The sequence below is a fragment of the Rhinatrema bivittatum genome, chromosome 3, assembly GCF_901001135.1.
Source record: "Rhinatrema bivittatum chromosome 3, aRhiBiv1.1, whole genome shotgun sequence".
NCBI classification, from domain to species: Eukaryota; Metazoa; Chordata; class Amphibia; order Gymnophiona; family Rhinatrematidae; genus Rhinatrema; species Rhinatrema bivittatum.
This window is the reverse complement of record NC_042617.1, coordinates 39498438-39563517: the sequence shown is the minus strand read 5'-3', so window position 1 is coordinate 39563517 and position 65080 is coordinate 39498438. Positions and strand designations below refer to the sequence as shown.

The 65080-nt window shown below is 44.1% G+C and overlaps 1 protein-coding gene across 1 annotated transcript; it reads left to right on the top strand.

Annotated features, from left to right (window-relative positions):
* The first annotated feature begins 4644 nt into the window (after positions 1–4644).
* Positions 4645–36126, top strand: MARC2 (mitochondrial amidoxime reducing component 2). The gene is made up of 7 exons (XM_029593159.1): positions 4645–5191; positions 12423–12596; positions 14756–14921; positions 20721–20861; positions 31240–31301; positions 32935–33006; positions 33441–36126. Exons 1-7 carry the CDS (start codon positions 4941–4943, stop codon positions 33565–33567), a joined length of 993 nt encoding a protein of 330 aa, XP_029449019.1. The 5' UTR covers positions 4645–4940; the 3' UTR covers positions 33568–36126.
* Positions 36127–65080: the final 28954 nt, after the last annotated feature.

Below are 65080 nucleotides of genomic sequence, written 5' to 3'. Positions count from 1 at the left end.
AAACGTCAGCCACTGTAGTGCCTCTAACCCAGGGCTTCCCAAATCTGACCTGCTGATGCCAAAATCCGTTCAGCGTTCAGGGCATGCACAATGAGTATGCAGGAGATAAATGTACATGCATTGGAGATACAGGTGATGTAAACGTTTCTAATGCATCTTCATGATATGTAGGGATCCGCTGATTCCCTGTGCCTCACCAAGATGGCATATTGTGACTGCCAAGAGTTGGTAGTGCGATGACACCGTTTCCTATGCATCCCCCATACGGTGAGCTCTAATAGTGCATTCAAATTCCAGGGTTTTAGATACCAGACCACAGAGCGTTCTAGAGAGCTGGAGACAATTTATTTATTTATTTAACTCTTTTCTATAACGACATTCATGAAACATATCATATCATATTGGTTTACATGGAACAGGGGTATTGTGACATGAACATTAAGGAAGGAGATAAGTTACAATAAACAGGGGTTGTGGAAACTTGGGTAACTGAAAGTGCATTTGCTGGGAGAGTTGAAAGTAGAGAGATGACAAAGCACATAGGCGCCAGGTGTGTTGCAATGTATATGTGTGTGGGGGGGCGCTGCAGACTCAAAGTCTACAAATCAGGTAGTGTCCTGATCCTGAAGATAAGGAGTTGGGAAGTAGATAAGACTTCCTCTTCCTGTTTTCCTCTCCTTTTGAATTTTTGGGAACTGCGTGTGTTTACCAGAACAGGGTCTGGAAAACTACAAAGAGCTCTCATCTACATCTGATTACTGGAAAGGTATACACCCGGGTGAGCATGGCATTCTCATACAAGCATCTTATGACCGCTCCTTCTATGGAGAATGCCCGTTTACAAGAATCTCACAGGAGGACGTTCTACATTATAGGGCCAACATTGTGGAACACTCTTCAGGAGAAGCTTCTAAACTTGATGATTATAAACTTTTAAGGAAAAAAATTAAAGGTGTTATATTTCCGAGAGGCTTTTTTTGCCTAGGCTGCTGAAATACTGACATCAGTGTGAAGGGCTAAGGACTGCAGTCATCATTTTTATCTTTATCTTTTATTATGTTGAATTCTAATATTGTATTGTATTGATGATATTGTCGTGTTATGTGGCATTCTTGCTATAATTTGCTTAGAATGATAGGGGGAATATTTTAAAATAATAAATAAGAGATGAGTTTGAGACTTGCTGAGAGAAGTTTTACATAAGGATGCGCACGGGAAAACTTCTATTCATTTGGTTTCTTTTTTTACATATATAATTTTTTTTTTTACATACGTATGCATTTGTGTGCCTGCTTAAAAACAGTTTTATGCATGTAAATCTGATTTTATATGCAAAAACATTTATATACATAAATTAATAAAACAAAACAAAACAAATGCACATCCTTAGTTTTACATGCGGTAATTCGGATTCTGAACCAGTTATCTTCCATGATGTCACAATTGTCTTTGAGATTTTGGAGGAGATAATTCGAACCAGATACTTACATCAAGAGTAATCTGTAACGCTCACGGGAAGAGTGGACCCTTTGTGCTGTGATGCGATTGGCGCTGCCTAGTGAGCAAGCACACTAGGCCCACTCCGACAGCTGGCAGGGTAGCCCTGTGGTGGGACCGGCTGGAGCTTCGACTATACCAGCCGCCTCCCCCGTAGGTTCAGCCCTTGGGTTCTGGCAGCCAGCAGGTCTTAGGTAAGTCCCTAGGGCAGTCCAAGAGAGAGAGAGTCCAAGGCAGAACGTAGGTCAGGGCAGGCAGCAGGCGGCAGACAGCGGAGACGGGTAACATGCCAGGGGGTCAAGGCAGGCAAGAAGTCGAAGCAGGAGGCAGACAGAGTACGGTCGGGTCCAAAGAGAAGGGTCAGGTCCCGACAGCGATCAAGGAAGACCCAGGACCAAGCCAGGGTCAAAATCTAGGAGGTCAAGCCAAAGGAACAGGGAACAAAGGACAAAACAGACAAGGCAGGGCATGAAGAAGGCAAGGAACAGACTTGGACAAAGCAAGGAACAATGCACAGGAAGCAATGCGCAGTGGGATGTAGAGGCACAGCAGGGGACCTCTTGCTAAGGCAAGGAAGGGAGTCTGAAGAGCCCTTATAGAGGGCTATGGTCGGTGACGTCATCAGTGGGGACCACAACCCTTTCCCACCATAAGCCCTTTAAATGATCAGCTGTTGCGCGCACATGTGCCTAAGAGGGCTGGCTGGTGCTGGCAGTGCTGGTGGCGTCCTGCCATGAAGCTCAGCAGGACCCTGCCATAGGAGGGAGACCTTCACTTTGGACAGCATCAGGGGGTGAGTGCAGTGGCTTGCGGGGGCATTCTCTGAGCCGCCAAATGCGACAGTGCCCCCCTCCCCTTTTCTTTTGGGCCGGAGCGTCTTGGGGAACCTCCAGTGGAACTCGTGAATCAGTTGGAGGGTTCGGAAACTGGAGGCTGGCTCCCGAGAGCTCTCTTCGGTTCCAGATCCCTTCCAGGATATATAAGGTATCGGAGACTGCGTCCCAGAGGCAGCGTGATGAGAACGATTGGTGATGCAATGCTGGCGTGCACGGGAGGCCCCGACAGCCAGCGGCTGCTTTAAAACCAAATGGCCCTGAAGGGGCCGGCTGCACCAGTGACGGGGGTGTCTAACTCCCATTCCTTCTCACCAGCTGAGGAAGGGAGGGGTGATCTGCGGTTGCTGTGTGTGCATAGCAAAAGTACAGCTTTATAGAGTCTGTTCAGGACAGACACGCTCCTTAACATTTTATAATCCCATCCACCACTTTTCATTCTTTCACTCTTTCTGTGCAACCGCTGGTGGCCGAAGACAAAAGGGAGTGGCCCTGACCTGAATGAGAGAGGGTGTGTGTGTGCATGAGAGAGAGGGAGTATGTATGTGGGTGGGTGGGTGTGTATAAGAGAGTGTGGGAATGTTTGGGCATGTGAAAAAAATGAGGTGTGTGTGAGAGGGTGGGAATGAATAATAAAGCTTGGGGGTATCTGCACTGAGCGGCAGTTACTACCCTTAACAGAAACGAGGGGGTAACCTGCGCGGAGCGGCAGTTACTTCCTTGGGCAGACTGGATGGTCTTTTTCTGTCGTCGTTACTATGTTACTATGCATATGTATGAGAGGGTGAGTGTGTGTGTGGATGAGAGAGAGAGAAGGTGTGAGAGAGTGTGTGTGTACGTGAGACAGGAAAAAGTTTGTTCTTCCCCCTTCCTTCAAATTAATCCACGACAATCTCTGGTTGACTGTAAATTAAAATTCCAGGTATAGAGATTGTAAGATATTTTTATTTTTAAAATTGTTTCTTTATCATATTTTAAATATATAAACAAGTATCCACTTGCTATGAAATTGAAAGTACAGAGAAAATTATATAAACAATGTAAATGTTTCTTTTTCTAATTATTATACTGTACTTATATTTGAAATAAAGGGAATACGGGAGAGAGCCCATGGTAATAGAGCGTTACATTATTCAATTAGGTAAATACAATCTTTTAAACAAATGAAGCCTGAGTAGTTTCATCACTTATTTCTAACCTTTACCAAGCAAACAATGGGACAATCTAGGTGTGAGAGTCTAAAAAAGGCCTCAACTGAAGTGGTTCCAAAAATACATAATTTTGATCTTGATAAATAATACAATATTTGCAGGGGAATCGTAATTGAAACAGCGCTCCCCTCTGCAAAACCTCCGCGCGTCCCAGGGCTTTGCTTGAGCCGGAAGCCTATGCAATATCCCAGCAGGCACGGCGGGAGCACCTTGGAGATTGCTCCTGCCCCATTTAGGCATTTTGGACCTGCAGAGAGGGGAAGATGGGTTGGGTTGGGGGGGGGAGTTGGGTGGCTGGAGGGAGCTGGGCCTTTTTTCTGGCAGGGGAGGGGAGGTTTGGCACAGAGAGCGAGAAACTGATTTAGGTTGTGTGAGATTGAGAGAACGGCAGAGAAGGTGTCTGGTGAGATGGATAGAGAAAACGAGACCAAGACAAACAGAAAATGTTTTTTTTGGGGGGGTATTGGTTATTGGAAAAAAAAAAATTAAAGCATTAAAAAAAAACAAAAAACCCCCCAACAACCCAGAAAGAGAATGGGGCAGCATAGTAATCGTTTGCATAGAGCAGCAAAAAAAGCTAGCAGGGGCCCTGTACATATAAATAACCTGAAAACCCAATTGGCTGGGGTGAGTCACCGGGACTGAAAGGTTAAATAATTTCCGTTATTCTTGTCCAGACCTTAGAGAAACAATGTAAGATTAAGCACAGGATACTTTTCACGTTTTCTGCCCGACCCCCTCACCTCTCACAACCCAGCTTCTTGGATCCATTAAGGCTCGATGGGAAATAATGCAGACGGGCACTCTTTTGAGATAGGGGTGACCCTTCGGCCAGAAGGAAGAAGACCGATCTTGAGTTCCCCTGGGTAATGCCCACCTTCTTGGAAGGCAGTGCCAACTTAATCATTAATAGCTGGTAATTAAACCTGTGCACGTGATAGAATTGGTACAGTACAACTGTTTCGTGGTTAATGGGTTACACTTTAGGTCCCAACTGAAAAACAAAAAAAAAAAAAGTTTTAATCTCGTTGTCCTCGCCTCATGCACAAATGTAAATTGAGAAATAAGGAAAGCTGAGGGCTGGCGGCGAAGCAGTAGGGGAGGGAAGGCCGCGCACATAACGCAACATTTTTTTTTTTTTTCCCAGGATGGGGGCGGGCAGCTGCTCCCGAGTTAGCGGACGGAGCTGCGGCAGAGGTTAAAGGGTGCAGGGAGGGAAGGAGCCGCCGATCCCAGTTCCTCCTGTTCGGGCACCTTCCCACTCCAAAGCGGATCGGAGCCCCCCCGACGCCTCGCCTTCCGGATCAGGCCGGGGATCGGAGCCCCGACGCCCCGTCTCCTCCGGATCGGCACCAGGCCCGCACCCGAGCCCGCGGCTGCTCATCGGCCCGGCTTCCGCATGAGCGAAGAGTGGGGCGCGCTGCCCCGGTCCCGCGCGGCCTGGCTGTGCGCGCTCGCGCTGGCGCTGGCGCTGGGGGCGGTCGCCTGGCTCTGGCTCGGCCGCAGCGCTCGGCGGCGGCGGCGGCGGCTGCAGCAGGTGGGCGTCGTCTCGCAGCTCTTCCTTTACCCCGTCAAGTCGTGTCGGGGGCTGATCCTGACCGAGTCCGAGTGCACCAAGCGGGGGCTGAGCAGCTCCGGTCTCCGGGACAGGTACCGCCAGGACCTTTTGCTGGGGAGGGGGGAGAAGGAGGGTAGTGCGCGCTTTAGCAGGGTAAGGGACTCCTCTGAAATTGAAGCTTGGATAGAAAACATCACCTTAGTTGAACGCTTAAATAAGAACATAAGATTTTCCCATACTGGGTCACTTTTAGGGTCCATTAAGCCCAGGATCCCGTATTCAACAGTGGCTAATCCGGGTCACACGTACCTGGCAGGATCCCAAGGGGTAGACAGATTCCAAGCTGCTTATCCCAGGGATAAGCAGTGGATTTCCCTAAGTCCTCCTTAATAATGGTTTATGGACTCTTCCTCCAGGAACTTGACCAAATCTTTTTTTTTTTTTTTAACTCCAGCTATACTTTCACCACCTCCTCTGGCAACAAATTCCAGAGCTTTATTATGCCTCGATAAAAAATGTTTCTCCTATTTGTTTTAAATACACTATTACTTAGTAACTTCATTGCATGTCCCCTAGTCTTTATCAGTTCTCAGATTTCATCATGAGAAGATGGTATAAAGACCTGGCGGACTGCAGGAAGATATCAGCCCTGGGAATTTTTTTTTCAGCCCTTTGTATTCCCTGCAGCATGTGTTTCAACAGCTCCCAAAAGCATGCCGAACTGACCCTTCAGAGGTACATCTGATCTGGTGCCTGGCAGAACTGAACCAAAACATCTTCAACATAAATTTCACATTTTCTAAATAAGTAACAGGCCGATTCAAAAAACCCCCACAGGAGAGCCGGCGCTCCGTGTTGAGCGCCCGCCCTCCCTACGTGCACCCAGGCATCTCTCCTGGGCACGCGATCCTCTATTTAAATTAGGGCCCGTGCTAATAAGGAGGCGGCGGCGGCTGTCAGCGGGTCTGACAACAGACGCTTAATTTTACCGGTGTTGGCTGTCGAACCCGCTGACAGCCACGGGTTCGGAAAACGGACGTAGGCAAAATTGAGCGTCCGTTTTCCAAACTGCGGACCCGGACAGCTTTTTAAAATTTTTTTTATTTGTGGGACCTCCGACTTAATATCGCTTTGATATTAAGTCTGAGGGTGTACAGAAAAGCAGTTTGGCCATGCGTTTTACACGTGCTGTTACCCCTTATGGTATAAGGGATAATAATAGCGCGTGTAAAACGCACGGTCAAACGGGGGCTAAACGGTGCACTCGGCCGAGTGCACCGTTCTGTATCGGCCTGTAAGTAGTAGAGCATACCCCAGACGGAGTGAGCAAACACAGCTGCAGGCCCCATTCCTTCCAAGCAATCAGTTGCAGCCCTTCCTCCCTCTAGTTTGGTTACATTTCTCATATTATATATATATATAGTATACAGTGTATATATCCTGGATTCCTGATCAAGTATTATCTTTTGCCAACCAATCAGCACTTGAACCAGTTGCCAAGTAATGAGGCAACCATACTGCCATCCAGTCTCAGATACACTTACTTGTGTCTGTAAGTGGGCGTGTGGGTATCTTTTTTTTTCTCTGACACTGAGTGTGTGTGTCTTTGTGTCAGAAAGACACCTACCTATACATTTTCTCAGACACGCATTCCGTCACTGTGTGTGTCTGCTGCTCGTGCTCGCACGGTGAGTGCCCCCACTCCAGTACTGCCTACCACATCATTATGTATTTTGCTTGTTGCCATCTCTTCCTCAGCCTGTAGCAGCCCTCTCCCTTTCCAATTCCCATCCCTTCTTGGCAATCCCCCTCGGCCAGCTGCCAGAAGCCTTCCCAAAGCTCCCACAGGCACTTCCACTTGGCTCACCCCATCCCTTTCTGTGACTGTTGCTTGACTCCACTTCATTGTATTCTCATTGACTGTGTGGTACAGAGGGTGCTGCTGCTTTTAGGGTTCCCTAGGCTCTACACTGCTCACCTACTCTTAGGGAGGGAGGACTAGAAATGATTCGTGCTACTCCTCCAGGACTAAAAAAAAAAAAAGAGAAAAATCTAAGTCCTGGGCCAACACTGGGAATAGCCACAGAGCCCAAAGCAGCACAACTTTCCTACATGGAGCCAGTTTAGCCAGGGCTGGTGCAAGGGTATTAGGTGCCATAGGTGATCCTTGCAGCTTTGTACCTCCCAGCCCCTCCCTCCCCACACACAATTTAATATTATGCATTTATGACAGATTTTACATCAAAAAGAACATTCAAAGTACAGTCTTATGAGGTAAAAATACTATAACATATATACATTATATTTACATGCACTGCTATAGTGCCATCCAGAAAACTCTGCAAAAAAAAAACAAAAAAAAAAACAACTTGCATTAGGCTTATTGTAACATGTTGGGTTCAGCTTGCCTCACACACTCTTGGGTAAACTGAATTACAATTACAATATTGTAAACCTCCTATCACAAAACAGCACTAAATGCCAGAATTCAAACCGTGATAACCCTACCTATGTAAAGGTAACACTGCCAATATTACAGCAGGCCCTAAAACACTATTTGGAAAAGAGAACAAGCCAGGCTCTTCAGGCAGGCTTACACCTGACAGCACACTTTCACCACATTTTATCTCTAGACAATGTCTACACCGCTCATCACCTTCCAACTACCCAGCCCATCCCCCTGCACCCCTTAATGGATTCCTCTTTCCACGTAATATCCACTTTTCACCCCCTTACTCCTGATTACCAATTCCCCTCCCCCTCACTTTCTTCTCCCCCTGACATTTGCCTCCCATGACCTTCGGTCCTGTATAGACACTGCAAAATAATCTCCTTTGTAAATGAACAGAAGTATAATTTGTCATTGTAACCTATTATATGTCACTGTAACCTAAATTGTAAATAACTCTTCCTTGTAAAAATTTGATTCTTAAATGTATGTTCCTGTAGCATCCAGTTACTTAATCCTTTTCACTGTACTCTATCCTCCAAGTTCCTGCCCCATTGCCCCCTCCCTCTTCTACCCTTTCTACCCCACACCCCAATTCTTTCAGTTATATTTATCAGTTCTTTGTTCATTGTAAAGCCTGTTGCTGCTTTATTGTTTCTTGTCAACCGATGAGATGTTCCCAAAGACCATCTGTATATAAAAACTGTAAAATAAATAAAGTAAATAAATCCCTATATAGAAATAGAATAACTCACTTTGATCACACATGCAAAACACAGATAGACCCTCACTAAATACAGAATAAAGAGACCAGAAAATATAAACAGAAATGTGCAGACAAAAACTGAACTGGAAACCTCAAAAGTCAGACCCTGTATGCAGTGCAACAATGGAAAAAGAAAAAATCACCGTTCCTTATAAAACATCAAACAATGAAATCAAGCAGTATAAATGATCAGTAATAGTGAAACCATAATAATAAAAAGAATAAATATTTCAATACAGCTCACGAATAGAAAATCCTGTAATTAAAAACATTTTTTTTATTTCACCAAAGACCAATACAATGGTGGGGTTTTTTTTTTTTTAAACAGCAGAGATCAAGTAACTCCCAATAGTTAAAACTAATAATAATTCAACTCCCCCATTTTATATACTTGGGAACTTTAAATTTCCAGTCATTCTGAGAAGGTTGTGGATTAGTGGAGGTAGAGGATGCACAAATGTTCTTCTTCCTCACATACAGTCTCTGACATTCACATGCTCCCTCATAGTCTCTGACATGCATGCTGTGGCACACACATGTTCCTCAGGGTCTCCGACACACACACGCTCCTTCATGCATGCTGAAGCACATACCCATCAAACACATCCTTACACATGCTGACAGATGCATGCTTCCATCATACATGCTGACAGCTGAAACACAAACACACTCTCCCATCACACTTACTGACACACTTGTTCTTGTACACACTGATAAAACACACTCCCTCACACATGCTGACACACACAGCTGATAGCTAAAACACAAACACACTCTCCCATCACACGTACTGACACACTTGTTCCCGTGTACACGCTGATACACACGCTCCCTCACACATGCTGGTGACACGCGCACACACACATGCTGCCTCACACACACTGATGCTGACACATGCTCCCTCACACGGTTCTCTCACACATGCACATGCGCGCACACACTCTTTCACTGACACTCTCATTCGCTGGGGTGTTTATGAAAAGCTTGGATGGAGTGAGAGGGGAGGAGCTGGAGGATATTAGGGGGGGCAGAGGTTGGGAGAGGAGGTTCTCTGGAGGGGATAGAGGCCGAGAGCAAGGATCGACTGGAGAGTCAAAGTAAAGTGATTATTGCAGGGGGACTACACCCCCGCTAATTTTGTTTCGGTCGTCTTCTGGGGTTATGTGAATTTTCAGTTCTAAAATGGGGTCACATTGGCTAACAGTATGGGAAACCCTGGGCTAAGGACTTCCTGCAAATTTATAATCCTTCACGCAGTCTGCGGTCACCAGAGAAGCGACTGCTTTTTGAGTTTGCCGGGTGGTCAAAGATTATGCCGCATGTTGCCTCTCTAATTCAAACATGACAGTACTATATAAGAACATGCCATACTGGGTCAGACCAAGGGTCCATCAAGCCCAGCATCCTGTTTCCAACAGTGGCCAATCCAGGCCACAAGAACCTGGCAAGTACCCAAAAACTAAGTCTATTCCATGTTACCATTGCTAATGGCAGTGGCTATTCTCTAAGTGAACTTAATAGCAGGTAATGGACTTCTCCTCCAAGAACTTATCCAATCCTTTTTTAAACACAGCTATACTAACTGCACTAACCACATCCTCTGGCATCAAATTCCAGAGTTTAATTGTGCGTTGAGTAAAAAAGAACTTTCTCCGATTAGTTTTAAATGTGCCCCATGCTACTTCATGGAGTGCCCCCTAGTCTTTCTACTATCCGAAAGAGTAAAAAACCGATTCACATCTACCCGTTCTAGACCTCTCATGATTTTAAACACCTCTATCATATCCCCCCTCAGCCGTCTCTTCTCCAAGCTGAAAAGTCCTAACCTCTTTAGTCTTTCCTCATAGGGGAGCTGTTCCATTCCCCTTATCAATTTGGTAGCCCTTCTCTGTACCTTCTTCATCGCAATTATATCTTTTTTGAGATGCGGCGACCAGAATTGTACACAGTTGTACACAGTATTCAAGGTGCAGTCTCACCATGGAGCGATACAGAGGCATTATGACATTTTCTGTTTTATTCACCATTCCCTTTCTAATAATTCCCAACATTCTGTTTGCTTTTTTGACTGCCGCAGCACACTGAACCGACGATTTCAATGTGTTATCCACTACGATGCCTAGATCTCTTTCTTGGGTTGTAGCACCTAATATGGAACCCAACATTGTGTAACTATAGCATGGGTTATTTTTCCCTATATGCATCACCTTGCACTTATCCACATTAAATTTCATCTGCCATTTGGATGCCCAGTTTTCCAGTCTCACAAGGTCTTCCTGCAATTTATCACAATCTGCTTGTGATTTAACTACTCTTAATCAAATTTGCAGATGACACAAAATCTTTATCTCACTTTTTAATATATTTATCTCACTTTTTAATATATTTATAAATGATCTTTCCAGATCATTTATAAATATATTAAAAAGTAAGGGTCCCAATACAGATCCCTGAGGCACTCCACTGCCCACTCCCTTCCACTGAGAAAATTATCCACTTAATCCTACTCTCTGTTTCCTGTCTTTTAGCCAGATTGCAGTCCACGAAAGGACATCGCCACCTATCCCATGACTTTTTACTTTTCCTAGAAGCCTCTCATGAGGAACTTTGTCAAACACCTTCTGAAAATCCAAGTATACTATATCTACCGGTTCACCTTTATCCACATGTTTATTAACTCCATCAAAAAAGTGAAGCAGATTTGTGAGGCAAGACTTGCCCTGGGTAAAGCCATGCTGACTTTGTTCCATTAAACCATGTCTTTCTATATGTTCTGTGATTTTGATGTTAAGAACACTTTCCACTATTTTTCCTGGCACTGAAGTCAGGCTAATTTAACTGAAAAAAACTGAAAAGTAGATTATAACAATATGTGGGTGTGATGATTTTTAGTTTTTGGGAAAGTGTGAGTGGTTTTTAACATGATGGGGTGGTCTAACTATATTTGCAATAAATTTATAAGAAATTACTAAACACATTCTAATTTGAAATTTGTTTAAATGAGTTAAAATTGTTTTGGGGCTGTGCAATACTATTATTTTTTTTATTGTGTAATATTTGGTGTATCAACCTTGTAAATCATTAGATGCCAGTGTGTTTTGTTTCACTATATCTATATATACACCGTTTATCAGTGGGGACTAGTGAGTTTGGTGCTGGCTGCTTTAATAGTTGCTGAACATCATTTCTGTTAAAACTGGAAAAAGGAGCTAATATAAGGGTGGCAAACTCTGGTGCTTGAGCGTCACAAACAAGATAGCCCTAATGAATATGCATGAGAGAGATTTTGCATTCAGTAGAGGCAGTGCATGCAAATATACCTTATGTATATTCATTGTGGATAGCCTGAAAACCAGATCTGTTTGTGGCTGTCTGGGCTGATACAAAAGAGCACAAGGATGAACTGGCCCGCTGGCTCAGTGACAAGGGCTGTGTTACTGCCGTGTGGTGGTGGTCTTCTGGTCTCTGGGCCAGCTGGGGCTGAGAAGGCAGTATTAATAGTGCCTGGAGGGAGAGAATATTGGCCATTGCTCAACAGCAGCACCTGGTGGCCAGACTTAGGGACCACGTTAGCCAGGTTCTGGAGGAGCTAGTAATTGTGGTCCCTGGCTGAGTACTATCACTGCATTAGCTGAGCTGATTTGGGTAGGGGGGCCATAAAAACAGGGTAAACTACGACCCCCAAACTAACCAAAGTTAGTTGCGAATGAAGGCTCACAGCTCTTGCTGCAGCTGAGCTGGAAATACAATAAGAGCTGGAGGAAACTACTGAGTCATAAAAAAGCACCAGGGTGTTTGACGGACAGATGAGTGGAGGAGTAGCCTAGTGGCTAGAACAGCAGGCTGAGAACCAGGCAGGCCAGGGTTTGAATCTCACTGCTACTGCTTGTGACCTTGGGTAAGTCACTTCACCCTCCATTGTCTCAGGTACCAACTTAGATTATGACTGGGGGCAGGGTAAATAACTATAGTAACTGAATATCCCTTGCCTTGTGCTACAATGAAAAGGTGTGAGCTAAATATATTAAATACATAAATGAGACACGAAGGAAAGGTGAAGTAGTTAACAATATCGCCTGTTTGTATGTGTTTTATATTTGAAATGCAGGCACTGGATGGTGATAAAGAAAGATGGCCACATGGTTAGCGCTCGGCAGGAACCGCGGCTCGTGCTGATTTCTGTAGCATTTGAAAAAGACCATCTGACCCTCAATGCTGCAGAGATGAAGGAACTACACTTACCCATCCGGGTCTGCAAAACCAATTCCATCTACAACTGCAGGTAATCCGGAAGGAGCTCTTGGTCCTCTCGGCAAAACCATGTACAGAGCTGAGTAAAAGTCTGTGAATCAGAAGTGATAGCCTTGTTTAATTGAAACCCATCTTTTTTATTATGTAAATAAAAATGGTATACATTTAACAATATATCTAAATACGTTAGGTTATTAAAAATTTTTCATATAAGTAAGTAGTACCGATTCTTAAATATATTCATGGGCAAGTGACTCTCATACCATCCCGCTAGCTTTTTGGCATGCCTGCTCTCAAGCCGCATTAGGGATCATCTTTAATCATTGGTCACTATTTTACCCATGTGTTTTCAATTCAATTTATATTTCGATTATTTTGCTTTTTTTGTTCTTTTGTTTTTAAATAAAAGTGACAGAGATACTTCCCTTATGAAGCTCAATGTCCATGGAGGGTGATGCCCTTCCAATTATTTTTAAACAAGCCGTTAAGCCCGTTAAAACGGGCTACATCCCTCTGTCTCTCACCTCCCCCTCATTCTCTCTCCCCTCACTCTTCACCACCCTCCCACTCAGTCTCACTCAGTCCCTCCCTCCCACTCAGTCTCACTCACTCCCTCCCTCTCACTCACTGTCCCACTCCCTCCCTCTCTCTCCCCCTCCCTCTCTCTCCCTCAGTCCCACTCCCCTCCCTCAGTCCCACTCACTCCCTCTCACTCAGTTCCCCCCTCCCTCTCACTCAGTCCCTCCCTCCCACTCAGTCCCTCCCTCTCACTCAGTCACTCCCTCCCCCCTCTCTCCCTCTCACTCACTCAGTCCCACTCACTCTCCCTCAGTCCCACTCCCTCCCTCTCTCTCCCAGTCCCACTCCCTCCCTCAGTCCCCCCTCTCCCTCTCACTCAGTCCCAGTCCCTCCCCCTCACTCAATCCCTCCCTCCCACTCAGTCCCTCCCTCTCACTCTCTCTCTCCGTCCCTCCCTCCCACTCAGTCCGTCCCTCCCTCTCTCTCTCTTCTCCCTCCCTCGGTACTGGCCGCTACCGCCGCCCGCCGCCGCCGCTCGCTACCGCCGTCGCCGCCTGCTGCCGGTACCGCCGCCCGCTGCTGCCACTGGACGCCGCCATTTTTTTTCTTAGCGTCAGACCGACGTGCTCGCCCGCACATGCGCGGTAGAGCTGGTCTCTACTGCGCATTTGCGGCACGTCGGTCAAGCTTCGTTTATAGGTATTGATGCAGTCCAGAGTACAGTTCGACGTGCACGTTTCGCGTCCTGTGCTGCTTCAGGAACCTATCTGGCTGTATTCGCATGCCAAATTTTCTTCGGTTACACTTCAATATTGCCTCGCGAACATGAACATTACTTCCTTGCGGTCCAGAAATGCATCGGGTGCCCAGGAGACGTGCGTCCACAATTACAATGGGCGCTCATTACGAGTGTCCGTTTTTATCTCGCTTCAGGTTGATTTCACCCAAGTATACGCGCACAATAGCAAAGGGCGAAATCGGCCTGGAGCGTGTTTATTGTGTGTCCAGAATTTTTCTTTTTTTTTTTATTTTTTAAATCAAACCTTTATTCTTATACACCGCAAGCGGTGGATTTTAAGTATTGCAATGATACTAAGTAGGAGGAACCACAGAGGGCAGTATTTTTTTTACATTTATAATGAGTCCTGGACTCTCAGCTTGATTTAACGCCAGTTCCGGGGCTGCAGTTAATTTTGCTGCGTTAAAAAGTGTGCATTGAGCGCCCCGCGATTTTCTGCATCGGGGGGGAATAGCTAAGTAGCCTTATCTAAATGGAATTTGCATGTGCTGAGCGCTATTTGCCATGCGTTCTTTTGTATGGGTGCACATTCTGGACGCACTAATCTCCTTATTGCATCGGGTGCTAGTCTAGCAAGTCCAAAACACACGTAACGCTGTGCGCCAGGCTGGGCGCACTTTATTGCATCGGCCCCTCTGAGCTCCGCAAATTGGGAAAGCATGAAATGAATAAATAATTGGCTTCTTTCATCGTGTCTGCAGGGTTGCACATAAGTTGGTGACACCCCTATTAATTATTGGAGGGGACAGTGGGAACATTTTGGCAGATTTTATAGATGTTTTTATGATGATTCCATGGCCTTTTGGACCCCACAAGAATGTGAATAATAGAGAGATGCGAGTCACCTGTATTGGGTCTCTTATTTCTCTCAGGGTCTTAGGACACGACATCCAGGGCAGAGACTGTGGCGATGAGGTTGCCGACTGGATCACCACCTTCCTGAAGAGCACTGAGCCCTACCGACTGGTGCACTTTGAGGACAGTATGCAGATGAGAACGTCGAAAGAGGAATATCCTGCCTACGACTGCGACGACCAGGTCATGCTGTGCTTCTGTTACACGCGGCCGTGGAACTGTGTCATGATGCGTTGTCTGTCTTGTGCTCCGGGTACCAGGCGAATGTGGTGACGGAGGGCGCTTCAGGTCTCGGATGGTCCCTTCCGCACGCAGCCGCCTTGATTTTTCATAGGCTCCCGCCAGTGACGTGCTGGAGAGGGCTCAGAGAGCCCCTCAGTTTAGTCTCTTTTATGGAAACTGATGGCTTACTTACCAGGTACTTGTGTCTTGGATTGGCCACTGTTGGAAACAGGATGCTGGGCTTGATGGATTCTTGGTCTGACCCAGCATGGCGTGTTCTTAAAAAACATACCTGAGACAGCTGATATCTTTAGTTCTTGCAGTCTGAGTGACAGATTATCTCATTTCTCTGCCCAATTAGCAAATTTCTGTCTCTTGTTACTTTTGTCTTCTCTGCCCCTTAAACGTATACTTCCTCATAGTCCCTGGGGAAATTGTTCTCTTCAATGCCTCATATCTATAGTGCATGCCCCTCCTCTCCTCTCCTTGTTGTGAATGTAAGGTTCATCTGTTACCCCCTTCACTAAGAACATAAGAAATGCTATACCGGGTCAGATCAAAGGTCTGAGCCCAACATTCTGTCTCCTGCAGTGGCCATCCAGGTCACAAGTATCCGGCAGGATCCCAAAGTACCGATCCAATTCTTCTTGTTCATAACCAGAAAGAGCAGTGGCTTTCCCAAGTCTACATGGCAAATAATGGTTTATGCATTTTTCCTCCAGGAACTAGTGTAAACTCTTTTTTAAACCCACCTACACTAACTGCTGTCATCACATCCTGTGGCGACACATTTCACAGTTTAATTGTGCACTGAGAGAAAAATACTTTCTCCAATTTGTTTGATGTGTGCTAGGTTCATGAAGTGTCCCCAGTCGCAGTACTATGTGACAGGATGAATAACTGTTCCCTGTTTACCTGTTCCCCTCCCCTCTCAGGATTTTATAGACTTTGCTCAGATCTCTCAGCCATCTCTTCTATAGGATGAAGAGCCCTAGCCTCTTTAGCCTTTCCTCATAAAGGGAGCTATGCCAACCTTTTTCATTTTGGTTGTCCTCTTTATGTCCTTTCTAGTCCTGCAGTATCTTTTTTTGAGATGGGGCCACCAGAACTGCACACAATACTCAGTGTGGTTGTGCCATGGATAGATACAGAAGCATTATAATATCCTTTGTTTTATTTTCCATTTGTAACACTTTGGGTTTTTTTTGGCTACCACCACAAACTGTCCACAATGATTCCAAGATCCTTTTCTTAATATGGAACCCAGCGCTTGTCCACTTTAAATTTCATCTGCTGTTTAGATGCCCAATTCCCTAGACTTCAAAGGTAAGAACATAAGAAATTGCCATGCTGGGTCAGCCCAAGGGTTCATCAAGCCCAGCATCCTGTTTCCAACAGAGGGCAAACCAGGCCACAAGAACCTGGCAATTATCCAAACACTAAGAAGACCCCATGCTACTGATGCAATTAATAGCAGTGGCTATTCCCTAAGTAAACTTGATTAATAGCAGTTAATGGACTTCTCCTCCAAGAACTTATCGAATCCTTTTTTAAACCCAGCTATACTAACTGCACTAACCACATCCTCTGGCAACAAATTCCAGAGTTTAATTGTGCGTTGAGTGAGAGAGAATTTTCTCCGATTAGTCTTAAATGTGCTACTTGCTAACTTCATGGAGTAACCTAACAACTTGGAATACTTTTGTGACCCCTTCCTATTTGATCATTTTGCTCTTCGTTCCTTTTTCCAGATCATTCGTAAATATATTAAAAAAGCCCTGTCCCAAATCAAATCCCTGGGGCTCTCCATTTACCTTTCTCCATTGAGAGAAATGACCTTTTGGCCCTACCCTGTAGCCTATCCTTTAGTCCAGTGGTCTTCACTATTATTTAAGCGGTGATCACTTTGGATTCAATAGGGCTGGAACAGGGGTCCCCCTCCATCGTGGCCATCAGGAGGGGAGTTCCCCCTCCAGTGCTGCAGCTGATCAGAGGGTCTGCCTCACAACCTCCCATTGGCCATTGTCACCTGCTCTGTCCATCCTTCCCTGCTGCCTTCAGACAGTGCTACCGTGTGGGTATTTGTAGCTTTCCCTGCTGCTGCCATGCTTTACCTCCATCCTCAGCCCCCTCTTGGATTACACTGGCTCTGGATCTCCTTGCTCAGTGCCTCCCCTCTTCCTGCTGCTGGCTCTGCCACGTTTCCTGTTCCTCTGGCATTAGAAGAAGGGGGGGGGGGGTTCTTTCTGTTTCCGTGGCCATCGGGACCTGGCTGCTCTTGCTCCTGCTCCTCTAGTTCTGTGTGCACTGCGGGAAAAATTGGGAGGAAGGCCGGGGTGCAGCACAGTGGTCTGCCTCTCCTGCTCCTCCCCGATTTACTGTGCTGAGCTGGGAGCATTGCTCTCTGCTTCCATGGTCTGAATCTTTTTCTCCACTACAAGTTGCTCCTGGGTCAGGCTGGGGCTTGATTAGAGGGAGCGCTCTTCACAATCCCTTGCCTTCTCCTGCTCCTCTCCAGTTGTACAGGAGGTGTAGAGGCTTTCAGTTGTGGATGGAGCATACACAGGTTGTGGGGTGGTTTTTGTTTTTTTTTTTTTTTTTTTTACCAGTAGCAGGGGACCAATCAGGGGGCTGCCCTGGGGCATCATGGGAGCTGCCACTGGCCCCTGGGCCTTACCTCGAAGAACACTGTTTAAACCAGTTTCCACGATAGGACACCGCCTCCTATCCCATGTCTTATTTTAATTTCCTAACTTTGTCAAATGCCTTCTGAGAATTCAGATAACTGTGTGAACCGTCTCAGCATTGTCAACATTTGTCTACCCCTTCAAGAAAATACATTTGTAAGGCAAGACTACATTTTACTAAAATCCATGTTGGCTCTCCTCCATTAGCAGGTAATTTTGGTTCTTCGGAATAGCTTCTACTATTTCACCCAGCACCGATGTCTGGCTCATTGGTGTGCAGTTTCCTGGATCACACTTGGAGCCATTTTAAAAAGTGGGCATTACGTTGGCCACCCTCCAGTTCCCAAGTACTGTAGCTGATTTGAATGAAAAGTTAGAGATTACTAGAAATACGTCTTCAGTTTGTGTCTTAATTCTTTCAGAACTCTGGGGAGTGTACCCTCAGGTCTTGGTTGGTGGTTACTCTTTAGCTTGTTGGAAGATGGAAGAGTGGTCGAAGATATGGCAGCTGACATTCAATGCCAAGAAGTGCAGAGTCATGCATATGGGGAGTGGAAATCCGAATGAACTGTATTCGATGGGGGGAGAAAGGCTGATGTGCACGGAGCAGGAGAGAGACCTTGGGGTGATGGTGTCTAATGATCTGAAGTCGGCGAAACAATGTGACAAGGCGATAGCTAAAGCCAGAAGAATGCTGGGCTGCATAGAGAGAGGAATATCGAGTAAGAAAAGGGAAGTGATTATCCCCTTGTACAGGTCCTTGGTGAGACCTCACCTGGAGTATTGTGTTCAGTTCTGGAGACCGTATCTCCGAAGAGACAGAGACAAGATGGAGGCGGTCCAGAGAAGGGCGACCAAAAAGGGGGAAGGTCTTCATCAAATGACTTATGAGGAGAGATTGAAGAATCTAAATATGTACACCCTGGAGGAAAGGAGGAGCAGAGGTGATATGATACAGACTTTCAGATACTTGAAAGGTTTTAATGATCCAAAGACAACGACAAACCTTTTCCGTAGGAAAAAAATCAGCAGAACCAGGGTTCACGATTTGAAGCTCCAGGGAGGAAGATTCAGAACCAATGTCAGGAAGTATTTCTTCACGGAGAGGGTGGTGGATGCCTGGAATGCCCTTCCGGAGGATGTGGTGAAGACCAGAACTGTGAAGGACTTCAAAGGGGCGTGGGATAAACACTGTGGATCCATAAAATCAAGAGGCCGTCAATAAAGAGTGGGTGGCTCGCCAGAATGATGGCTACTGCCTGGAGACAATACCCTTATTAAATAAACATACACATGCTTACTGTGACTCCAACATCGCTCTAAGCTTCAACAGCAAGAGGAAATGTGGAAAAAAGGATTCACACTCACAAAGCGGGGAGTAGCTTGCTTGTTACGGCGGTTACTACCCCAAACCAAATAAGCCTGATACTTCACTTTCAACCCATATCCAGCATAGCTCTCTGCTTCAACGGCAGGGGAGAAGAAAAACTGATACTTCTTGCATATCCAGCATAGCTCTCTGCTTCAACGGCAGGGGAGAAGAAAAACTGATACTTCACGCATATCCAGCATAACTCCCTGCTTCAACGACAGGGGAGAAGAAAAACTGATACTTCACGCATATCCAGCATAACTCCCTGCTTCAACGACAGGGGAGAAGAAAAACTGATACTTCACGCATATCCAGCATAGCTCTCTGCTTCAATGGCAGGGGAGAAGAAAAAAGGATTCGCACTCACAAAGCGGGGAGTAGCTGGCTTGTTACGGCGGTTACTACCCCAAACCAAATAAGCCTGATACTTCACTTTCAATGCATTTCCAGCATAGCTCTCTGCTTTAACGGCAGGGGAGAAGAAAAACTGATACTTCACGCATATCCAGCATAGCTCTCTGCTTCAACGGCAGGGGAGAAGAAAAACTGATACTTCACGCATATCCAGCATAGCTCTCTGCTTCAACGGCAGGGGAGAAGAAAAACTGATACTTCACGCATATCCAGCATAGCTCTCTGCTTCAACGGCAGGGGAGAAGAAAAACTGATACTACACGCATATCCAGCATAGCTCTCTGCTTCAACGGCAGGGGAGAAGAAAAACAACCAATAAGGGCTGAATAACATAGTCTGGGTAAAACAAATAAGCATGGGTGTAGCTTGCTTATTGCGGCGGTTACTTCCCCTACTACCCCCTAACTAATCAAGCTTGATATTTCACTTGGATGCAGCTCCATCACTGCTCTCTACATTAATGGCGGGGGTGGAAGGGAAATAGAACCAAAGAGCTAAGAGAAACAGATAAGTATGAGAGAAAAAATGTGTGAAGCTTGCTGGGCAGACTGGATGGGCCGTTTGGTCTTCTTCTGCCGTCATTTCTATGTTTCTATGATTTGCTCCATTAAATCTTCCCGATTCAGTTCCTCTGACTCATCACCCTCAAAGAGTTTTTCTAGCAGAGGTATCTCCCCAATACCATTCTCCAGTAAGGACAAGACTAAAGAATTCATTTTGTTTTTCTGCTAATACCTTGTCTTCCCTGAGTTCCCCTGCTATCTTTTGGTCCCCAGCTGATTGCCCCTCTGGTCTCCTCCCCTCTAGCTCTCCACCAGAGCTGTCGTGTCCCATCTGAGATTTCCCTGCAGATGGACAACATCCATCAGTGTGCTGATGTGAGCCCTCTGCTGTAAGGGCAGCATTGGTAAATGTTGCCAATAGGTGTAGGCCTCCTGAGGCAGCTTCTCCAATAGTTCACACAGCCTGCAAAATGTGCACCGGGTGGCTAGAATGTAGCATGCCATCTGCTTCCACTGTACCTCGTTGCCACCTGGCTGATAACTTGTTTGTTTTTTTTTTGTTTTTTTTTAATAGTAGCATTAAAGTGACCAGGCAGATTACTCCATTTCATTTCATTTTATTTGGGTTCAGCATGTTCTACAGAAGATCTACCCATGGTTTATATATACATCACCCACTAGTTCTTTAGCCTAAATCGGAACTGTTATGATGCTGCTCGGGCAATGGGAGATAGCTTTGCCTCTGTGGACGTTCCTCTAGCTGACTTTCCTTTTCCCTGTGCAGGTTGCCTATCCTGATTTGAGTCCCATTTTGCTCTTCTCGGAAGCATCCCTTGAGGATCTGAACGGCAGGCTGGAGAAGAAGGTGAAAGTACAGAATTTCCGGCCCAATATTGTGGTTACTAGCTGTGGAGCATTTGAGGAGGTAAGTAGCAATGCTTTGGAGCTGCTCTTTCTTCCTGTCTCCACTTAGAGCCTGTTTGCTTGAGTTCCACTGTTCATTTACTGTGCCGAGCCTGGTGGGAAGTGGTGAACGGGCAGCCGAGCTCTGCTTTTTTTTCCAAATTTGAGTGCGATTCGTGACATCCAGAAGAAGGCAAACGCCTTACAGAACTCAGCTGTTACATCCCACAGGTGAAAAATGAACTTCTGACTCCAAGAAAGTGATGAGAGATTTCCCCTGGATCTCGGTGACTGCTAGGCCCACCCAGTTGGTTTGATTGGCATGGACCTGTGGCCCTCTCATCGGTCATTCTTCTAAATGCCTAGCAGTGCTCCGTGGGAAACCAGAAGGCAGCATGCCTGGGATGGACATAAAGGGGATGAACTGAGTTAGGCAGATAACTAATCCGGCTAACTCCAATATTCAGCTACTGTAGGTTGTGATCCCTGTTTTATTGGAGAAGAGTATCACGCACAATAAGGGATCAATCACCAGGCAGACGAGTTGTACAAGTATATTTAGAAAAATGAAAAAAAAAAAATTCTGTATGTAAAGGTGGGGAGCAAATCCTCTTTCCCAGTGGCTCATCAGCACAGCCTTCAAGAATAATGTGAAAGATTCTATTTATTTTTGATTTTGTCTCTTGACCGTAGGGATAGAATACGAGACTCTCTTCAGTGTTCTTAATGTAAATGTTCTCCCTTTTAAACAATAACAACAAAAGCATTATAAGGCCACCCCCGCCACCAAAGTGGCGCAGGCTGCCCCCATTATGTGATAAGGGCAAAGGCCAGGCCTGGCTGGCAGGCAGCACTTTGGAAAAAATGGAACCGGAACCTGGGCCACTCGGGGGCCCCTACTACACCACCAGGGCTTCAAATGTGAGTTCTGGGGAGGTCTGGAGGGTGGGCTAGGGTGGGGATCCAGCCTTGGTGGGCTGAAGTTTTAACTTGGGGGGGGGGGGGGGGAGTGGGGATTGGGGCCTCTTAGGGGGACCATCGGCTCCTTTAACACACGCACCCTGAAAGCATCGCGACATGCGTTAGCTCACCTGATGCCGGTGGCAGAATAACGCAAGGTATTTTCAAATACCTCATGTTATCCCTGCGTTCAGCCATTTACCGTGTGGTAAACAGCCTAAAAGGCCTTAGAAAATGACCCCTTTAAATTTGTACTTGAGGTAATGGAAAGGTGACGTGACTTGACCTGTCGGCGGGATTTGGCACCCTGCTGCTCTAAGAGAGGGTAAGACGCCAGAAATTGAGCAGGTTGGCTTGGAGTATTAAATCGGTGGCTGCCCAGTGTTGCTAGTGCGGTGCGGACAGTTGGCTCATTCTGGGCTGAAAAGCTGCATCATGGCCAGGTTTTTAAATTTTCAGGGTCAGATTTGTGAGTAAGTCAGTAGAATTGCTGTGTTGGCTCACTTGGATTCATGGGGGGGGGGGGGGGGGGTCAACAAACAAGTTGTCGGTGACCTGCCTTATTGGAACAATTTAACACGCTTGTGATTTGCTTTGGAGAGCAATGCTCCCCTCGTGAGGTATGAGCTGTGGATAATATTCCCTGAATGTACATGCAAATTACAAGTTAGGCCTTCTGCAGTGTCCTGATGAGGGAAGCATGCTTTGTGTTTTTTTGTTTTTTTTTCAAAAGTATGTTCCAGATGTATTTGAGTTACTCCAATAAAGTCTCACGTACAACTGTTTGGAGGAAAAGTGAAAATTTTTGGGTTCAATCCTACTGCCCCTCGTTGTGACCTTGGCAAATCATTTTACCCTCCATTGCCTCAGGCACAAACTTAGATTGTGAGCCCTCTGGGGATAGGGAAATACCTACAGTACCTGAATGTAATCCATTTTGAAGTGCCAAAAAGCAGAATATAAATCTTGCAAATAAATAAATAGCTCCATGGAGAAGGGGATTGTGCGCGATGTAGGAGTGCCCTCTAGTGGTGGTATGGATAAAGTTCTTGTAGTGACTGGACTTGTCACTCGGTGCTCACTCTTACAGGAAAGATATAATAGCAGGGCCACAAGGTGATTATGCGAGGGTGGCTCCTAGCGCAGGTTGGTAATAATGGTCCACGCAGTAGCAAGCATAGCAACTTTTAGTGCTCCAGTGAAGAGCCTGTCTCAGGTGAAGTAGCTATTAAAAACCCTTTTCTTTTGGTCTAGCACTTCCTCCTGCCTGTTGTGGGTTTCTGACCCAATCAGAACCAGTTTCTGGCACCATGAGCTTTCGTTTGCAACTACCTGGGGATTCCCTCCTCCTCCAGTTTATCTCCCCCTTCTAACTCAGCTTGATTATTGCAGTGACAGTCCTGTTGCAGGGGCCATTCGCCAGGGATCCTTCTGGACCTCTGCTGCCATGGCCCCTAAATTCAGACATTAGGTGTCACTGTTGTGCAAAGGCCGAGACACCCCCCCCCCCTCCCCCAGGGATGATGAGTGCTGCCTCTGCAGGATCCTCAGCTGGCCCCTGTGGAATATCCAAACATGGCTAAGACATGCTTCCTGTTGTGTTCCTAGCCTACCTCTAAATGGGAGGTGGAGGGCTGTAAAACGAAGAATACTTCCATTATCTTCTGCTCCACCCGTCCCAAACCTATGGGTTTATCCTCCTTTCCAGCCAAATGGAGGCAGTGTTCTAATTTTTTATTTTTTTTTTAATGACATCAGTAGAACATAAGTACAGATCAGAACCAACTCAGCCAGTGTTCTCTGCCTCCAGTCGTTGGATGGGAGCTTTTTTGTTTTACTCTATTATATGAGGAGAATTTTCAGCGGATGGAAAGGATTTCATGCTACTTTTAGCCCCTTTACTTGTCAAAGCAGCTGTTTTATGGCCGTGGTCCTGCAGTGAAGCGAGCCAGACACGAATTACCCTAACTCTGTTACCAGTTGTTGTTGTGGTAAAGAGGGACTGTGGCTGGGTCTTAATTCATTCAGTAGTTGGCGAATTAGCTAATTACCTGTATCGAAGCTTTTTCTTATCTACCTGCTGCAGCTGGAAGCTGAATCTTTTTTTTAAATTTTGATGTCTGAGAAACGTCGGTGCAGCGGCTGTGGAGCAAAACTCAGTTCCTGTGAAGGGACATTATGCTTCCTTTGCCACGGTAAGTCTGGCTCCCTGGAATCACTGAAGTTTTCAGCAACTACCAAAAATGTAGTGTCCCATGATCTTATTGCTGGCATGCAGAAACCGCAATCAGGGGCAGCTTCTGTTGCATGGGAACCGTCGGTAGCAGCTGTTCTAACGGCTGATTTGGATTCGGCGGCCATCTTGGATGACACACTGAGCGCATCGTCATTAAAGGGAGGTCCCAGTGCAGTTCAGGGACCGCTCAGGTAGCTGCCGGGGCTTGATTTTTCTTTTGAGTCAAAGCATGATGCGACTTCCAGTGGCTCCATCATCTTTTTCACCAGAATTTTTTAGATTTTTGCATCAGGCACTTAATGCTTTACAAAGAGGGTCGTGATGATGTTGATAACTTGCAGGCTGATTTTTCTACAGCTGAATATGAGATCTCAAAAGAGAATCTTTTTCTCTGGATTTAAAATTTTCCTCCTTATTTAGCTATGGAGGATGATTAAGGAGGAAGCATCCTCAAATCTCTAGAAGAAGGCGAGATTCAGTCATTGGAGGATGAGGAGGAACAGATTAGACTATTCCATAAGGAGGAGATGGCCACGCTAATTTTACAGGTCTTGGCAGCCTTTCGTCTTGAGGAGAAGAAAGATGAACCTGTTCCTGATTGGGATCCTATTCTGAGGGGTTCGCGTAAAACGGTTTCTACTCTTCCTCTTCACCAAGAGATTGAAGCTATGATCCTGGCTGAGTGGGAATTCCCTGAGGCTGGTTAGAAGCATCAGAGGATTTTTAATAGATTATATCCATTACCTTCTAAGGTTTTGGATCGTCTTTTTCAACAGCCTAAGGTTGAATCTTCAGTTGTGCTGTTACTAGAAAAACTACTATTCCTGGAGGAGGAGGTGCTTTCCTTCAAGATGCTCAGGATAGGAAGTTAGAGGCAGTTCTTAAAAATCTTTTTTTCTGCATGCTCCTTTGTATTACAGGGAACAATTTGTGCTAATTATGTTGCTAGATCTCTGCTTCACTGGTTTCAGCACTCTTCTGAGTTACTTAACTCAGCAAGGATGGAGTCTGCTGCGGCCTATATACCTGATGCTTTCAGAGTTTCTGCTAGGTCTTTGGCTCTTTCTGGGGGAGTCAGACGACTCCTTTTGGTTAAGAAATTGGTCTGCTGATTCTTTATCAAAATCCAGGCTGTCTCATCTTTCTTTCAAGGGTAAGTACCTTTTTGGGGAAGATTTGGATCATTTTAATAAAGAGTATGGGAAACCAAAAGGTTGTGAGATTACCTGAGGATAAGGCTAAACCAAGTTTTCGTTTTTATAGAAGCCGTACTCAGTTTTTGGAAGCCAAGAGATATAGCCAGGTAAAAGAGTAATGCCTCAATCTAGTAAAGAGGAGAACACCTCTCAGTCCTTTCGTGGTGCAAGAAGATCAAGACGGGAGTTTACCCAAACTATCAGGACTTCAAATAATACACAATGAAGTCAGGAGGATTCATTTTCCAGGAGAGCCAATAGGAGGCAGGCTACAGGCTTTTCTTGGGGAATGGATCCAGATTACTTCGAATCAATAGGTTTTGGATATAATCCATTACGGTTATGCTGCAGAATTGAGGAGTTTGGCAAAGGATCGTTTTGTAGTTTCTCCTGCCCACTCTCCCATAAAGGTGGAAGCAGTTCATGTGACATTAAACAAATTGGTTCAACTACAAGTAATTTGTCCAGTTCTTTTATCAGAGCTTAAAAGGGGGTATTATTCAATGTATTTTATGATTCCAGAAAAGGATGGCTCTCTCAGACTGATATTAGATCTAAAAGGGTAAATTAAAAAAAAAAAAAAATATATATATATCCCTCATTTCCATATGGAATCTCTTCACACGGTAATTGCCCTAGTTCTTCAGGGCAAATTTTTATCTTCCCTAGATCTGAAAGAGGCTTGCTTTCATATTCCTGTGAAACAAGATTTCCAAAAATAGCTTCACTTTTGTATACTAGACCAACATTTTCAGTTTGTGGCCCTTCTGTTTGCCTTGGCTATGGCTCCATGGTGGTTGTAGCAGCCTTTTTGAGAAAGAGAGGAATTTTAATTCACCCTTACTTGGATGATTTCCTTACTTGGATGGTTTCAATGTAAACCGATGTGATCTGTATTTTAATACAGGAACACCGGTATATAAAAATCTAAAAATAAATAAATAAATAAATAAATAAATGATTAGTTAATAAGGGCCACATCATTCTCCGAAGGGGTAAAGTCGACAGAGATAGTGGTCTCTTTACTTCAGCGTCTAAGTTGAGTGATCAGTTTTTCAAAACGTCATTTACATCCCGCCCAGAAGTTGGAACATCTAGGAACAGTGTTTGATTCTGCGGCTGGCATGGTGTATTTACCGCAGAAGAGAATTTTAAAGCTTTGTGCTCAGGTAAAGGGTTTTTCAGTACAACGAGCCCCAACTGCGTGGCATTACCGTCAGATTTTAGGTCTAATGACTTTGACTCTACAGAGTGCTATGGACAAGAGCACACATAGACACCTGCAGATTTCTCTTCTTTCAAGATGGAATCCTCAGACTCCGAGTTATCAGGGTCGGCTTCCCTTGTCTGACGAGATTTGTGCAACTCTAAAATGGTGGATTCAGTTGCCAAATTTGAAGAAGGGAATGCCTCTAGAGGCTGCAGTTTGGGAGCTTTTAACAACGGATGCCAGTTTGGCAAGATAGTGATCTCATTACAAGAATCTTTACACTCAGTTTGGAAACAGAAAGAGACAGAGTGGTCAATAAATCATTTAGAGACCAGGGCTGTCAGTCTGGCTGTACTGTACTTTCAGCCTCAGCTTCAAGAAAAGTCAGTAAAGGTGTTATGCGACAATGCAACAGCAGTGGCATATATAAGCAAACAGGGAGGAACTCGCAGTCAGGATGTGTTGGAGGAGACAAACCTATTTGCTTGGGCCAAGAATCATCTATTGCATTTGACAGGGCAATGTCCAAGCAGATTATCTAAGTCGGAACATAATAGATTCAGGAGAATGGTAATTAAGCCAGGAAGCCTATTTACAAATAGTTCAGAGATGGTGCTTTCACCAAATAGATTTAATGGCGTCCAATAAAAACAAAAGGGTATAAAGATTTTTCAGTCATCACAGAGAGATGAACAGCAAAGGAATAGATGATTTCCAACAAAGTTGGAGGGGTTACAATCTTCTATATCTTTTTCCCCCATGGCCCTTAATAGCCCGAGTTTTAAGGAAAATAGAGAAAGATAAGTTATTGGTGGTGCTAGGAGCGCCTGATTGGCCAAGAAGACCGTGGTATGCAGATCTAAGGAGACTTCTAGTGGATCAACCATTACTGCTCCCTCAGATGAAGGGTCTTCTACATCAGGGTCCTATAAAAATGGAGAATCCAGCTCCATTTTGGCTTACAGCTTGGCTATTGAAAGGGAAATATTAGCAAAGAGAGGCTATTCCCATTCAGTTATTAGTACAATATTGCATTCTAGAAAAAGGTCCACTTTTCTTTCTTATATAAGAGTTTGGCATAAATTTGAGAATTTTTGTTTGAAGAAGGGATTATCACCATGGAAGGCTCAAATAGGAGAAATTCTCTCTTTTAGGCAATGTGGTTTGGACCAAAGTCTATCATTTAAACTCTTTGAAGGTTCAGATAGTGGCCGTTTCATGTTTTGGGGGAAAAATTAATGGTAGTTTAGTTTCTTTCCATAGGGATGTTTGTCATTTCTTAAGTGGAGAGAAGCATTTCCGTCCTCCTGTAAGACCAGTTTTTCCTCATTGGAGTTTAAATTTTAGTTTTATAAGCATTAACTGGCTCACCTTTGGAGCCTTTGGGAGACTCTACAATTAAGGATTTAACTCCAAGACAGACTTTTTAGTTATTACCTCCGCAAGGCAAATTTCGGAATTGCAGGCTTTGTCTGTTCAATCTCCATTTTTGCGTGTTACAAAGAATTAAGTTATTCTGAGACCAGTCCCTTCTTTTTTACCTAAGGGTTATATCGTCTTTTCATTTAAATCAGTGTATTGTTTTACCTTCTTTTAATAAGAGGGAGTGTAAGGGAAGGTTTAGTTTCTTTAAGATTTTTGGATGTCAGAAGATGCTTTAAAATTTTATCCTGAGAAGACAGAGGTTTTCCGGAAGTCTGAGAGGCTCTTTGTTCATTTTTGTGGTCCTCGAAAGGGGGAAGCAGTTTTGAATCTGCCTCCAGGTACAACCAGGCGACGTGCCCAAGAACGCCCACTGCCAGAGCGTGAAGTTTCTAGCCACTGACATTGTGATTTTTGGAACCTTATTTTTCTGTATTGACTGCGCACTGAACACAAGTGCTCCTTCTGTGATTGTTCTCCTGCAATCAGGTTTAACCGGTAAAAGGATTTTATTTCGAACAGCCCTCACGGTGGTGGGTGTGCTGCTTGTGCTGGGTTGCTGCAGAGGGACCTCCAGAAAACCCTAAGAGGAAAAACTTGTCCTTACCCCCTCCACCTCCAAAGTGGGAAGAACCTGGGAGCATGGCCCATGTCAACCAGAAGAAGCTGGAGTAGGCACTGCGTGGAAATAGCAAGTGACCTTCTCCAGGATACTCCCAGAGTCCAAGGTGGGACCCATAGGCATGGCTGAGAATCACGGAAGGAAGGCCACAAAGTTTTAAGATATGAAATGATCTACAGTAAAAGCCCGATTGCCTGGCGCTCAACTAACTCTGCTCTGTGCTCTGTCCACTTCTGCATCAGTCCCAGCTCTCACTGCACGGGAAGGGAGGGAGAATGGCAGAAGGGGAGAGGTTGGATTGGGGAGCAGAGTCTGTTTTCTCTGTTCACTCCAACATCACCCCCTGCTCTCCTCCCCTCCTGATTCTCGCAAGTTGCTGCCTGCCTCAGGAAGAGAGGGGGGCTCTCAGATAAGAGCATGTGGATCATTGGGCTTTTACTGTATTTTAGAAACGAGTCTGCCTGGGATGAAAAGAACAAACACAATTTAATAGAGCTCTAAGAGGTCTATATTGAAAGGCATTTCACCAGATAACTTAGAACTTATCTGGATGAATGCTGACTTCTGAATATTTTGGGCACTTATCCTACTAAATTTTATCTGGATAACTCATAATCCAGCTAAAATTTAGCCAGATAACTCAGTCCCAGAAAGCCCCTATGTTAAGTCAGCAGGATAACTTATAACTTACGGGTTTCTTCCTTCCCTAACTACTCTATGGCACGACCGGAGTTAGCCGGATAAGTTATCTGGATATCTTTAACATGGTTGGGTATATTTACAGATCTTCGTTTTCAGATTTTATTTTTTCTGTCTTATATTCCCTGGGAATTTATCACTGTTTATCATTAATGCAATAAACTTGTGATAAACATTGATAAATTCCCAAGGAAAATACACTGCAAACTGCAAAGGAAGGTCCCCCCAAATATATATATGTAAACCGGCATGATGTGGATTTAGAAAAACTCTAAATAAATAAATAAATAAATAAATAAATAAATATATATTCAATTCTGTGGCTGTGCCGCTGACTATCCCGCCAAAGTTAGCCAGATAAGTTTTCTCCTGAAAAGTAATTGAGCTTTTGATATTGGGAAAGGAAAAAATCTCCAAAATGTTTGGCAAAGGAACTGCTGGGAAAAGATGTGGAAGGCATTTCTTTTGTGCGACTCCAAGGAGTCACAGCACGGAGGAGGGAGGAGCCCATAGGCGAGTGATGCAAATTTGCAGGCGGCACAGCTGGAAGCCGAGGGCGGGTGCTTTGGCCCATGTGGCGTGTTGGCTCCGCACGGGTCAGCAGCTGAGAGCACCCATAGGAGAGGTATCAGAAACAAGCAGAGAACCGCAGCGCTGGAGATGAACCGGGCAAACTAAACTTCTGTGGCCGCAGGTCTTCCCATTCAGGAATTCTAAGTAACCATTTGGGCATTAAGAGGATACTTTTTTTTTTAAATAACCCGCGGTGTTGCATGGTAATGAGCACGCAGTCGGGTAATGGTAAAATTCTCACTCACTTGTCCTGCGCATGTACAAATGGTGCATGGATTTGGCACCTGATATTTCTGAGGGGGGGAGGGGGGAGGAGAGGAGTCCAATTTTGGGTGTTTACCTCCCCTGACCTGAACACTGCCCTGGGAATACTTTAGCCAGGTTAAAAACAGGTATTTGGTGTCGTGAGGGGGAAGAATTTTCAACCAAGGCGCTCTCCCCATGTAAATACCTTTTTTGAAAATTGTCCTTTTAAATGAAGTTGGGTGTCCATGGGGAGGGTAGGCAGGGGTTCTTGGAATCAAGCCCCTTTTCCACCGAGGGTCGTTTTGGCCTTTTTGGTGAAAGCTCCGTAAGGCCTGCGGCTGCTGCTTTTAAGGTGGAACTGGTTCATCTCCCGTGCAGATGTGAGGACCTCTGGGCAAACTCCAGTCCACCAGAACATTTGGAGTCTGTCCTGGGTTTTTCGTTTCCCGACTCCTAAGCATTCTGGGATTCCTAGTCCTGAATTTTTCAGTTGATCAACGACAAAATATTGAGTTGATAGGCTAGGACTGGTTCACTGTCCCTCATAGCCTGGACGTGGCTAAAAGTTATAAAATGTAGTGATGGGCCCAGTGGGTGCCTGTAAGACCATTTCCAGTCTCCTGATAGGAGCTGGTCGCAGGCTGCAGAATAGCAGGCGGCCCTGCTCGGTTCTTGCCTTTCCTGGTTTTTTTTTTCCTACTTCCCTACTTTGGCCTCTGTTCGGGTTTTTTTCCCCCGATTGTTTTTAATTATTTTGTATAGATGCTTGACAAAAATTGAAGCCTTCCCTTCATGGCTCTGGCCTGTTTTTTTTTTCTATTCCACACTCGCTTTCCTTAAGTCCGCGCGCCAGCAGTCTGTGCTCTGGTTGTGCTCGTGGCGTTACCCGTGCGAGACCTCGTGGGGTTTGGCACGGCAGCCCCCCGACTTTACAGAGATTAATTATGGCGGAAGTCAATGTAAGCAGGAAGTGCTTTCAGAATCTATAGACACCCAACATCTCTCAACTGCCAACTGCCCGTCGGCAGTGAGCCATGTGCAGCTGGAGAAACTATATGGATTTTAATATTTTTGACTCTTCCTCCCTTCCCTCTAACGTTTTTGTTCTGCATTTACCTTTCCCGGTTAAGTCCATTATCAACATCGTGTCTAGCAACACCCGATACATATCTGAAAATAAAAGGTGCTTAAAATGATCTGTGTTGTGTGGTAACGTAGAAATTGTTTTCCTCTTAGGATACGTGGGATGAAATCCTTATTGGCAATTTGGAAATGAAACGAGCGCTGGCTTGCCCCAGGTAGGTAACTGATTGTCCTATCGAAATCTTGGGATGCTCGTGCAGCTGGCTGGGAGTGCGTTTCGTGGATGTTAGTCTGTAGTAGGAAAAGCGACACAGAGGCTGGTGGCACCTCTTTATAGACACACGGATTTATTGAGGCATAAGCTTTCAAGGATAAGACCTTGGACAAGCCACTTCACCCTCCATTGCCTCATCAGGTACTTGGGCTGTGAGCCCTCTGGGGACAGGGAAATACCTACAGTACCTGGATGTAATCCGCTTTGAAGTGGCTGGAAGGTGGAATTTAAATCAACATTTTTTTTAAAAAAATGGTTAGATATAGATGGTGGGGACTAATAGTCCATACCGCCAGTGAAGATCTCCTAGGTTGAGGTCCATGTTTGAACGCGCGTGTGTAGATGTCTTTTTTTTAATTGGTAAAACATGAGCTCTGCTCTAACCCAATGTGGTAAATGTTTTTTCTTTTTTTAATTGTCGAAGGCAGTACCAGTGTGTGGGGCAGAAAAACAGTCAGCCAGAGGTCAACATCAAGCAGCCTTCTGTCTGCAAAATCCCCATGCTGTAAGGTTGCCCCGAACCCCAGTGAAAGCAGAGCCGAAATGTGGCAGGGTTTGTAAGATTCTTGCATAATCCAGCCATGCCCCGCTCATCCCCCAGGTTATAATCCTACAAATCCTGTCTGTATTTAAGCATTTCTAGGCAGGCTAGCTTGTAAGTGCACCCAATTTAAAGAGACGAGGGCTGAGGAGATGGACACAGACTTTTTGTTTTTTTTTTTGTTTTACTACTGGTCAGGAAATGAAATCTGAAGATCCTTTCATTTACTGTGAACAGTTTTTTCCCTAGTGCAATGTCCCTAAAGATTTTTTTTTTTAAACAAAATCACATTTATTTATTTATTTGAAAACACTTCAATCCTGCATTTAGCCAAAGGTCAGAGTGAGTCACAATAAACAGGAGAAACCAGTCAAAAAGTGGATGTGCCCAACGTGTCTCTTCTCGAGCCCGGAGTGTGAACTGGAACCATCCCCTAGAAAGAACTAAGAAGATGCATCTTGAAAAAGAAAGGTCTTCAGCAGTTTTTGGAAGCTCGGTGTGCACACAGCTGTTCAAAGCGGCTCAGGCCCCATCTTCCAGAATATGGGTGCGGCCATGGGAAAACGCCCTATCCCTTATCTCCGCCAAATCAGTAGCACGAAGGGAAGGAACATCAAGTTGTCCATGTAGAGCTGCGGGATTGCACTGATCCAAGGCATCTCAATTTTGTTTTTAATTAGTTTGTGGATGAACATAGCAGTTTTTGTATTTCATTCGCCATGCCACAGGCAGCCAGTGATAACGCACTTCATTCCTTTAGAAGTTTATAATTACAGTAACGCACTTCTGGCTGTGATAGTGCATATCGTGGGGCTATTGCTTCTGGGCGCACTACAGTACACCATGCCGTGTTGTGCATTCTTGCCTGGCCCCTCTTCCCTGCTCACCCTTCTGAATACGGATGCTTTGTGTCGCCGTCTCCGAGGTTGTGCCTGGTCTCATAACAAACTCTGATGTCTGTCTGTTTGAAAAATAATGCACGTTCCTCAGGTTCAAAACACCCCCATGTCCCTAAGGTTCCTTCTCTTTGCAGGTGTATTCTTACCACCGTGGACCCCGATACAGGGATCATCACCCGAAAAGAGCCGCTGGATACTCTGAAAAGGTAGCCGCAACTTCTCTAAGTAGTGGAGATCATTGCATGTCTAGACTTGCTCTGGAGTGCATGTGTTTGAAAATACAATGCTAGAACTGTGGAGAACTTGTAGCTCATGCACTCAAAACGCTATGAATGATCTCATTGCTGTCCTACAACCGGTGGAAGTTTGCTGCACGCATATACAAGAAAAAAAAGACACACTTTTTGTCACACAAAGGGCAATGCTTCATTTTTACAGGTCTGGACTGCCGCAAAGCCCAAATCAGAAATGCTGCCCATCGCTTATCTTGGCAGTATCTCCAGCTTGCATTATGTAAACATGTCTGATGCATTTCTGTTCGCTGTGCTCGCCAGCCAATGTGTATGTTGGAACGTTCTGGGCCGGTTAATGACGCTCTCGTCTCTTTGTTTTGTTTTGTTTTTTTTCTCTCCCCCTGCAGTTACCGTCTCTGCGATCCCTCTGAAAAGCACATCTTTAAAGCAGCCCCTTTGTTCGGGCAGTTCTTCGGAATCTTAAAAACAGGGTCTCTCAAGGTCGGAGACCCTGTATACAAGATGCTCTACTGACAGAAGAGGGCAGGACGGGCCTTACTCAAAACAGAATCTAGTACTTGGGGCTGAAAACAGTTTTGTTCTGCATAAAATCATTTTCTAGGGCAGTGGTTCTCAACTTTTGTTTTGTGCCGGGTCACACCTGACAAGATGATGCTCACATGCACGACACAGTGAACATAGGACAGTCACAGCGCTAAAAGTAAACATATACTCTGGCATCCACACAAACCCCCAAAAAAGGGATGCAGAGCAGAACTGGGATATTTCCCTGTACTTCTCACCATTCAAACAAAGATATTCTGATTCTGGTGTTATCTCAGTAACTCCATTTACTACCGGGTGCGTTGTAAAATCAAAACCTGAAAAAAAGACTCAGCACGTGCAAAAGCCCTACCTATGAAAAGGCAGCAATGCACCCCCCCCCCCCCCCCCCCATTGCACATCCTGTTGAGTAAACATAACAAATAAGACTGCTTACATGCTAATAAAATACCTCACCTCAGTCACACCTTCACCAAGTATAGAACAGGCCACAAATGATAAATGTGGAGGCAAAAACTGGAATGGAAACTCCAAAAAGCCCCTCTGCATGCAGCGCAAAACTGGAGAACTAGAAACAAACACATTTCCTCTTACAGTAAGCAAAGTACAAAGATAGAAGAAATGCACATTCCCAAAACTGACATCATAAGGCTCTTGCACCCCATCACTCCCCCTCCATATCATCATCGCTCACTTCTCCCATTTACTCCCTTTCAATCATCCCCTCATACTTACAGCCCTGCCCAGCATTCCTTACCTCCCCAATATCATAATCCTTGTGCACGAGACAATCCCTGCCCCTGCCTGCCTAACTACCCGCAGCCCCCCCCTCTCCCCACCCATCATTCCCAACCTCCTGTCCCCACTCTCCGGTCTCCACCCACAGGGTGAAAGCAGCATCAGCCGCATCACTTCCAGCCCCAGAGGGCAGAAGATACAGTTGGTGCTCTGTCTGGCCCAGAAGAGCAGGAGTTGGCGATGTCTCGCTCTGATCTGGGTGATGGAGGTGCCAGAAAGAGAGGGTGGGGAAGCGAGAGGAGCGTCTTATCAGGCCCAGTTAAGGAGAAGGCAACCATCTCCCATGCAGGCTGATGGGGGGAGAGAGCAGCCTCCCGCTGGCCCTGTAAGACACCTCCTGACACAGCAGTGTGTCTCGCACTCCTGTTGAGAACCACAGCTCTACAGCACTTGAGAGAGGATGTAAATGGTTTCTCTTTTTGTAATTTCTGGCGTTCTGATCGTGCGGGAGGGCTTACTGAGAAACGTAATGCTGGGTTTAATTACAATATCCTTTTTTTTTTTTTTTCCTTCATGTGGGTCTGGGTGAGATGGAAATGGTACAGCTGGGTTACCTGGTGAACTCTTTACATTGTTTGTTTTTTTTTCCCAAGTCCGCAGTGTGTCTGGCTTTATTTGGATCCTTCTCATTTTAGTTGGTCAAATAACCATTCACCTTGGTATTATGTGGCACTGGTTCCAAACTTTGCCCCTGAATCTTTTGATTTCATCTTTGTTTCCCTACTAGGGGTTTGCCATGTCTTGGTTCACAGCTGATACAACAATATATATTTTTGCCACTTTTGTAAGAGACTGTTGTGAAAGCTAAAGCTTTTCTAAAACTTGTACTTGTGAACCAGATTTTTTTTTTTTTTTTTTTTAGCAAAAATATCTGGAGACGTAGGAATGAACATAAGTAACTTTGCTAATCTTTCCTATGCGTTGATGGTATTCCAGATTGTAATTCTGCTGGGCTTGCCTTTAGCGTGGCGATCATGTGTGAGCAGAAGCTGCTTTTTATTTTGTTTTATTTTTTTACGCCACCACCGTTGTGATCAAAGGGAGGGAAGGGCCCGAGATTGGCCTCTAGGATGTGATTCACAGTCTCGATCCTCTCCTCTCCGGGTCAGTATTGAGATTGTGACGTGTGGTCCCTGCCTCCTTGCATTGTGATCTCAAGGCTCATGTACAGATTGCCTAATCATCTCACTGTACTTCATGAGTTAACAAATTAATGAACACATGAGCAAGTGGTATATGTTGCTTCTCTGTGCAGCATTTTGGAAGTAAATGAAATCTAAACGTCACCTTTTACTGATTGTATGTACCACTCCACACTTTGACTTAGATTTTACTAGTGCATAGATTTGTTTTTACTGCTTCTTCCCAGCATTTGTAGTGTGTTTTGTTTTGGGTTTTTTTTTTTTCAACCAATTTTGCTTGCAAAATTCAATTTCTTTCTTAAAAATACAAATTTAAATAATCCTGGGGACTTCTTGTTTAAATGTCAACTTTTAAAACCTTGAAGCAATCCAGAATGTGGGTACTAGACTTGTCAAAACCTATGTGGCAGTGCTGACCATGGCGTGGGTCCGGATCCATGTCTGCCATAAGACTGTGCTGCCAAGGTGCCGAGTGCTGATATCCCGAGGAAGCGATGTATAACCACCTGTATAGAAGAGAAACTGACAGCACACAAACCGCTATGGAAAATGTAAAGATTTTTCCTATTAAAAAAAAATATAAAAACTTTTGGTTTAGTTGTTTTGTTTTTTTTTATCTTTTTTTTTAACTATTTGAGAACCTAGATAGGTCAATAAGCTGGTGAAGGGGGATGTTGGGATTGTGTTAGAATTACATTTTGGGCAATGGAGAAGGGCAGGTGCTTGGGGTGGATGATGCTCCTTTCCTTGGGGGTCCAGGCTGAAGGACAGGACCACAAAGGGTGCTGCGAGGAGAACCCACTCTTTGCTTCCTCTTTGTTCTCTGCTGACACCTTTTTAAGGACAAGATGAGCTTAGTGGCCTATCATCCACAGACTATGACAAGGACAAAGGATCTGGCGATAAAAGTAGTTGGAAGAATGGACCTAGAAATGAGTGTATCGGACAGACAGGTGCAGTTCTTGTAAGGTCTGATTTTAATGTAGAGAGTTGTGAGATCAGCAGCTAAAACAAGAGTTGCACAGTCCTGGTTTTGGCAGAAGCAAACTGGCTTGGTTTTCACACGGAGAATATGCATTGGGCATATCTGCAGGCACTCAGTCTGAGAACAGAACTCAGGTACCTGGGAAATCTCGGCTTGTTTTTGGCCCAGGAGGGCAAAGGTTATTCACCTCTAATGGAAAAGCAAATTGTGGGTACCTGATGGGAGAGTCACAAGTTTCAGGTCGTCTTTCCTAAATGAGCGGCATTCCTCTCACTCAGAATGAGCGGCATTTTGAACCCCCCCGCCTCATGTGAAAAAAGCACATCTTACATCAATAAGTCCAAAAGACCTGCTACTTAATAAGTGAGAGACTCAACTAATCCCCAAATAATTCCTAGGCCATGAACTTTGATCCCTGAATTACAGGGCTTTAAGGGTAATGGTTATGGTGAAACGACTACAACAAAATCAGTGATATGAGAAGAAAGGAAAGATGGGGAGTGGATATGATAAGAGATGTAAATACCTCAAATGTATAAACTGAGCCTACAAGCAGTAAGCTTGACTTAGAGGACAGAATGTGCCCAAAAAGTGGTCCTTAATCCAGTCCTCAAGCCACAGTCAGCCAGTTGGGGGGGTTTCAGGATATTCACAATGAATATGCATGTGGGAGATTTGCATACAATGGAGGCAGTGCATGCAAATATCTCATGTATAGTCATTAGGGATATTTTCAAAATTAGAGTAGCTGGGTGTGGCCTGAGGACTAAGTAGAGATCCATGGCGCTAGAACAAGAGGTCATGCTACGAGGTCCCGGGGGGTTGCACTCAGGAGCAAGATCTGAAAATATTTTTTCTCCAAAATGGTGGTGGTTGCATGGAATAGACTCCTGCTTATCCCCCATATTAAAAAAGTGGGGGATAAGCACAGAGAGGGAATCCCTAGTAGCAAAGAGGAGGGTAATGAAGGAGGTGTAACCTGCATGGGGTGGCAACCACTTCCCAAAACAGCAGTGGTATGATGGTGTTGAGATTCCAAGAAGGCAGTGGGGTAACTTGCACACAGCAGCAAGTACAACCATAAACAGCAGCAGTATGATAGCACTGAGTCTCCAAAAAACCTAGGGATGTGCACTTTTTTTCACAGCAAATAGAAGCCACTACCTCTCCAATTAATCACTAGATAGATACAAGGAGAGAGGAAAAAGGATACAATCCACAAAAGATTAAAGAATTCTTAATGCAAACAAATGACAATGTCAAAAGTCAAGGCTCTATAAATCTTTAATCTGCAGCCTCTCGCCACGCAATGGGCCGCAGGCTGTATTCAGCCTGTAGAGTGTTTTTCATCTAATCATTTATTGTCATTTGTTAGTCTGTATTTAAACAGTTGTACTTTATTATATCTACAATTTTTTATTTAGTTTTTCACTTTTATATTAAACCAAATGGAGTTTTAAGACTCAGATGATAGAGCATAAGAGTGCAATTGTGAGAAGTAGAGTTGAAGCACCGGTGGTACAACATTGTCTACAATACCATCACACGTTTGATGATTTGAGATTCGCTGTGATTGAAAAACCATTGCCCTGTAATCGTGGAGGAGATTTTGATGGCTATCTTCTGCAAAGAGAACAGAAATGGATATATTTTTTTGATACGGTGGATCCTAAAGGACTGAACAAAGAGATTGATTGGTCCGTTTTTTAGAGTTAGGTTGTTATGCGCCCTTTAATCCTGTAGGAGTATGGGAGATGTAGTGTTCAAACAGATGGATTTGTCTCGGATTTCCGGTGACGTCAGTTTAGAGATGCATTTAAATCACTGGTTTCAAGTTTGAAGTAGACATCTGAGACGCTGAGGTGCCATGTTCGAATCCATTTAGAGACGGTTAATGTTTGTCCGGGTGAGTGTTGAATTTGAATAAGTGCGTTTTTGGGAATGATTTCTTGAAGTGTCCTTCACAATTTTGGGGTGTTGAAAGATATAAAATTGAGTTTAGTCTAAAAGCTGGAGTGTCTAATTTTATTGTTTTTAATTTGTAGGATTACAGAATATTTTGCCTACACGAATTTAACAAAATTCCCCTGAAGAAGACTGAGGTTCAGTTGAAACATAATTCATGTTGGGATTATTTCTGAATGGCATAGCTTGGTGATATAACAGATTTGATTTGTTGGGCTAAGTATTCCTTTTTATAAATTTGGTGATTTGGTGGTAGAGTCTGGGGTAAAGATGCGTTTAATATAAAAGTGAAAAACTAAATAAAAAATTGTAGATATAATAAAGTACAACTGTTTAAATACAGAGTAACAAATGACAATAAATGATTAGATGAAAAACGCTCTAAAGGCTGAATACAGCCTGCGGCCCATTGCGTGGCCAGAGGCTGCAGATTAAAGATTTATAGAGCCTTGACTTTTGACATTGTCATTTGTTTGTATTAAAAATTCTTTAATCTTTTGTGGATTGTATCCTTTTTCCTCTCTCCTTTTTTTTTGTCATTTTTGTTTTGTTATTTGTATGATTTCATTTTTTAAATAGTTTGGGGGTGTTTATTTTGGGTTTCCCTCATTTTGGAGTTAGTGCGCACTAACTGACATGATTACCAATAAGTTGGGGAGCAGTTTGCTAGCTAGAGGTTTGGTTCTGCATTCCCATTGGCTGTCTCCTTAGTTACTTGTTTGTGCTGCCAGGATTGCAAGGGGGTTGTGGGGGGATGGCCAGTGCCTGGTAACAAGTGTAAACAAACAAATGGTGTAATAAATAATAGCCTCAAGTTCTAGTCAGCAAAAGCATGTAATGCAAATGCATATTTTGAATTTGTCAATCCTTTTGTGTTTCAGGAAAGGGACCCTGGCATTTTGGGACATGCATACTTTGAATTCTCCTGGTGTGAGACTGTGTTTTTGGGTGGAGGGGTGAATAGTGAAAGTATAAGTGACTGGGTTTAATGTATGGGGTGACAGGATAGAGACTGGATGGGGTGGTGACTGGTGAGAGAGAGAGTCAGCCTGGTGTTTGTGGCGGGTGACCTGTCACCCCATACAGTTACCCCCACACATTCCAGGCTGCCTCTCTCTCCCACATGTCATCCCATACAATCACCCCAGTCACTCCCCCTCTCACCAGTCACTCCCCCATGTTCCAGGCAGCCTCTCTCTCACCAGTCACCACCTCAACAACTCTCCCTATCTGTCACCTCAAACAGTCACCCCAGTCATTTCCCCTCTCACTATTCACCCCCACATACCAGGCTGCTTGTTTCTCACCAGTCACCACCCTAACCAGTCTCTCTCCCACCTGTCACTCCCCTCTCACCATTCATCCCCACATAGCAGGCTGCCTCTCTCACCAGTCACCATCTGAACCAATATCTCTCCCACCTGCTATCCCATACAGTCACTCCAGTCACTCCCACACACACCAGTCACCCCCACACACCAGGCTGCCTCTTTCTCACCAGTCACCACCCCAACCAGTCCCTCACCTGTCATTCCATACATTCACCCCATTCACTTCCCCTCTCACCAGTCCCCCCCACCCAAACAAACACAGACACACACCAGGAGAATTCAAAGTATGTATATTCCAAAATTGCAGGGACCCTTTTCTAAAATACAAAGAGGGATATTGGCAAATTCAAAATATGCATTTGCATTACATGCTTTTGCTGACTTGAACTTAAGGCTATTATTATATCACTTGTTTGTTTACATTTGGTACTAGGCACTGGCCATTCCCCCACAAACATCACCTTGCAGCCTTGGCAACATAAAGAAGTCACTAAGGAGACAGCCAATGGGAATGAGGAACCAGATCTCCAGCTAACAAACTGCTCCCCCAGTTGACACTTTTTAACTTATTGGCGCATTTACATCCAGTTAGCACGCACTAAGTCCCGTTCGTGCGCACTAACACAAAATACTAATTTAAATGAAATTTTTTCTTTTTTCTTTGCGCTCCCGATACAAGACGAAATCGACAATTTTGTTGCCATTGTCTATTTTGTTTAAAACGAATGCACATCCCTAAAAAAAATCCACACTGCTGTGGCTTGCACAGATCAACGATTACAACCCTAAGCAACATTGGTTTTCCAAGAAGTCTGGGCTGACCGGCATGGAGAGACCATGGTTAACATAGAAACATAGAAGCTGATGGCAGAAAGAGACCAGATGGCCTATCTAGCCTGCCCCGCACTCTGAATTGGATTCACAGACCTTTAGTATGGGCCTTTACTTTATCACTAGGGTTACATTTTCTCACCCGGTGGCATCAATTTTTTATTGCTCCCTCTCCCCATGTCTCTTAGTTTTATCTCCTTAGGCATCCATAGAGTCCATCCCATTGCCTTTTGAAGTCCTTTACTGATGTCTTCCTCACTATTGTTATTGTTAATCCCCGCGACTCTGGATCTAGCTCCTTAGGGATCCGCAGAGTCTATCCCAGACCTTTCTCAAGTCCTTTACTGTCTTTTTTTTCTGACCATCTGCTCCAGAAGGGCAATCCAGGTGTCCACTACCCTCTCTGTGAAGAAATATTTCCTGACATTCAGCTTGAGTGGAGTTTTATATTGTGACTCCTTGTTCTCTTTATGTGCTTCAAGTGGAAGAGGTTTGTTTTTAGCTGTGGATCGTTTGTACCTTTCATGTATCTGAAGGTCTGTACATGTCCCCTCTGCGCCTCCTCTCTTCCAGGGTGTACATATTTAGAGCCTTCAACCTATCCTCGTAGGTCAGATGAAGGTTAAGATTCAAACTTACATGAGTGGGGGGAGGCTGGATTTTTTATTGTTGCTTTTAACCCTAGCCTCACTGGGTACCTGTGGAAATTATTGCAATACTTGGCAATAAGACATAGAAGTGTGGTTTTGGCTTAAGTACTGGTCTTTTAAAAATCAGAGCTGAAGATAGCAAGGTCCAAAATGGCTTACCAGTGAAAGCGGTTGATGGCACCACTGGGACAGATTTTGGGCACACTTGGGACAGAGCAGTGGTAGGAGAAGGGTTGAGAGGTTGGGTAAAAGAAACAGGATCTGGGGGAATTTGTGTCCTGTTACATATGAGAATTTATCTGCACTTCTATCCAAAGTAGAAATATCACAGTTGGCAGGCTGAAAGGGCCATTTTGGCCTTTATCTGTCATCTTGTACTCAATTATAATGTTATATTGGTCCAACAAAAGATTATACAATTCTCAAATTTTCTCCAGGACTAGTATAGCAATTAGGACTTGCAATCTCAGAGAGTGTAGATGGCCCAAATCCAAACAGTGCACACACATAACCTCTCACCACCTGGGAGATAATCATGCATGTGGAAATCTTCCCTCTTGCTGCTGGATTACTTTCTGCATCTTAATTTTATTGATTTCTTATCAAGTTAAAACAGATCATAGGAGATTTAAAGATGAATCTGCCAGTCTCTCAAGTAATACAATTCAGAAGCAGATTGGATCACATTTTGGATAATCTCAGCTTCCTGAGAATGCAAAGGAGAGGCTTGTAGCGTTGGACCGTGAAAAAGACAACATGGTATCTAATGGAGCCCTTTGGCCCAGAACTACTTATGCATCATAGAGCAAGTTAAGCCAGAAACTCTTAAATGATCAGTAGGTTATGTGAAGGGTGAGGATGAAATCTTTGGAACCACAATGCTGGATTCTTGCAATTGAAACATGGAAAAAAAAGATTGTGAAATGGTAATTTGAGGGGAATGCAGAGAAACACTCCAAAGATACTCACTAGCATAACAAGAGGAAAAGAAGGAGGTGGCAATTTCTGAATTTCAAGTTCGTTCTGTGATAATTGTGTTGTACAAGAGGTCCTTCAACCCTACCTGTCTTCCTGCTTTATTTTACTACACAAGCTAGAGGGGTTGCTGCTTTCGTTCTATACTGAATTCTGCATGACCATCTCTTTCTGCTGTGCTGATCCATTTTACAGGTCATGCATGGTCTTTCCCATTATTCTGGATACACAGAAAACAGGGAATACGGTGGAAGATAGAGAATAGAAGGACCCCTCTAAGTCTGCCCGATTTTTATGCCTGGTGCGATTTCAATCACCTCTCCCTTTTCAATTCAGGTTTTCCGGAGGGAGAGTTGTTACTGAGAGGAGGGAACAAACCCAGTGCAGCAATGTCCTCCCTTTTTAACTGGGCTCTTCAGGATGCAATTTGGTTGCAATTTGTTTTGCACTATTAAACAGGAGAGAAAATTTGGTACAAACACTGTGTGATTGCTGCTTCTAAGCCTGCAATGATTGAGGCACGAGGCAGCAACAGGGTTCAACACAATCCTAGAATGGCAATAGATGGAGCTTTTACTGAGGCAATAAGGAAAAAAAAAAAATCTCTTCACGGCAGTGTAGGTATACGTGGATCAGCATAAGAATTTCACAGGATGTTCTAGGAAGCACTCGGCTAGGGTTGGATTGTTTAAACTTATAAACATAGTGGGATGAATTTTTTAAAAGTTGCTTGTGTTAAAAGGCCCAGATTCGCGAGTATCTGGGCGGAGAGCGAGTAACTCGTATTGTAAAATGGCCCAGTTATGTGCAAATGTGTGCCAGCAACCCAACCTGTGAAAAAAGGGGCGGAGTTAGGGCACATCAGAGGTGCTCTGGGATGGGGGACCAACACTTAAATCCGGTGGCCGCAGCGTGTGGTGGGCTGTTACCCACGCATATTTATTTCTGCTCTTGATAAGGTGGAAGTCTGCATACATCTGTTTTTCTGCCTAAAACGACTGAGTAAGCCATCTGGATAATCTGGGGGGAGTGCAGGCTGAAGAACCAGAGGGGTCTGGACAACCTCAAGTTGGCAAACTGGTGGACTAATTGGTAAAACTGGGAATGTCCTTCACATAAGCATATTTTAAAATCTGTTTACCTGTGTGCTTTAAAGCCAGCAAAGTCCTAAGAAAGATACATGAACTACATTTGTTCGGGTAACCACTTAAAATTTAGGAGCATACATACATGCAATGGATGTATTTTAAATCTTGTATGCGTAATTGCGTGCATGATTTAAAATTTTTGCATATGTGCATTCGCGAGATGGGCGGTGGCCCAGTATTGCAGCTTTGATTGCTTGCCAGCAAACTGTAGGATAACCTTTTCAGACCAATACTAATATTAGTGTCTCTCCTTTAAAGTTTTTATTTAGAACTTGGTTGCTTCCGAAAATGGCTCCCACTGCAGCCTTTTACTTGTCTCCTGTTCAACTGAGAGATGGGGCATGGCCTTAGTATCTCAAAGGGCCTGGACTCTGAATCTTTTGCCTTTGTGACCAGTTAACAGAGGCTGGAGATTTGCTGAGCTTTGTAGCTTTTGGACTTGGAGATTTTTGCAAAGCTTGTTGAAGTTACCCGTTTTGGGATCTACTTTTAGAGAAGAGGGTTTCACCTCTCCAGCACTTACTTTACGCTGCAGCTTGGGGAAGGAATATTTGAAAGGACACTGGTTCAGTTGGGAGAAGAATACCCACGGGATGCACCATATACTTTGACTTTGATTTGATTTTTTCTGATTAGGCTGTTTTGATTTTTCCCTACCAGTTTGGAACTTTGTTTGTCTGCAAATAAACTTTTAATTTGAACACCATCCTCAGCGTCCATGGTTATTTTTGCTTCTTGGAGTCCCCTGTGAACCTAATTACAGCTGAGAAATACCCCTGGACCAGTGCTATTGAAGCCGAGAGGAGTGAGAAGTGGGAAGATATCCCCACAACCGCCCAGGAGGTTATCCTGCTGGGTTGAACCCCGGTTTTATATATCTTCCCTGTTCCAGCTGAACCAGCCAACTGGGGAATCCACTACAATATGTACAATTTTGGAGACCGCAACAAAACTGGTTGGAGTCTGTCCAGAACGTGACTATTAAAATGATTAGTGGTCTTCATTCTAAATCTATTGGAGACAGGAGGAAAGGCGGAATAGGGGAGATAAAGACATTTAAATCCTCAAAGGTTTCCCTGGACAGGAGCTGAGCCTCTTGCAATGGAAAAGTGGCTCTAGAATGAGGGTGAAAGCGGGTAGAGTCAGAAGTAGTCTTAGGAAATAATTCTTTAGAGAGAGGATAGGGATGTGAATCGTTTTTTGACGATTTAAAATATCGTCCGATATTTTTTAAATCGTGATTAATCGTTAAAGAGTGCGATACAATAGAAATTCCACCGATTTATCGTGAAAAAATCATTAATCGGGTTAGTGCACACTAACGGGAGTTAGGACACAACCTAAAAACCCACCCCGACCCTTTAAAACCACTCCCTTAGCCTCCACCACCCTCCTGACTCCCCCAAAAATGTTTTAAAATTACCTGGTGGTCCAGTGGGCCCCGGGAGCGATCTCCCGCTCTCGAGCCGTCGGCTGCCACTAATAAAAATGGCGCCAATGGCCCATGTGACAGGGTAACCGTGCCATTGGCGGCCCCTGTCACATGGTAGGAGCACTGGACGGCCGGCGCCATCTTTAAAAATGGCGCCGGCCGTCCAGTGCTCCTACCATGTGACAGGGGCCGCCAATGGCATGATTACCGTCACATGGTAAGGGCAAAGGGCCATCGGCGTCATTTTTATTAGTGGCAGCCAACGGCCCGAGAACGGGAGATCGCTCCCGGGGCCCACTGGACCACCAGGTAATTTTAAAACTTTTTGGGGGGGTCAGGAGGGTGGGGGAGGCTAAGAGAGTGGTTTTAAAGAGTTGGGGTGGGTTTTTTGTTTATCGGCCGACAGCCCGAGCGTGAGAGAACACTCCCGGAACCCCCGCTGGTCCACCAGGTAATTTTAAAACATTTGGGGGGGGGGTCAGGAGGGTGGTGGAGGCTAAGGGAGCGGTTTTAAAGGGTCGGGGTGGGTTTTTTGTTTATCGGATCGCTCGCAGCCGATAAAAAATTAACCGATCGGGCCGGACGAAAAAAAATGCACGATTTGAATCGGAACCGGAACTGAACCGATTCCGGTTCCGATTCACATCTCTACAGCCTACCAGTGGAGGTAGTGGTGACAGGGACAGTATCTGAATTCAAGAAAGCTTGGAATAAGCGCAGGGGATTGTGGAGCCGAGTAGTTGACATGGATTGGCAGACTAGATAGGCCATATGGTCTTTTTCTGCCATCATGTTTCTATGATTCTATAGAAGAATTTTAATTGCAATCAAAACAGTAATTTGCATCTTTGCTCATCTATGACATGAAACTGGCGTACCAGCTCACTCAGTCATTGCAGATAACATCATGAGAACAATATGTGAGAAAAAAAACCCCACAGAAAACAAAGATCTGGAAACTAGAGCAGCCCCAATGAAAATACACTGAAGGCCGGATAATTCAACAGCCTTGCTAGAAAATCCAAGACACTTCACAGTTCACACAGCCTCTCTGATTTGTAAGAAATGTTAAATAAGCTCCCGGCCTTATTATTGCACCATCAAGAAGATTCTTTAACATGCCAAGGGAAAACACATTCAAGTATTCTTATCACATCTTCTTGGCAAAGCCTTATTCCAGGATTTACAGCCTGCACAATGAGCTTTCTATTCCTGTGCAGCCCAAAACATCAGGAAAACAAAATCCATGTGACAGCAGCCTGACGTTAAAGCAAGCATAATCTTTCCAAGTCAAGAAAACAGCTCTCATTCCCCACCGATGCGAAACGTGCTTCGGCATCTTCTCTTGGCTGCATTCACTGGATCTGCCTTCACAATACTTTTATATTTATGATGACTCAAGGCAGATTAAGGTTGTTAAATGTGCCCCTGTGACATGAACACACTAAATACTTTGTCATTAGTACATTTTTTTTTTCAGGATAAACTATGATGTCAGGTCAACACACAGGGTGAAAAAAAAAATCTGGTTCTTAAAATATGTGCATAGCACTTGGGGGTTTTTTTTCTGCAGGCAATTGAGCCTAATGGAATAACAAAGGTCATAATAACAAACCATTAAAGCCTTGGTCTTGGCAACTAGCCCTCCAGAAGAATCTCACAGAAACCATCATCATTCCTCCTGTGTTATGGCATTCGGATGACAGGGAGAGCTCACAAACGAGCCGTGAAGACTTGGAGGCACGGTAGCTATGTGGGCGCTGGGTAATCAATTATTCATTTGTTTGCTAAAAGCTTTCCGAACTGATATTAGCCAGAACATCTTTAAAACAAAAACAAAAAAAAAGGAACTACACTCCAGCTGTCTAGTGTCCTATGATGCTGGGGCTCACGGATTTTAGGATCAATTAAATTACTATGCGAGCAAACAGGTACTGTTGCCATAACCGGCATGGGACAAACCTGGTCCAGGCAAGGCCTAGAAGAAGAGGTAGAAAGAAACACATCAAGGCAGAAAAGAATGATAATTTGGGAGCAGCCCGGCAGAACAAGATGGCCCCCATAACATCAAATGGTCGGAAATTTGTTTTGAACAGCGTTGCAAAGATGTGACATCCTGCCTCCTAAAGGAATTTTGCTACAGACACCAAAGGAACCTTTCCCTGAAGAAAGGGGCCTGGAATCTTTCAGTGACAAAGCAAAGAGGGAGAGGGCTGCAAATAATTTTACTAAGTCTCTGCTTTCCTTTTCAGTCTCTCCCCCCGAGTTGTTTTCATCCCCCTACTCTGTCCTAACACTCCACCAATGGAAACTGCAACTTATGCTATATACACAAGCTTCCTCCCGTCAGCCACCCTGGAGGCTCCAAAGCTGTGTCCAGCTGTCCACCTTATTCATGACCTGGGTGCACCATTTTCACAAGAGATAGAGACTCACTTGCTAACTCCATTGAACTTTGGTCTCCTACACGAGGAATTGCAGTGCTAAGTTAGAGAGCAAGAGCATTCCTGTCAAGATCTTTTGTACCTAGTCGGAGACTTTGAGGACCCAGTATCCCTTTAAGGAAGATCAAGTATATGAATCATATTTCAACAGTACCTCTTCACACCCTCATACCTCCACAGGAACCTGAAATGTCAAGGACTATCCCCTATATTTAAGCACCTAGAGAGCATAAACCTAAGCATGGCAGCAGATACCACCCACCATACATTTACACGTGTGTCATTAACTTCACTGCAAAAACGCCTTCAGGTGATCTCCTTTGGAAAGATCAAAAAATAAGAACATAAGAAAATGCCATACTGGGTCAGACCAAGTATGCTGGGCTTGATGGACCAAGGGTCCATCAAGCCCAGCATCCTGTTTCCAACAGTGGCCAATCCAGGCCATAAGAACCTGGCAAGTACCCAAAAACTAAGTCTATTCCATGTAACCATTGCTAATGGCAGTGGCTATTCTCCAAGTGAACTTAATAGCAGGTAATGGACTTCTCCTCCAAGAACTTATCCAATCCTTTTTTAAACACAGCTATACTAACTGCACTAACCACATCCTCTGGCAACAAATTCCAGAGTTTAATTGTGCATTGAGTAAAAAAGAACTTTCTCCGATTAGTTTTAAATGTGCCCCATGCTAACTTCATGGAGTGCCCCCTAGTCTTTCTACTATCCGAAAGAGTAAATAACCGATTCACATCTACCCGTTCTAGACCTCTCATGATTTTAAACACCTCTATCATATCCTCTATCATATCATAGGCATACAGGGCCCTTCCACCTACACACAAGTGGGGAACAATACTCAGAAACCTTCTTCTGGCCATTACCCACACAGGAAATGTACACCAGTTAGGAGGGGAGTGTCCCACTAGAGGCATATCCTTGCTTGCAATGCCAGGGAACAATATCGTACATCACAATACTTTCACATGCCTTAAGCGTATTCCCTTGGGTAGAACACCAAATATTCTAAATTACCATAAACTTTAAGAGGTCCATATTTAGTAGGCCATTTAGTGGACAAGTTATCTGGCTAAAGTTTGCCAGATAACTTGTCCCGGATATTCAGTGGGAGAAATGTCCCCCTGAATATCCTCGATTAAAGTTATCAGACTAACTATAGCCGGATAACTTTAAACATAACCGGATATTCTTTTGCATATAGCTGGTTAAGTTCCTGTTTAAAAAAAAAAAGTCACATCGTGGGCCTACAGGCCCTAACCTGTCCCCCACCTCCCTCCCACCCGAGTTACAAAGGCCCTATGAGGCCGAACTTGCCACCTCCTCCCCAAAATGGACCATTTTACAGTTTAAAAAAAATAATTAGGGCTAGGAGTTCCCCACCCCTTCTCCTAATTCCCCTTTTATTTTTTCAGAGCTCTCAGGACTGCCATCCCAATATCCTCCCACCCTAACCCTTTCCCTTCTATGACACTCCCCCCACCGTCCCATACCTATATTTGCAGTTGTTATCCCAGATTGTGGGAGCCTCCTATCATGATCCAGAACTGGTGCTTCTGCTGGCACTTCCGAACAGGTCTAAAGGTATGCTGCTAACTTACCCCCTAGATTTATCAAAATGCTATAATATCACATGCATAACACCCAAACTAAGAGAAAGGGGTGTGTTTTGAGTTGGGCACTTTGCATAGGTATTTTGTTTTCACACCCCATGTTATATATGAGAGAGAGAGAGAGAGAAAATCGGGCAGTTATAGTATTCAATTATATATATGCCTACAGGAGGGCTAGCTACTGGCTCTAGGTGAGGTGTTAGTGGTGGTTTAGGGGCCAGTTTTCCAAACAGAGTGAGATGTACGAACTGCACGGTACACCTCGGTGAAGATTTGACTTCATTTGGAGTGAGGAAAGTCTCACAAAGATGAGATTTCTACAATGTTCTCTCACCCTAGCTTGATGGACTCTAGATACTATCAAGCTAGGGTGCGATACATCTAAATAGGAAAATCAGGACACTTAGATGAAACACCATGTTGGGAAAGTGGACAGATTACCTTCAAGCCATGGAAAGAAAGCATGGACAAAATATCAATATGTCCATCCAAACTGAAAATATTAATAGATAATAGTACAACTCAATATATTGAACTCTGGAAAAATATTTTTTTTTTCTTTTTGATAGAACTAAGACCAGCATCAGCAGAGGCCATGCAAGCTGTCAGCCAAGAAGAAGCAGAGGCGACCTAACCTAAACCTATGCTTATATTGTGCCGCCTCTGGGCATTTTGAGGTCACTGCTTGAATAAGTTGGGAAACTCAAGGACCTAAGTCTGGTGGGAGAGGCCACCCTAGGTCACCCTGCACCTCTTCATAACTGCTAGTACCAGTGCATCTCTCTCTTGGGAACATTCTTGTTGACACTCTTGTCTTCCTGACTCCTGGCGCTGGCTGTAGCTTCATCCATGAGGCTTTGGTCCATCATTACCAGATATGGACAGTTCCCTTGGATATTCCCCTCTCAATCTCATCCGTATATGGAGAACCCTTGCCTGGACAGGTTACAAGAGTCACTGTACCACTTACACTGTAACCACAGGTTACAAGAATTACTGCTTCCACCAATATTTTCAAACTTTAAAAAAAAATGTATATAAATGCTGAATTATATTCAAAAAGGAGGAAAAGACCTCAGAATCCAGCATGCATTTTAGACAGCATACTTAAGATAATTCAATCACGGATCAAAAACCTCCAGACCCTTCGTTTATTTTTAATAAGCTGCAAAAAATTATTTATATGGTTTTCTTTTTTTCTATTTTTGTTTTATTAAAAAAAATCACATAAACTTATCTTGATTTGTAGTCAACATCACTTTTTGCTATTTATGTTGAACTGCCACCATGCAAACAGAGATTCTGCATGGAAAGAAAATCAGTTTCTACATATTGTCTAAAGCAGTCAATGCAATCATCTTGAGCCTGCTGTGGTTCAGGTTCTCAATCAATGAGATATGTCTCATTGATTGAGACATATCACAAATTGCTGTATGGGGCCCTAGCTATCATGAGCAATAGCTCACCAAAGTTTCACCTGTGGTACTTCAGAGCTCTCAGGACTGCCATCCCAAATTACCGATTTTGTAGATGTGTTCAGTAAAACAGCAGGAGGAGGTCCTCCTGCCTCATCGCTCCTACGATTGTGCCATAGACTTGGTCCCTGGCAAGGTTCTGCCCAGAGGCATACCCACTCTCTGCCTCAAAACAGAGGCTCTGACCAAATATAATAAAGAGAATTTGGACAGAGGCTTCATCTGCCCCTCTTTGTCACCTACTAGGGCTGCATTCTTCTTTGTAGGGAAGAAGGATGGATCATTACATCCCTGTATTGACTTATAGTGGACTTAACTCCATTACCAAGAAGTACTGCTATCCTCTTTCCTTAATCTCTGAGCTCTTTGACCCCCATTGGGTCATGCAGATATTTACCAAGCTGGACTTTTGGGGGGCATACAACCTGATCAGAATCTGAGAAGGCAACAAATGTAAGACTGCCTTTAACACCCATAATGGACACTATGAAAACTTTAGAGATGGCCTTAGGGTTATGTAATGCCCCCGCAGTTTTCCGGTTTATGGTTAATGAGATCTTCCAGGATCTTCTCTATTCCTATGTGGTAGTGTACCTGGATGATATCCTAGTCTACTCTAAGTTCTTGATGGATCATCAACGTCATGTGAAACAAGTCCTCTGGAGACTCCATAAGCACCTCTACGCCAAGTTAGAGAAGTGTACCTTTGAACAGAAAGAACTTCCCTTTTTGGGATATATTATTTCTCGCCAAGGTCTATTTATGGCCCCAGATACTGGAATGGCTCCGGCCCATGGGCCTTAAGGTGCTGCAATGCTTCCTGGGGTTTACAAATTACTATAGGCAATTTATTCATGATTACTTCTCATTGGCAACCCTGTTCACAGCCCTAATTAAAAAGGGCACGGACAACAAAAACTGGAACAGAGATGCTATCCAAGCCTTTGAGCGTCTCAAAGAAGAATTCACTCTTGATCCATGCCTACACCACCCAGATCCATCCAAGCCATTCATCTTGGAGGTAGATGCGTCAACCATCAGGGTAGGCACTGTCCTCCTACAGCATACCCATAATGGTACACTCTTGACTTGCTCCTACTTTTCAAAAATATTCTCTCTGGCAGAAAAGAACTATACCATTGGTAATCGTGAACTGCTAACAATTAAACTAGCCTTAGAAGAATGGTGACTCCTGCTGGAACTAGACAAGCATCCAGTAATTATCTATATGGATCAGAAAAACCTAGACCACGTAGCACAAGGTCAGAGATTGAACCCTCATCAAGCACGCTAGTTGTTGTTTTTTTAATCAATTTGACTTTGAGTTGTGTCTCCGTCCCACTAAGAACTGAAAAGCTGATGACCTCTCATGGTCCTTTGATACTGAGAGCTTTCTGGAGTCTCCACGGCATATCATTGACTCTGCAAAGATTGTGGTTCCTGCCACATTCACAGTTCCTCCTGGGAAGATGGTGGTTCCCCAGTGCCTATGGTAAAGGGGTCTTCGGTGGGCTCAAGACTCCTCCTTGGTGGGCCACCCTGGTAGCACCCGTACCTTGGAAAAGACTATCTGACACTATTGGTGGCCCCAGATGAATGCTAACGTAAAGCATTATGTGGAGTTCTGCCCCATGTGTGCCATGAATAAGAGTATATGAGCACAATTTTGGGGGTTGTTACAGCTGCTACCAACCCCCAAGGAACCCTGGACCCATTTGGCCATTGACTTCATCACTGACCTTCCCCTCTCTGGTGGCAACACCACCAAATGGGTGGTAGTGGATAGATTTTCTAAGAGGACTCATTTCACAGCCTTTTTGGACCTAAACTATTTGTCCAACATATCTTCTGTCAGCATGGGCTCCCTCTTCATATCCTCTCAGACCTGAGAGTTCAGTTCACGGCCCGATACTGGAAAGGCTTTTGCAGGAAATTTGGGATTACGTTGGATTTCACCTCAGCCTACTATCCTCAGAGCATGGAACAAAATGAGGGAGCAAATCAGTCTTAAGGCCTTTCTATGAGCCTATGTGAACCAAAGGCAGGATAACTGGGCCATCTCTCCTCCCATGGGCCAAATTCTGTCATAATAACTACATGAAAAGTTCCACAGGATCATCACCTTTTTAAATAGCGTTCGGGCACCATCCCCATTCACTTAGACTTGTTCCAATCTCTGTCCCTTGCCTGGCAGCTAACCTGACCAGACAGGAACTCCAAGGACTTTGGCAGAAGACACACTATTTTATTTATTTTATTTTATTTAAAAAGTATTTATATACCGCTTTTCAAATAGAGTTTTGTCAAAACGATTTACAAATATAAATAAAAACAATGAAAATAAAATTAAGAATAAAAATATACATAAAAATAATAGCTAGATAAATACTAGCGAAAACAAAATTGTTTTTATAAAATGAAAGAAAAAGTAAAGAGGTGAGTGTACCGTGATGAGAATATGGAATCTGGGAGTGGAGGTCAGGTGGATGGGATTGTGGTAGTGAGAGATAGATTTTTGGTAGAAGAATGTTGTGATGGAATATTAAATGCGAGTTGAAAAAGATATGTTTTTAGAGACTTTTTGAAGTGGTGAGGATTTGATATAAGGCGAAGGGGATTGGGTAGGGAGTTCCAAAGGGATGGTCCTGCTACGGAGAATGACCTCTTTCTAGTGATGTCTAATCTTGCCTGTCGTGGAGATGTCGTATCTAAAAGGTTTTGGGAAAGCGATCTTAAGAGGAAGCGGCAGAGCATTTTAAAAAATAAGCAGACAAGAAACGTTGCCCAGCACCTTAACTCTGCCTTGGAGGCCTGGTTTGGCTCGGCACTAAAAACCTGTTTCAAGACGCTGTCCTTAAAGTTTGCACCGCGATTCATGGGCCCATTTCTCATTGGGCGACAACTGGGTCCTGCGACTTACAAGCTCAATTTGCCAGCATTTTTACAGATTCACTATGTTTTCCACACCTCTTTGTTGAAACTGGCAATTCTCTCTTAGCTAGGCAGACCCCCTCTTCAGACCACTGAAGTTGCTCCAGATGAGGACACTCAGTTCAAGCTACAGGAGATTTTAGAATCCTGAAGAGTCCGAAACCAGCTACAGTATCTTATTTTCTGGAAAAACTGTGGACCCGAGGAGAATTCTTGGGAGCAAGTCTTCAATTAGAAGCCCCCCAACTCATATCTGAATTCCACAAGAGATTCCCCCATAACCTCAAGTCCAGAAGATGGGGGAGGGGGTTTTGGAGGGGGGTATTGTCACAGTCAACAGCTTGTGGGATGGCCCCGAAAGCCACCTCCCTCACCCCCATCACAGCAACAGCTCCTCCATAGCTGGGATACCGCCTCCTGTGATCGGGCTGCTCACGTGACTCGTGCATTGATGTTACGGCTGGATGCTGCCATCTTCCAGCTCCTCTGGGCCCTTCCCCTAGGCACGTATGTGGTACACGCCTATATTTAAAGGGCCTTTGGCGGGAAAGGCACTGTGGTTCCCGTTAATAGTGTCAGGAGGACTTCCCTACTTAAGCACAGCCGGCGTTTCCTGTTATTGCTTCAGCAACGGGTCTCCTGTCTAGTAGCAATGCGTGATGCCACAACATTCCAGTGTTCCTGATTCCTTGCCTCATCCAGCCTTTACTCCTGGGGGAATTCTGCGCAAAAAAATGTAAAATTCTGCGCACAAAAACTTAAAATTCTGCAAAATTCTGAAAACTTTATATTGGTCAAAATAACACAATTTACATGACAGTCTTTAAGTATACCGCTGTTAAACTTTACTTTATCGGTCGCTTACCCCCCAATTATTTTTATTTATTTAAAATTGCCATTAACTTTAGATCATGCTAATCCATAGTTTAAGTGTTAATTGTTCTTAATTTGTGCTTAATTTATATATATGTTATGATATATGATATGTTCACATTATTTTATATTGTCTGTAAAGCCTGTTGCTAATTACTGTTTATTGTGAACCGAGGTGATGTTATTAACGTGCCGCGGTATATAAAAAAATCTCCAAATAAATAAATAATTGCATTTTTAAATTAATACAGAAAAAAGTTATTACTTAGAGATGCAGAATTTCCCTAGAAATTCACTGTAGGAGTGTCCCACTAACTCTCCCTACTCCCCTGGCCACTTTGCCCTCTCAGGCCCCAACTCCTCCACCTGCCAGTATCTCTCTCCTCCACCTCTAGGCTCAACCCCTTCCACTCTATTGCCAGTCCCAGAGTTTGACCCCATTCTCAGTACTGCCCCTCACACAGGCTCCCTCTGTCCCTCCTTCTCTCACACACATGCTCTCTCTAATACACATACACACACACTCATACAGGCTCCCTCACTCTCTTGCACACACACATCCCCTCATGCAGGGCCCTCTCTCTTGCATACACACCCACACAACCTCCCTTTCTCTCTCACACATACATCCTCACACAGGCTCTCTCTCTCGCACCCTTCACACAGGCTCTGTCCCACACATACACAATCCCTTCACACAGGCTAGCACCCTCACATACACACGATCTCTTTTTCATTCACACGAGCTCCCAATCTCTCACACACATACACACTCCTTCACAATCTCCTCATATAAGCTCCCTCTCTCTGAAACCCACACTCAAGCATCCCCCCTCTCTTACCTCCCATGCTCTCTCTCACACCCTCCTGCTCTCTCTCACCCTCCTCTCCCCCTCTCCTCTCTCTCTCACACACACACACACACATTCTCTCTCACCGGGGCTTTCCATCTTCACCGCGAGCGGAGCACACTCCGTTCACGGCACACGGGGGCCTTCCATCTTCATCAGGAATGGTGTGCTGGGGCCTTCATCTTCACCACAAATGGAGCGCGTCCTGCGGTATACACAGGACGAGCTCCATTCACGGCATGCCGGGATCTCCTCTGCTATTTTCTGCACAGAATTTGGCAATTCTGCGCAGGGAGGATTGAAAGAGAGCCTGCTCGGTCATTGCTTTTACTTATGACATTGTGTTTGACCCTATCTGACTTTTGTCTTCAAGCAAGAACTATAGTTAACCCCTATGCTGTGATACACAGAGCATATCTGCATGCCAAATTTAGTGAATGGCTTTTTCTTAAAAATTCTTCCCAGAAGACTGATTCACAACTGACCTGTGTGTTACCTTTTTCTGCTGGAGTTAAGAAGATTCATTCTGCTGTTCTTAGACATTGGCATGTATTACAATTACACACTAGTTTTCAAGAGCCACCTCAAATTGCCTATCCGTGCAGGAGGAACCTCCAGAATGCATTCGCTTCTTCAGATTTTTCCCAAGAAGGTTCCTCTCATCCCTCCATGATTAATGCTAGACATGCACCATGCAGCTCCTGTTCTATTTGCTCAATCTCAATGAACAAGGACATTTTGTTTGTCCACTCTGCACAGAAGAACATCATTTTAAAAAATACTTCTTGTCGATCTTTTTTTTTTTTTTGTGATCAATGCCATCTGCTATCCATGCAAGAAGTTTTATATTGGCAAAACTATTCGTACTATACAGACTCAGATGATTCAACACCGGAACTGTCTGAAACTTCATCAAGAGAATGCCCTACTGGTCACACATTGTTTGGGCTTTGGACAAGTGCAAGGTGATGCATATAGGGAAAAATAACCCATGCTATAGTTACACAATGTTAGGTTCCATATTAGGTGCTGCTACTACCCAAAAAAGAGATCTAGGCGTCATAGTGGATAACACATTGAAATCGTCGCTTCAGTGTGCTGCGGCAGTCAAAAAGCAAACAGAATGTTGGGAATTATTAAAAAGGGAATGGTGAATAAAATGAAAATGCCATAATGCCTCTGTATCGCTCCATGGTGAGACCGCACCTTGAATATTGTGTACAATTCTGGTCACCGCATCTCAAACAAGATATAATTGCGATGGAAAAGGTACAGAGAAGGGCTACCAAAATGATAAGGGGATGGAACAGCTCCCCTATGAGGATAGACTAAAGAGGTTAGGACTTTTCAGCTTGGAGAAGAGACGGCTGAGGGGGGATATGATAGAGGTGTTTAAAATCATGAGAGGTCTAGAACGGGTAGAAGTGAATTGTTTTTTTACTCTTTCGGATAATAGAAAGACTAGGGGGCACTCCATGAAGTTAGCATGTAGCACATTTAAAACTAATCGTAGAAAGTTCTTTTTCACTCAACACACAATTAAACTCTGGAATTTGTTGCCAAAGGATGTGGTTAGTGCAGTTAGTATAGCTGTGTTTAAAAAAGGATTGGATAAGTTCTTGGACGAGAAGTCCATTACTGCTATTAATTAAGTTGACTTAGATAATAACCACCACTATTACTAGCAACAGTAACATGGAATAGACTTAGTTTTTGGGTACTTGCCAGGTTCTTGTGGCCTGGATCGGCCACTGTTGGAGGCAGGATGCTGGGCTTGATAGACCCTTGGTCTGATCCAGTATGGCATGTTCTTATGTTCTTATGTTCTTAACAATCTCCAGTTTTGCATGATTGATCATTTGCCAGCTGATTGGAGGGGTGGGGGTCGCTCCACAGTTTTGCTCTGGAATAGCATTGGATATATGAGCTTCACACTCTGGCTCCTCAAGGATTAAATGTGAAGTTAGACTTTTCAGTGTTTTTTTTAATCCAATTATTTTGAACGTTTAGACTCGTTTGTTCTCTCTATCAACAGGAACAGAGAGTTGTAATTATTATGTTCATAACTTGCATTTGTCTCCTGTGTTTCAGTTTTCAAGTGCCTCTTCATTTTAGAGTCCCATATTTCAGTGCATCTGCATGAATATGACCATGATCATGGCCAGTTTAAAAGCTTGGCCTTTTGGAAGACGGACATCTCCCCATTGGATTTTTGTTGGAAAGTTTCTGTGAGGCCAAACATGATTCAAGAGAGAGCATGGGAGAACTTGTGGATTGTTCAGATAAGTGAAACACTCTTTTTGATGTCCCCTGAAGCAGTCAGTTCTGAAACATCAGCTGATATCAGGGTATTTTACTTGCAATTTACAAAAGATGTTTAAAAAACTGGAGCAGTGACTCTACAAAATACGAAAAGTGAATGATAGAGAAGACCAGGTGTTGGGAGTTTTTTCTTCACACTGTCTGGCTTTCTGATACCTTGCACAATATTTCCTTTGAAATTTTGTTTGGGCCTGTTTTCCATTTGATATATTCTGTCTCTTTTTCTATTATTAAAATTCCATTGAGACAGTATAACACTTTTACATTTTTATTTCTGTCTAAAGCAAGACAATGTGGCCAGTTTCACCATCATAATGCCAGGATCCAAATATTTGAATAAACTGTGAGGAACCTTCAAGAGATCCATACTGTAAATATATAATATGGAGTGGCTAATTACAGACCTAGTATGGTGACCATATCTGAGAAAGGACATTGAGAAGGTGGATGTGATTCAGAAGAAGGCTCTTAAAATGGGGCATCACCTACACTATTAGCTTTAGATGAAGAAACCTAGAGCCAAAGATGTAATCTTTAGAAGAAAGGCAGAAAGGAGGAGACATAATATAAATATTCAAATATCTGGCAAACTTCAATGAGGTATCAGAGGGTAACATTTTCCACAGAATAAGTAGCTCAAATGGTCAAATTATGAAGACGAGGGAGACAGATTTAAAAAGACAGTGAAAATAAATCTTCTTCACTGCCTGCGGGTAGGTAGCTCCCATGTGGGAGAGAGTACATGGCATGTTTCTCTAGCGTAAAAACTCAGACCACCATTTTATGTTGTGGATTTTCTGTTTCCCTTCTAGGGGCAGCATGCCATGGCTGTTCCCTGATTTTTTTGTTGCTCAAATCTTAATACCTCCATGGAGCCTCTTACTTTTGATGGGAGTTTATTTCTACCCTCCCTATCCCTTTTATATGTTTATGCTGATTTATTTGAGTTCTGAGTACTAATTAATTAGGGACTCAGTAACTTTCTGTTTTCCTGTTCTAACATCAATGGGAGAGGTTGCTTCACTAAGGATCATCTATATTCAGAGGAGGAATGACTTACAGTCATCCAGAGGAGAAGGAGAAAGGAGTTGGGATGGACCCTTTACAGGACCTATGAATACCTACTGAAGATCTTGGGAGACAAGAAGTACAAAAGATAGCAATCTGATATGTTGAGGAGAATGTGCGTTCAGAAGAGAATACTATAAGGAAAGCTAGGAGATATCAAACTTGTTTTTGGACACATTGGATTAAACATTCTGTTTACCAATCAAGTGGGAGGAAAGTTCAAAAACTTGCCTAACCCATGGAGAAAAAAAGAAGAGAAAATTGGCTTTACCATCTTGAAGTTTAATTAAATTCTAAGAAGTCACAAATTGTTTAAGAGATACTTGTCACATAAATAAGTGAATCAAATGCTATAAAGACTATCTTCATCAAGCCACAGTGTCTCAGTAAAAGTAATGTTGGAAACCAAGTCAGCTTCCAGAGTGCTTTTCACTGCCTATTAACAGCACTAATGAGTATTCAAGTTATCATCACTGCAGTGTACAAGAACTGTGATCTAGGATTTAAGGGCTTGCATTGCACAGGGCTTTGAAAGATATCTCCCCCCCCCTTCCCCCACCCCCGCTCAGGGAATCCTAGAAATTTAAGCATTTTCATGTCATGAGAAGTTTACCATCAGTGACGGTATTTGAGATTATAACCTCTGATTTCACTATCTGGGAAAAATCAACCTAGGGGTCACATATAAAAAAGTACAGTATATCTACTTCTAGACAATGGTTATGGAAGGAAGGGTGCTGTCATGTCTCCTTCTCCTCCTGCAGAAATCTGAGTGGTATTTATTCCCCATTCCCTTAAAATGTACACATACAGCATCTCGTAAATTATAAAACCAAGGGTCACTGGTATATCTCCGTGTCTGGTGAGCATTAATGGATGACAGATGCTCAACGGTTTTATTGTTTTGTAATTCTGTGAAGGGGATGCGAAGCATAAAATTAGGTGGTGTTACATTAAAATACCATGGTAGCTATCTTTGGTTTAGGGTCATCAGTTGAAACTGAATCTGCTTTTTAATGCTTTTTAATAGTGGAAACTTAATGGAGTATGCTGTCAGTTGTCAGCCCAAATTTAGCTAAAAATCTAATTGGCTGGGCTGTGTTGCTGAGAATGAGTGTCATCGGCCAATTTATTGACAGCATTTGGGGGTGCAGGCAGTGCCAACCTATTGTAAGTGGGGTGGGGGAGGGAGGAAGGAGCAGAGGTGCGAGAGGAAAATGATAGTAAAAATGAGCTTGCGATGGTGGCCACCTTAAGCTATTTGGAAGCTTAAGCAAGGTCTAAGTGAAACTCTCTCCTACAATGTCTACTGAATTTAATTTTGTAATAAAAAAAAAATCTTGGCAAACCAGTAATGCTCCCTATAGAGGGCAGGATAGGCAGCCAGTGAAAACCTCCCTTCATGCATTTCATGCCATCTCTGCAGGTCATCAAAAGACTTGTAACCAGGGTTACTGGAAAGGCGCAGGCATGATGCTATTGCAAATACCACCATTTTTTAATTGTTCTGCGTCCCCATGACATGTGCTTATGTGGTGGCTCAGTCCATCTGTCTGTCTGCCTGGACACATGATAACTTTTGTTAGAGTGAACAGATCAAGTTCAAATTTTCGTGTGAAGGCCAACCATGGTCCTGGAAGTTCCACCTACTGAAATTCACCAGGACCTGATCAGTGGCTTCATCAGAATATACAAAGTTAAAAAAAAAAAAAAGCACGTCACAGCCTACTTTGGTGTAGTTTTCTTCCTGTGGCCCTCTCGTAGTGTGGGTGCAGCAATGTCTGCCAAAAAGCTGCACAATCCCCTGAGCTTGCCATGACACTGCCGCAGCCAGGAGCAGTAGGGACCCTCAGCAAGCCCTTGGGTTCTGTGACACCGCCTGCTGGAAGCAGAGAACATGCACTCGTTTGAGGGGAAGCAGAGGGCGAGGGTGAAGCGTAAAATCTAGCCGGTAATTCCTACAACCTCAGAAGTTCACCTCAGAATCGATTCTTCCCATGGATGTGCACTCATTCCCTGCTTTGCTGGTTAAATGGTATTTTCAATGGGAGCTTAAAACACAAGACATCTAATCCTATCTTTTTGAGGTCAATATTCAGAGGGCTGGTCTGCTAAGTTCAGACTTAGCTAGGCAAACTGTGGGTTTTACATTTCCTGCCGCTTTAAACGCCTCCAACGTATCCAGCTGTTAGCCGGATAAAAGTTAGCTGAATACCGTAAGTTGGAGGTGGTCCATGGGTGTTCTGAGTTAGCCGAATAAGTTATCTGGCAAACTGCGATATTTCGATGTAACCCCTGGGTGGCATAGAACCCACAGGCTAGATCCAGGGGGCACATAGAAATAAAATAGATCCTATCTGCAACCAGTTCTCCACGGATAGCTTTTACTTCTGAGGTCCAGGACTCCCTGGAAAAAGGGCGGAAGCCCTTTTTCCAGTCTCTGTAAACAGCACTGATAATTTTCAGTCAATAGCAGAAAAAATCATACCTATAACCAATGTGGTTTCCAACTTCTTTACTGATAGTTGATTAAATGACTGAAGAATATTTACTTCACTTACATTTTAAATCAAAATTGATTAACAATTCTGAAGAAGAAAGGTTAATCAATTTGTGATCTCACTCTTTTAGCAAAGTCTCTTAATTTATGGAAGCCAATTCCTTAGAAATTTCTCTCCTTCTTCCAATTAACTCCAATTGAAGATAGCTTAATCCAACTCCCCAGATTTACCACAGTTTTCCCTCTACTATAGAGTAGTTAGAATTTAGTCCCAACGCCTTATCAGAACACACAAGTCTCAATTCCTATACCTTTCCTGTAGTCTTCTAGATCTCCTTCTGAAAGCACCAAATGGGTTCTCTCCTCCCAACTGAGGAACACGAGTCAGCGGCATCCGCAGCTCTTAAACACTACCTTCAGATCCTTCTCTCTGGTAATGGACAGGGACCCTCTTCCTCTGTTGGTGAAACCTCTGCTCCTCGGACCCATCCCAGATTAAAGATGCCTCTTCTCCCAATAGATTGGAAACTGTTCCCAGGTACCAAGGGTACTCAGTTTCAAGTTGAAAAAATATAGACTGTGACTCAAAAAGGAGAAAAATAGAGACAGGAAGGGTGGAAAAACTTCCGTCTCTCTCACCTGAAGAGATAATTACTGAATGGAAAAACTCCATTGAAACTCCTCTGCATTATGTCACTGACTGATCTATCCACTGGAGGTGAAATAGCAGCAGAATTGTTGGGACCTCGACGTGAAATGTGGACCCATGGCCTGTGTTGGGATTGACGCAACCTGGGAGGAAGGCCTGCCGCAGATTCCCAATGACAGGAGGGAGGCTGGCGGAAGACAGGGGCCAGCTGGAGCTTTGCTACTACCAATCCCGTTGCCCGCAGGTTGAGCCCTTGGGTGCTGGGACCGGCTGGACTTAGGTGGACCCCTGTGCAGGAGTTCTGATGAAGTATCGGAGGCAGGATCCAAGGAGCGGCGTGGCCAGGAAGGAAGAAGTCCTGGTTTGACGTCCTGGGGAGGCAGCAAGTAAACAGCGTGAGGTCCAAGTCTAAGTCCTAGGCAGGTGACAAGCAAACAGTGTGAGGTCCGATCAGAAGTCAAAAGCCAAAAGGTTCATCCGAGGGGTGAAGGAGCGAAGAGCGGGGCGCTGGGAGCAGAAGCAGGAGCGGAAGGAGGGAGTCGGAGCTGAAGACAGGGACAGGAGCGGATCCAGGAACGGAGGGCAGGAACTGAAGAGAAGAGGCACCAGAAACACCACTGCAAGGCAGGAGACTCATTGCCAAGTCAGGGAGGTGCAGTGGGAGCAGGCCTAAATAGGCCAAGAGTGGTGACATCATCGGGCAGGCCCACGGGAATTTCCTGCTGCTGGCCCTTTAATTGGAGGCCATAGCCACGCACGCCTAGAGACCGGACCCAACAGGTGGGAAGACTAGCGGTGTCCCGCACTCTGACAGAGACCTGGCGAGGAAGGAATGGAGGCCGGGCAGCAGGAAAGCAGCGCGGAGGGTCCGGGGGTAGGCAGGGTGAAAGCGTGTCGTTGGGGGCCGCGAGGAGCACAGTCGGTAGGTGCAACAAGAATCTTCCCTACTCCCTGGATCTAACTTTACACAGGGACACCCCAATCCTCTATGAAGGTATCTGAAGGATCTCACAGGGAAAGTCTCAAAAAATGGCTCAAAAGAGTAAATAAGCCAAAAAAGGTCAAATGGTTGACCCAAGGAGGTAAAATCAAGAAAATCTAACAAAATTCATGAAGCACATACACTGCAAGCTAACTGAAATCCAACTAAGAATCCACAACTAAAATCCACCCCCTAAGATGGTGACAGGGGTTTATAAGCTGCTGGAGCACACCATCTTGGGGGAGTAAAACCCAAATCTCTCCTCACTAACTCTCGCTGAACCTCCTCACCTAGTTAGTACATTCCTCATGGTAATGAAGTTCCTTACAACAAGTTAACCTGATAATTTATCTGTCTAAATCTGGTCATGCCAGAGAGAAGTCCTAAAGTGAGCCAGATATACTTATCTGGCTAACTAGGACTTTATCCGGCTACATTCAGCAGAGCACCTAATTGACAGCACACCACTGAGTATTCATGACAATTCATCCGGCTAATTTTATCCAGATAAATTGTCCGTTTGCCACCCTGATGAATATTGATCTCTTTGTTTTTGCATATGCTGAACAAATAATGGAAGGTTTTCCAACTGGAGAACTTGTTCTGGAAAATATATGTTCTGCTAGGTCAGCGGTTTCCAAACCAGTCCTCCTGACTCCCAGCAGGTTTGGTTTTCAGGAGATCCACAATAAATGTGCCTGAGATATATCTGCATATCCTGAGGACATAGTGTACACAAGTTTATTTCATATATATTCACTGTGGATATAAGAACATAAGAAAATGAGAAATTGCCATGCTGGGTTAGACCAAGGGTCCATCAAGCCCAGCATCCTGTTTCCAACAGAGACCAAACCAGGCCACAAGAACCTGGCAAATACCCAAACACCAAGAAGATCCCATGCTACTGATAAAATTAATAGCAGTGGCTATTTCGAAAGTAAACTTGATTAATAGTCGTTAATGGACTTCTCCTCCAAGAACTTATCCAAACCTTTTTTGAACCCAGCTACACTAACTGCACTAACCACATCCTCTGGTAACAAATTCCAGAGCTTTATTGTGCGTTGAGTAAAAAAGATTTTTCTCCGATTAGTCTTAAATGTGCTACTTGCTAACTTCATGGAATGCCCCCTAGTCCTTCTATTATTTGAAAGTGTAAATAACCGAGTCATATCTACTCGTTCAAGACCTCTCATGATCTTAAACACCTCTATCATATCCCCCCTCAGCCGTCTCTTCTCCAAGCTGAACAGCCCTAACCTCTTCAGCCTTTCCTCATAGGGGAGCTGTTCCATCCCCCTTTATCATTTTGGTTGCCCTTCTCTGTACCTTCTCCATCGCAATTATATCTTTTTTGAGATGCTGCGACCAGAATTGTACACAGTATTCAAGGTGTGGTCTCACCATGGAGCGATACAGAGGCATTATGACATTTTCTGTTCTATTAACCATTCCCTTCCTAATAATTCCTAACATTCTATTTGCTTTTTTGACTGCTGCAGCACACTGAGCCGACGATTTTAAAGTATTATCCACTATGATGCCTAGATCTTTTTCCTGGGTGGTAGCTCCTAATATGGAACCTAACATCGTGTAACTACAGCAAGGATTATTTTTCCCTATATGCAACACCTTGCACTTGTCCACATTAAATTTCATCTGCCATTTGGATGCCCAATCCTCCAGTCTTGCAAGGTCCTCCTGTAATGTATCACAATCCACTTGTGATTTAACTACTCTGAATAATTTTGTATCATCCGCAAATTTGATAACCTCACTCGTCATATTCCTTTCCAGATCATTTATATATATATCGAAAAGCACCAGTCCAAGTACAGATCCCTGAGACACTCCACTGTTTATCCTTTTTCACTGAGAAAATTGACCATGTAGTCCTACTCTCTGTTTCCTGTCTTTTAACCAGCTTGTAATCCACGAAAGGACATCGCCTCCTATCCCATGACTTTTTAGTTTTCTTAGAAGCCTCTCATGAGGGACTTTGTCAAATGCCTTCTGAAAATCCGAATACACTACATCTACCGGTTCACCTTTATCCACATGTTTATTAACCCCTTCAAAAAAAACAAACAAACAAACAAATAAAGATACATCACAGCTAATAATGGATGTCTATACATCCATGGCTCCATTTTACCATTCCTACCTCTCTCTTTTTGTCAGGCACGTAATAAGAATTGGATAGAGGAAAAGATTTATCGGGAGAAAATTGTAGAATCTCAGCAGCATATTTTTTAAAGAGTTCAACCCCAGATAATAAATGAGTTTTGGGAAAATTTAACAAAAGTAAATCCTTTGATCTCAGCCTGTTTTCTAACATTTCACACTTATAATGAAGGCTCAAATTGTCTTTAATTCCAGAAGTTAATGTGGATTGTATATTAGTCCCAGACTGGACACCTAAGTTGGATTCAATTTGTCCCAATCTTTTATCCACCTCTGTTAATTTTATGGAAACAGCTGATGAAAATTGACAAAG

What these genes read in the sequence shown, in the direction of transcription:
- MARC2 (XM_029593159.1), top strand. Translation starts at nt 4,941, where the DNA reads ATGAGCGAAGAGTGGGGCGCGCTGCCCCGGTCCCGCGCGGCCTGGCTG. An exon ending in AATTCCATCTACAACTGCAG is followed by an intron (nt 12,597 to 14,755) that starts GTAATCCGGAAG and finishes TATTTCTCTCAG; the next exon opens with GGTCTTAGGACACGACATCC. An exon ending in CGAGCGCTGGCTTGCCCCAG is followed by an intron (nt 31,302 to 32,934) that starts GTAGGTAACTGA and finishes TTCTCTTTGCAG; the next exon opens with GTGTATTCTTACCACCGTGG.